The 72,089-nt window shown below is 33.4% G+C and overlaps 4 protein-coding genes, 2 long non-coding RNA genes and 1 pseudogene across 7 annotated transcripts; 3 read left to right on the top strand and 4 right to left on the bottom strand.

Moving 5' to 3' along the window:
- The first annotated feature begins 23,576 nt into the window (after positions 1 to 23,576).
- Positions 23,577 to 26,654, top strand: LOC125191440 (geranylgeranyl transferase type-1 subunit beta-like). Its single transcript, XM_048088979.1, has 9 exons — positions 23,577 to 23,979; positions 24,392 to 24,531; positions 24,679 to 24,734; positions 24,817 to 24,893; positions 24,978 to 25,023; positions 25,235 to 25,359; positions 25,594 to 25,664; positions 25,752 to 25,839; positions 26,217 to 26,654. The coding sequence occupies exons 1-9, from the start codon at positions 23,713 to 23,715 to the stop codon at positions 26,364 to 26,366; spliced, it is 1,020 nt and encodes a 339-aa protein (XP_047944936.1). The 5' UTR covers positions 23,577 to 23,712; the 3' UTR covers positions 26,367 to 26,654.
- A 5,888-nt stretch (positions 26,655 to 32,542) lies between these two features.
- Positions 32,543 to 33,244, bottom strand: LOC125224363. Its single transcript, XR_007176870.1, has 2 exons — positions 32,957 to 33,244; positions 32,543 to 32,730 (listed from the first exon to the last, which is right to left on the bottom strand). It is a non-coding gene; the product is annotated as an uncharacterized LOC125224363 (long non-coding RNA).
- Positions 33,245 to 36,105: 2,861 nt separating this feature from the next.
- Positions 36,106 to 39,076, top strand: LOC125203677. Its single transcript, XR_007173422.1, has 2 exons — positions 36,106 to 36,244; positions 38,162 to 39,076. It is a non-coding gene; the product is annotated as an uncharacterized LOC125203677 (long non-coding RNA).
- Positions 39,077 to 56,661: 17,585 nt separating this feature from the next.
- LOC125197122 (geranylgeranyl transferase type-1 subunit beta-like) lies at positions 56,662 to 60,249 on the top strand. Of its 2 annotated transcripts, none has more exons than XM_048095863.1 (11): positions 56,662 to 56,998; positions 57,676 to 57,751; positions 57,842 to 57,900; positions 58,003 to 58,142; positions 58,290 to 58,345; positions 58,428 to 58,504; positions 58,588 to 58,633; positions 58,856 to 58,980; positions 59,213 to 59,283; positions 59,371 to 59,458; positions 59,808 to 60,249. In XM_048095863.1, exons 1-11 carry the CDS (start codon positions 56,813 to 56,815, stop codon positions 59,985 to 59,987), a joined length of 1,104 nt encoding a protein of 367 aa, XP_047951820.1. In that variant the 5' UTR covers positions 56,662 to 56,812; the 3' UTR covers positions 59,988 to 60,249. The 2 variants fall into 2 exon arrangements, with proteins under 2 accessions (XP_047951820.1, XP_047951889.1); XM_048095932.1 differs by having other exon boundaries at positions 59,838 to 60,249.
- Positions 60,250 to 61,637: 1,388 nt separating this feature from the next.
- Positions 61,638 to 62,829, bottom strand: LOC125202034. The gene has a single exon (XM_048100343.1). The coding sequence runs from the start codon at positions 62,609 to 62,611 to the stop codon at positions 61,988 to 61,990; it is 624 nt and encodes a 207-aa protein (XP_047956300.1). The 5' UTR covers positions 62,612 to 62,829; the 3' UTR covers positions 61,638 to 61,987.
- A 2,602-nt stretch (positions 62,830 to 65,431) lies between these two features.
- LOC125211549 (heat shock cognate 70 kDa protein-like) lies at positions 65,432 to 68,109 on the bottom strand. Its single transcript, XM_048111404.1, has 2 exons — positions 67,799 to 68,109; positions 65,432 to 67,326 (listed from the first exon to the last, which is right to left on the bottom strand). Exons 1-2 carry the CDS (start codon positions 68,010 to 68,012, stop codon positions 65,579 to 65,581), a joined length of 1,962 nt encoding a protein of 653 aa, XP_047967361.1. The 5' UTR covers positions 68,013 to 68,109; the 3' UTR covers positions 65,432 to 65,578.
- Positions 68,110 to 70,510: 2,401 nt separating this feature from the next.
- The window catches only part of LOC125191456, a 5,399-nt pseudogene continuing 3,820 nt past the window's right edge, over positions 70,511 to 72,089 (bottom strand).

Raw genomic sequence — 72,089 nt, forward strand, 5'->3', positions numbered from 1 at the left:
CGATCGGGCGTGAGCTCGGGCGCCCATTGCAGAGGCGCGCCCGAGCCCGAGCCCGAGCCATATTTTTTTTTTTTTTTAATTATTTAACCCTAATTTAAACCACTATAAATACTCCATTTTCTTCACTTTTCACACACCAAACCTTTCACTTTCTCTTCTATATTCTCTCAATATCCACACTTTCAACAATGGATCCGAGTCAATACCCGAGCCCGAATAATGTCGACGACGATATGCCGATGTTTGGAGGAGGAGGCGGCGGCGGCGGCGCCCGGTGGCCCGGCCACGAAGACTACCGGGTTGAGACGCCCGGATCTGTAGGATCCACTTTCGTCTCCGACTCTGAGTTCGATCCGTTCTTCGGCACCGAGGAGTATCGGGTTGAGGATATGGAGCCTAGTTGTGGGCAACCTCCTGCCCCTGTGCGGCCGCCGCCGAAGAAAGGGAAGAAGAAGATGGCGCGGAAAGAAAAGGCGCCATCGGTCCCAGTCCCACTCCCACACGACGAGCCGAACGAGGAGTACGCAACAGGGCGTACTGACTACGAGTTGGATGAGTACCTGAAGGTGGCTCAGTGTTGGGTCGATGTATCGGAGGATTCGATAGCCTCCAACAACCAGACTTCGGCCAGGATGTGGGATCGCATTGAGGAACGCTACAACGAGGTGAAACCGAAGTGGGCGTTCAAGCGGACCAAGGTTCAGCTGCGCAAGTGTTGGGATCGGATCAAGGTCCACGTCAACAACTTCTGCTATATCTACAACAGGAACAGGGACGGAAGAGCTAGCGGTGAGAGCATGGAGGATGTCCTCAACAAGTCGTTGTCCGAGTACCAACGACAGTTCGGGCAGTTCAAGCTGTACAATGTTTGGCTGATCTTGAAGGACAAGGGGAAGTTCAACGGAGGGATACCGGTTGGATCCTCGGCTCCGAAGCGGACGAAGAACACCGCCGCTGGCGATTACACGAGCAGCGGCCCATCTCCTGTGGATCTGAACGCTGAGCCGGAAGGGAGTTCCGGCACGCCTACGTCTACTTTTAGACGTCCCATTGGTACCAAGGCTGCCAAAGCCCAGGCCAAAGGGAAGGCGAAGGCGGGCGCGTCTGGATCAGCGGCCCCCCCGCAGGCTGCGCCTCCTCCATCTGTTCAGCTCATGGACAGGGCGATCGAGGAGTTCGGAGGTTATCGCGAGGTGGTTGAGTATAGGTTTATACTTGACGCCCAAAACAGCCTTCGTGAAGAAACCGATCCGGAAGCCCGACAGAGGACTAAGAATATGATCAAGAATTTGGCGCAGAGGTTGAATTTAGATGACTAGTTTGGTTTTTTCTTTTTTTTTAGTATTTTAGTTTTAATGTAGTTTTTTTTTTAGCTAAGTATGATGTAGTTCCACTTTTAAATTAAGTAATGTAGTTTTTTTTTTTTTTTTTTGCATTTGTGGTGTTTAAAATAATATATTTTGGTATTTTATAGTAATTAAAAACAAAATTAAAAAACAATGATTTAAAATTGAAATGAAAAGTGGATAAGAGATAGGGCATGCACTAGGGCTCCACCATTGCAGAAAGATAGGGCATGCTGACGTGGCAACCACTAGGGCTCTCACTAGGGCTTGGCTCGTTTGATAAGTGGTGTGGGATATTGTCAAGATAGGGCCCGATAGAGATTTATATCCTAGTTATGGAACAAAATGATTTTCCTTCCTCTTGTTTGATAAGCTAGTTAAATAATTCTATATCAGCCACTTATGTTTGATAAAAAATATATTATAACAAGATAATTATAAATATTTACATATTTATCCTTCTAAAATAAATATGTCTCCCTCGTTTTTACTCGCCTCCTCTACCTTGCAGCGGCCATCATCTACTTGTATAGTTGTATTAGATAAAGCAGGCTTCTTTCCAGACGGATAAATCTACCTTGCAGACTGAAATTGAAATCTTTTGCATTGTTATTTGAAAGGTAAACAGACTTCTTTCCAAGGTAGAGCCAAATAGAAAAATTTTCACCTTCTTCATAAATCTAAAAGGGAGAAAACATATGTGCTCAAAATCAGTCACAACAAAAACACAACGGCTGATAGCTTGAATTTAGTGGACATAATTAACATCAAAATCAACAAAATCACGAAAAAAATCGCAAAAATGTTCCCCCAATCGAAAAAACCCTCCGGCGGCGGTGAGCTGTAGCAGCTGGTGTGAAACTTCTAATGAAAGAAAGAATGAAAACCGGAAAAATACACATCTAATGAAACTTCCGTAATAGCTGGTGTGATTTGCTTGGAGAAGAGTTGGAGATGGAAGAAGATCTGGCGATGGAAGAAGGGTATAAAAGGTATAATTTCCCATATCTGGATACACAACGTTAGGTGGAATTGCTATCCCACAAAAGTTGTAAGTTACAAATCCTTACATTTCTAGCTTATTTCAGGCGGGCCTAGACGGGCCATACCAAAAAACAAGGGCTGGTGTGGTGGGCTAAACAAGTTATCAAACGGTGGGAAATACGAAGATATATATCTATTTCTAGACATTACTAAGTTATCAAACGAGCCCTTAGTATATAATATAAATAAAATTTTAGATATAAATTATATTTATAATGATATAAAATGATTGATTATTTTTAGTTAGGTGTTTTAGTCCTAAAATTATATAAAATTATTCACTTTAACTCAATATATATCATTTTCTTAATTCTCATGTCCAAAAGAAATCCATGACGGAGGGAGTACTATATATGAAAATGACTCAATTATGAGGGAACTTCCCGAAATGAAAAAAATGACCCAACTATGAGAGAACGAATTATGTGCGAAAGCAGTGATAGGTGCAGACATTTCTTAGCCTCCATCCGAACCATGGCATCACCAACAGCATATAGATTGCGGAAGAAGCAGCAAATCCAACCTTGTGTCTGTAACCTTGCCTTTTTCGCTTAGTTGAGGCACGTCGCTAAGCTTATTTTAGCCGTCTTATAAGCTCTTATATTTTATGAGAGCTTGATTGTAGTGTATAGAAAGCTTATAAATTGTAGAGATGATTAAATAATTTTTTTTACTATATACTCAATTAGAACAATGTTATGTGGTAAAATTTAATGTATTTTCGCTTATTTCTATATAAAGTAGACTTTTTGGACATGCAATTGGCTATAGAAAATAAGGTGAGTTTGGTTTGGGCTTGGGCTTGGGCTACAGTGAAATTGGATTTACTCTCACAAGAGACTGTTATATTGCTAACTCATAATTTAATTGTTAACTACAATTAAATAATAGTCATTAGATATTCAAATTAAGGGTTTAAATCATCAATCATTAAATGTCAATACGATCAAGGAAAAACGTCAGGCCATAGGATTAATTCCAAAAAATATCAATAGGAGTATTAATGTCAATTAACTACATGTTTAGTTATAACTAACTTTTAAAAGAAATCCCAAAACTTTAAATTCATATAACATATATCAAATTAAAGATAATTTCATAAGGATTCCAACGATATCCTACATGCATATGTTCCGACATCAAAATTTGAAAAAAAATTCAAAAATTTTTAATTTTTTCATACAAGCAGAAATGTCAACATACTTTATAAAATATGTCAATATAATACATGTAGAATGTCAATATAAGCAATGCGTTAACATTCCTAAAGCATTGTGTTGACATTCTCAAAGCATTGTGTTGATATTTTCAAAACACTATAGTGACATTTTCATCCAAAACCCTAATTTAAAGTTTTTTTTATCTTTTTTTATTTTATTGATAAAAACGATAATTATACGTGGCAAATTGTAGACCACACTTTTTCTAAAATCCTATGACCTTAAATTAGTTATAGTTAGCAATTAAATAATAAGTTATCAATTGATCACTCCACTGCTCTCACACATATGCACCAAATACAAGATGTAAAAAGGCCACTTCCAATTCGAGCTTCACCGTGTTAATTAAATTAACAACCTTTTAGCAATTTTCACACAAATAAACCCGACTTTTAGTAATTATCAAGAATTATCCATCGTACTTACAAAAAATTAATGGACTTTATAAATTACCAATTTTCACACAAATATACCTATCTTTATATAACCGTCAAGAATTCATCCAACATTTAGTACAACTTATCAATCCATATATCAAAATTTCGAATACTAATTAAACAGCATACACAATCGATATATCAAAGTTTCGAATACTAATTAAACAACATACTTGCAGTTTCAATAAATTGACTTATCAAAATTTCGAACATTAAAGAATATACTTGCAGTTTCTGTAGACCGACATGGACCGGGGTTACCTTACTAGTAGTCTAGTAGTAGGGTTCTGATAAGGGTAATTCCCTTATCAAGATGCCGGAGACGATAAAAGAGATAAAAGAGAATTCATGGAAGGTGAAATCCCGTCGACAACTCAAGCTTAAACAAAGTTAATGCGTAACGGTAAAATAAAATAGGAAAAGACTAAATTCATATATTCATTAGTTGAATAAAATGAATAACAATGACACTTATTTATAATGCTAAATACCCTAACTTAAGGAACAAGAAAATATCCTAAACATATATGGAAAAGATATGACAAATCACTAATTAACTAATTAATTAAGATATGGGGATCTTCATATAGATATGTACGTATCAGGTTCACACTCATCTGAGGAGGTTCACACTCATCTGAGGTTCACAAGCACTTCTTGTTTAACAGACTCCGGGATATGATAAATCACTAATTAACTAATTAATTAAGATATGAGGATCTTTGTATAGATATGTACGTATCAGATTCATACTCATCAGAGGTTCACAAACACTTCTTGTTTAACCGACTCCAGGATATGATAAATCACTAATTAACTAATTAATTAAGATACGGGAATCTTCATATAGATATGTACGTATCAGGTTCACACTCTTCTGAGGCTCACAAGCACTTCTTGTTTAACCGACTCCATCGATTTACCGTAGGCTTCAACATTCCTCAGTAATTCCTCGAAACTGACTGTCACCGCCGCCACTTTCTCCCCGTAGTCAGTCGCTTCTGACAAAGATTCGGTCTCTAGATGCAACCTGATAGCCACGTGGTGAATGTCGAAGAGATATTTGATGCCGAGTCCCGCGCCCGCAGACATATGCTCTGTTATCTCCCTGTGTTTCTTGACGGCAGTCTCCCGCTTCTTCAGAACTGATTGGCGCCATCTCCCGAGTGCGCCAAACAGAATGGATCCCGCAGCGCCTGTCACTCCGATCACTGCCCTCGCCAACACGCTCACCGGAATGGCATTCACCGCAACAACCACAGCCACGGCCGCGCAAATCATGGCCGCTGCAGTGAGTAAAAAAGAGTAGAGTTTCTTGGAGACATCAATGGCATGGAGCTGCTCGCTGATGCTGTCTCTCATGGATTTCAGCCTCCCCTCTATCATTAGATGCTCCGTGTAAAGGTAGCATGATTCATGGATGAAATTGTGAACGATGAATGAATCACGAACAGATTGTTGGCGAATGAGCCGGCGTTGGAGTGATGAGCAGAATCGGGCCGTGTCCAGCCCGTTCGCATAGTGGCGTTCAGCAAAACTCATCAACTTTTCACGGTTAGGAATGCCCTGCTCCAGATCATCAAACGACAAATCAAATTCACGAGCCATCGATGTCCACTGTGAGAAGAATTGGCAGCTGTGATGTGAAGAACCATCGGTGGAGTTGATTTTGCAAGGAAGTGTACCAAATGACAAACCCATCCCCGTGCACATCGAAGAGTTTGGGTTGGCCGCTGTTGATTCTACTGAATTTTTGTTCACTATTACTAGGCCAAGTTATATTTGTATACATGTACTCACTGGTTGACATAGAATTTTTATATTGGGATCTAAATTGCTGTTAACAATTATTGGTTATTTTTAGTATCGATTATGCTAGAAATAAAAATATTTCACGAATAAGCAATATAAATCAATGATACATAAAATATTTTGAGAATAAGCGATATAAATTAATGATACATGTGATAACAATGCCAACGGTGAAATAATTAAAGTATAATTTTTTAAATTAAAAATCCTTACTTAATGATCTTACTAGTTAATGAATTAATTATAAAAATAGAAATGAATTAATTAGTAGTAATAGATAATAGATAAATTAATTAGCACAGAAAGTAATAATAAAAAACATTAATAAATACCGGACCGCACCGGCCGGTTCAACGCTTGAACCCATGATCTCTTCTCTATATATGAGCACTTTTTCCATTCCACCATATGACCATTTTGAAATAATATGAACATTAATCACTCTTATACACTAAAAATGATATTTTTATACACATAAAATAGTAATTCATTTTAATTTATATTCTTTTAAGAAATTGTTAATTATAATATACTACTATATTTTAATTATGCTTTAATAATCACTAGATTTTTTACAGTATACTTATGAGTTTGTAATTACACATAAATTTAATATGTTTTATATATAAATATAATTTATCAGTATTACTTAATATTAATATTTTTCTTGTACTATATTTAATTTATAAACACTAACCATTGATATTAATATTTTTACATAAAATAACTAATTATTCATGTTTAATGAAACTTAGTCATTTACTACTAAATTTTAATATTTACATTACAACTAAAATATAAGGTTAATATTTTTGATATATTATTGATTATATGTAAATTTTATATATTTTGTATATTGTATACTTAATTATATGTATTTGCAACAGTAAAACGGTTCGACCAGTGATTGAACCGGTTGTACCGATTGAACCATGAACTAGTAGTTTCGCCGGTTCGCTGGCCGATCCGGTTTTTAAAAATGATAAAAGTAAAATGGGACAAATTTTGGGGGACGGACGGAAATGGAAAAATGACACAAATTTTGGTGGACAGAGATAATAATAGATGAATTAATTAGCACAAAAAAATAAAAAATAAAAAACAGTAATAAATTAAACTAGCTATGAGAAAATATACTAAGACCAAAACTAGTTACAAGAAGAAGACTAATTAAAAAAAATAGTAATCTATTAAAGCAGGTACAAGAATTAGGTATGAAAAATGGAACAACAAGAATTAGAAATTAAAAATAAGCAATAGGTCAAATGGGTGGGGCCCATGCATCCATGAAAGGCGCCACTGCATAGCCTTGACTTTCTCATCTTCCTAGTCCATTTTTTTGTGAACCAAACCAACAAAAACATGTAGAGGTCATAGTCATTCTGATGTTCATGGATTAGTATATTTTATTTGTATATTTATGTTGATTTATTCTCTTTCAATCTTAAATTTCAGGCCAACATTTTCATTAGATTTGACCTTTTACAATTAGGATTTATTGTTATGTTTCTATTTCAGTTTTTACTCTTTTTAGATAATCATTTTATTGTATGATTGGTCATATAAGGGTAATTCATTCTTTTTAGATAATCATTTTATTGTATGATTTTACTCTTTGAACTACTTACTACTCCTACTAAATTATTTAAGTTCTACGATAAAATAACATGATCGTTACATGCTTCAATATGACAATATCCCAAGTTCCATTTAGTGAAAAAAGGTTTTACATAAATACTACAGGAAACTTGTCACGACCGCGCTTTGCTAAGGATAGCATTGCTCGGTAAATCATGACCAGGGGAGGGAATTAAGAAGAGGGGATAGAAGGGGACGAAAGAATTTACAATAAGACATGCAAGTACTCTTCATAAGATAAAAGAGGTTCACAAGACAACGAAAGATCATGAGGATTTAAAACAGTGTTTAACATAGGTCACTCGTTACTGGTCATTTTTCCTATGACCCATTAGTACAAAATACTACAACATAAGCACAGCGGAAGGAGTTGTAACCATATGGTCATGTGTATGAAGACACATGCCACGAAAATCCTACAAAAGAGATGAGACGACCACCAACTCCACTCAGCCACCAGTTCATCACTTGCTCAACCTGCACATTTAGAAATACATGCAGGGCTGAGTACGGGGTACTCAGTGAACACATTGCCGAAAGATACACATATAAGAAAAAGTTATTATCATGCCATCACAGTAACACGCGGGGGTTTTTCTTAAAGGCCCGAGCTTACTAAGTTCATTTTCATAAAGTTCGCTTGATCAAGCTAAGTTCATTCCATCAATCCGCCATATCTGATGGTTCATTGTGTGTCGGGAAGGTGGCCACCTTCCACGATCACATTGACCGGCCAACCCTTACGATGACTCACGGTCCATTCCTTTGTGTACACTAACTTGAATAGGATCTTGGTCCTATTGGAGCCGAATTCGTTTCATTCATTCATTCATTTGGCATCGCCAAGCAGATAGGCATCATAAAACAAATAATTTATGGCACGATAATAATTTATGGCACGATTTTATCAAACAAAAATCATTTCATATATTTGATAATTTTATCCACACTTAATGTGTTGGATATAAAGCCCACCTCCATGCTTCCCAAAAATTTGTACTTCTCTACACAAGCTCGGCTTCGAAAGCAAACTCCTTGTACACGCCCTTCTTGAAAGAGGGTATTCATTCAATTAGTTTTATGGATATAGATAAGGTGCATGACAAGCAATGATCCTACATGGAATGTGCATCCTATGTTCGAGGTTCGATCAAAGATAACTTCATTCCATCACAACTTACGACTCTCTAATTTAAAAGAGACTTTAAAAGTAATTGATTAAAATTAATTGTTTCATCACTCCAAAAATCTGTTAACCAACGAGCAATAAATCTTCAAACCCAACAATTAAATCTGGCCTTATAACTTGCACTTAAATTAAACCCAAGTATAAAATAAAAAGAGCAAACATTTCCAACTAATTAAAGTCTAAAGAAACTGCCCAAAGTAATAAATGGGAAGAGCCCAACTATTATTTCCTTGGTCCAGAGAGGAGCCCAAAATTCAAAAGAAGTCAGATTTTTTAATTTAGGATAGGAGCGCGCCGCCCCCTTCTTCCCCAACATCTCACGCCTCTCTCTGCCCGTCACCTCTCTCGGTTGGTCATGGCGTCGCCGGCGAGCGACGCCGGCCACCTAACTCTTCGCTCTCGTTCCTCCTTCCCTCTATCAATTTATCGGTTTTCATTTTCTATCTCTCTCTCTCTCGGTTCAATTATTTTCAGGCACTGGCTCGCCGAGTGCAGCGGGGTTTGCTCGGGCAGCGGCTGCCGAGCGTGTGTGACAGCAGCGGCGGCACCCCGAGAGGGCAGCAGCTGCACGTGTGTGTGTGTGTGGCTGCCGTGGGTCGCAGCAGCGGCGCACTCCTCTGGATGAGACAGCAGGGGCGTGCAGTGGCGACACTGGACAGCTCCGGCAGCGGCAGTGGTTGTGTGTGCGCAAGGCGGCGGAGTTTCAGACCGCACCTCGGGCAAAGGCCCATCAGGCAGCGCGTTGTTGAAGCGCACATGCCCCTCAAAGCTAAGTCTCAACTTGTTTCTTGGTTGCTCGCTATGGTTATCTCAACTAATTAGGATTTATGGTACTTAAGGCTCTACTTGGTTCATTCTTTCATTCAGAGGATATTGGAGGAGTTAGAACTTGGTCTTCATGATAAATCTTCTTTTTTTTTCCTTGGCACACGAGCTTGATAAAAAAAACGTTGGCATCTATTATTGTTGCTAAGATCAAAAGCATCAAAGGCTAAAGCATGATATTGATTCCTAATATAAGCATGCTTGAAAAGTGTCCATGAAAGAAGTTAAATATGCTACGTGAGATTTGTTGTTGGGATTTAATGAGAAAGGAATGTTGTAAAGGAAAGAAAATGGTAGGGCTTGCCATAATATTTGAGCATTCTATGATTCTTGTTCATGCATGGTCTAATGATATGAATAGCTATGAATAAATTTGATGCTTGAAGATTTTACCTTGAAGAAATGAGGAAAAAGTAGGGTGGAGAGACTTGGCTCCTCTTCTTCAAGCACTCATTTGAAGATCCTCACTTTGAAATAAATTTGATGGTGGTTTATGGTGGAACAAAAGATTTAAGAGTAGAGATAGAGTGGTATTTATAGTGGAAAAGGGTACATGGAAAAACATGGTCAAATCCCTAATTCATGGAAGCAAACTATTACACAAGAGATAATGACTTTTTGCCAAAAGGGGTAAGTTGGCAAATCAATCATTCTTAATACCATAAATAGCAAGAATATTACATCTTGTCGCTTAAAAAGACGTGAGCCGTCGTTTGGAAAACGCGAGCCGTCGTTTGATAAGCGTGCTTGATGTGATGTGATTTCGTCGATCGTCTCGTCTTGATTTAACATGCTTCTTATCCTTTTGTGTAGCCATCGGGGTTCAAGGCGTGACTATTGAGCAAGATCCGGAGAGCATGTAGAGTATTTTTTTATTTTTACTCTAATGTTGAACTCGATGTAGAACTTTTATTTGAAGCTCGGTCTTTAAATACGGACTATAAGGATATTAAATATTGTAATAACACTATTTTCATTCATCACTCAAAATATACTTCACAACGTTTGATCATACTAGAAGTAAAAGAGGTTAGGCGCGAAACTAATATATATTAATTATAGGTTAGTTTCCAAAATTCTTAGGAATAAAAAGGCCGGGTGTTACAAAACTAATTTTGATGAATGAGAGAAACTAAAAAACAGATTACTTTTTATACGCGAAAAGAATACTCATATTATTTTTTGTAATGATAAATACTCGATTTAGTTTCCATTGAGTAAAACGATTATAATGCCTAAGCTTCAACTAAAATTGTTTCCAATGTCTACATACTATTAGAAATGAGCCCATTTCTAATACATACCATTTCCTAAAAAGGCGATAAATTCATATCCAACAGTCCACACCTTTTGCGAATTTATTTTTTCCTTCAAAAAATGCTCTTCCAAAATTCCACATTCCAAAAATTAACAATGGAAGAAGAGGAATTCTGGGATTCTGATTTCTGTTCAATAACATGTGGTATAGTAGGAGTACTCATTTCGTTATAAAATAGTGACGGATTCGAATTGGGTTTGTTTTCAAACTTAACACAGACTTGCAATTATATCTAGTCAACCATTTTATATGCTTGAACAGTTGAACTCATTACCTCCAAATTTAGATTTAAACTTCTATTATTGAGATACACATATCACTTTGTTTTATTTTACTTTTATAAATTTGTATAAAGACTTTAGGTCATGTTTGGTTGCCAGGATTCTGTATGGGAAAGTAATCTGATTCCTTAAATTTTAAATTCATGTGTTTATTTCGCTTTTTAATCAAACTGGGAAAGTAATCAGAATCCGAGAACAAGGAAAGTTAGTACAACTTTTCAGGATTCTGAATCCTAACTTTTCTTAGGTATTCTTTTTTCCAGTTTTAGGATTCTTACATATTTCAGCAATATAGTATAGTTTTATTATTATTATTATTATTATTATTATTATTATTATTATTATTATTATTATTATTATTATTAGTTATAATATTTTAAAAATAATTTAAAACTATAAATCATACTTAATTTAACTCTAATAAATAACTGTAATTAAAATTATCATAATTATAACTATATGTTATAATAATTCATAATAGTAATTAATAATTAATAATTAAAATATAATTATATAATATAAATTGTATATTAAATAATAATTAATTATATTTTATAAATTAATAATTAATCAATAAAGTCATAGTGCAATTTTAATTTAGTAAAATTTATTCAATTATAATATCAGTAAATATTATAATTAAATATAATAATTATTATATTTATTATTATAATAAATGAGTATAATACTCCATGTAACTATAATTATTATTATGATGGATAATCCATATTTAAACTATCTATCATAATAATAAATATAATTATATAATTATAATTATTTATAACTAATAATTTATTAAAAATTTTACAATATTATTCTTTTTTATAAATAAAATAATAATAAGTATATTTTTTAGTTTGATGTATAAATTAAATATAAATTTAAAAATCTTGCTATTTTCCAAACACAAGAAAGTAAAGTTACTTGGAATCATATTCCGGAGATTCATTTTTCCAGGAATCATTTTTCTTGTCAAGTTTACTTTCTCACCAACCAAACATGACCTTTATTGTTTAGAATCAAACCTGGGTTCAGAATAATACAGTCCAACCTATTTATCAAGTGAGTCTAGGACTCAAGGCTGGGCTAGGCCCAGAGATATGTAAAAACCAGATCTCTCTCATTTCAGACTTGGGCTGATCGGGCTGATCCAGTTCATTTAACAAGTGGAGTAGTATGTTAATTATTAAATTAGTGCAGTATATTTTGGTTTGAACACAATTTTTTACACAAATATTTTTTTACTAGTATATGTTATTTACACTTCCTTCCGTTAAACCAATATTTTCTAACTTAATAATAGTACTCCTTAGATTAAGAACAAACTCTATTTTATAGTCACTATTTAATTAAGTTATCTCATTGAATAAAAATAAATATATATAAAAAGAAACTTATTGCAAATATTTTTAGAACAACCATATAATATAAGACAAAAATATGTATATTAATTATATTCTCAATTCATTTTGTGCCCTAAAAAACTTGTCTCGGTGTGAAAACCGCAATGCATTCAATCATAGTATATCAACTCCCAAACAATAGAGCATTCCCAATCCCCTAGTATTCATCTCTATTTATATCAAGTCTTTCCCTATTTCTTCACATTTAAATTCAATTTCACTCATGGAGGAAGATGTTCCGCAGAGCTTCTGTTTCTGCAAATCAGGTAATTTCTCTCAATTTTTGAGCTTCTAGTGATATTTCCCACAATAGATTTAAACTGTGCTAAATAATTAGATGATGCTATTATCTTGTTTTGCGTATTAGTAAACCTGGATTTTTATTGCACTTAATGTGTTCGAGGAAATGCATAAGATGGATGTTTCTATGAATGATTGCATAATGAATATTTCTGTTAATATCTCATATGTATTCTGTCTCACATCGGTTATGTAACATAGCCTAGCTTAGTCTCTTGTACTACATATATGTTACCTATGTTGAATGATAATATACACTACTACTTCATCCACTATGTCTCTTTACTTTACTGTTCTACATGGTACCAGAGCGGATTCGAATCCGTCACTAGGTTAGTCTGCAAAAAAAAATGAAAATTAGGGTTTCGAAATTAGGGTTTTTTTTTTCTAGCCGCTGCTGCTCTGCCTGCTTTTCTACTTCGCGCTATTATCTGCTCCTGTTGTTCTGCTCCTGCTCCGCTGCCTACAACTAATTTTTTGTTGTTGCTCTGTATTCTCTGCAATTATCTGCTACTACTCTGCTATTATCTACTGTTACTATTTGCATCTGCAATTATCTGCCTGCGACTCAATTATCTGCCTACTCTGCAATCTCTGCAATTATCTGTCTATTGCTCTGCATAAGATTTGCTCTCGTTTCATCATGTGATCTTAGACCGCCTATCGGAACCACCATTAAGCTAAATGGTTCCAACTATATGCTTTGGTCCCGTGCTTTTCTCCTATTTTTGGGATCATAGAAGAAGAAAAGCCATGTTCAAACTGCCCCGCCTGCTACTACATATGCCAACTATGACACTTGGTGTGCTGATGATTGCTCCGTCATGACTTGGATTCTCAATAGCCTAGAACTAGCTATCAGTCAGAATATCATGTGCTTGGATACTGCCAAAGCCATGTGGGATCTTCTACGGGAGATGTTCTTCAATGACAAAAACGTCTCTCGGGTATTTGAATTGTATGAGAAACTTGTCTCTCATACTCAGGATACTTAGTCAGTCAATGATTACTTCTCTACCCTAAAAGGTCTTGCTGATGAGATTTTGGTTTATCATCCTCTTTCTTGTGATGCCACAACAAAAGCAAAACAATGGGAGGAATTTATGGTAGCAAAATTTTTGTCAGGTCTTAATGCTGATCTCCAGCCACTTCGAGATAGCTTGATGGCAAGTGATACCATTCCAACGTTGTCTAACGCGTTGTCTCGCGTTCTTCGTGTCTCCACTGGGCGTACGGAATCCACCTCTTTTGAGAATTCAGCTATGTCTGCTCGCGGTCGAGGTTCTATGGTGGACGTGGCCGTGGACAAGGACGTGGCCGAGGTCGAGGAAGAGGGTTTCACGATCGACTATGTGATCATTGTGGTCGTTCGAATCACGAGTCTGATAAATGTTGGAAGAAGTTTGGCAAACCAGATTGGGCTAACAACACTGAGTTTACTGGTACAAAATCCCTTTTGACATCTTTTTCTCCATCCTATGTAGCTGCGTTTGCTGTGTCTCCCTTGGATGTTGGATTCGGGTGCCTCTACCCATATTACTGGTACAAAATCCCTTTTGACATCTTTTTCTCCATCCTCTCTTCCATCTGTTCGTCTTGCTGATGGCAACTATTCGCTAGTAACTGACATTGGTGTTGTCAAACCCACTACTCATATCACTCTTGATAATGTCTTGTTTGCCCCAAATTTTCCAGTCAGCTTAATATCTATTAGTCAGCTAACAAAAACACACAATTGTTCTGTCACTTTTTATCCTTCATATTGTATCTTTCAGGACCTGCAGACGAAGAGGACGATTGGTGGAGGACATGAGCGTGGCGGTTTGTACTATTTGGATCTTGTTTCACCTGTCTCTCCTAGTGCTCTCTCTGCTGTTGTTTCTCCATATCAGTGGCATTGTCGTCTTGGCCATCCGTCTTCTTCTAGTCTTCGTAGTTTAGTTCCAGTTGCGTCTGCTGATTTTAATTGTGAGTCATGTGAGTTGGGCAAGCACCATCGCACTTCTTTTCCTTCTCGAGTCGATACTCGTAGCTCTACTGCTTTTGATCTAGTTCATTGTGATGTTTGGGGTCCAAGTAGGATTGAGTCTAGAGGGGTTTCAAGTATTTTCTAATCCTTGTTGATGATTATTCTCGTATGACATGGTTGTATTTGCTTAAACAAAGAAGTGAAGTCCCTACTGTTCTCAAATCCTTTTATCATGAAATAAAGACACAATATTCTGTTGATTTGCGTATTCTCTGTACTGATAATGCTCTTGAGTTTACACAAAAATCTATATCATCCTTTTGTGAATCTCATGGTATAATTCATCAAACCTCTTGCTCTCACACTTCGCAACAAAATGGGGTAGCCGAGCGCAAGCATCGTCATGTTTTAGATGTTGCGCGTACTCTTATGTCTCACATGCATGTGTCTAAGTATCTATGGTCTAATGTTGTTCTTACTGCATGCTTCCTTATTAACATGATGCCATCTAGTGTGTTGCATGGGGATATTCCTTTTTCGTGCCTTCATCCTGATAAACCTCTTTTTCATATTCCTCCTCGCATTTTTGGGTGTACTTGTTTTGTTCATGATCTTACTCCTAGGTTGGATAAGCTGTCCCCTTGCTCTATTAAGTGTGTTTTTCTTGGTTACTCTAGAACCAAAAAGGGATACCGCTGCTTTGACCCTCTTACCAAACGTCATTATATCTCAGCAGATGTCACCTTCTTTGAGTTTCAGTCTTATTTTACTCATCCTCAAACTAAACCAACCAGCCAGTTAATTCATACTCCTTTGCCTGCCCAAACTTTTGTTTCTCCTATGTCTTCTGCTCCTCCTTTACAGGTCTATACACGCCGTCGTCGACCTACAACAACCTCTGAAACAGTACCAAATACGGTCTCATGTCCACTGCCATAGTCATCTTTGCCTCCAGCTCCTGAAGATTCAACTCCTCCTGATGAGTTACCCATAGCTATTCGCAAAGGTAAACTTACTTGTACCACCAAACACCCTGTGTCTAATCATGTTTCCTTTACTCGCTTGAGTGCTCCTTTTCGTGCCTTTGCTCTTTGTCTTTTGTCTACAGTGATTCCAACTTCTTACCAAGAGGCACTCAAACACCCTTTATGACGAGCCGCTATGGATGAGGAAATGTGAGCTCTCTTGAGTCGTGGTACTTGGATATTGGTACATGCCCCTAATTCGGTAGATATTGTATCTTGTCGTTGGGTGTTTACCATAAAATTTCTTGCTGATGGTAGTATTGATCGATACAAAGCTCGGCTTGTGGCCAAAGGGTACACACAAACTTACGGTATTGACTACTTTGAGACGTTCTCGCCCACTGCTCGTATGAACTCAATCCGCATTATGTTCTCTTTGGCTATTAATCTTTCGTGGCCCATGTATCAGCTTGATGTGAAGAATGCTTTCTTGTATGGTGATTTGACTCCGACGGTCTTTATGGAGCAACCTCCGGGTTATGTTGCTCAGGGGGAGGATGCTACTAAGGTTTGTTGTCTCAAAAAGGCAATTTATGGCCTTAAACAAAGTCCCAAGGCGTGGTTTGATAAGTTCAGTGGTGTTCTTGGAACTATTGGTTTCAAGCAATGTAAGTCTGATCATTCGGTCTTTGTGCGACATCAAGCATCGGACATTGTCATTCTCATTGTGTATGTTGATGATATACTCATGTCTGGAAATGATGTTCGTGGAATTGAGGAAACTAAGAAATATTTGCAGCAACATTTTGTTATCAAGGATTTGGGGCGTCCTAAGTATTTCCTGGGAATTAAAATTGCACACGGAAGTTCTGGAGTGTCTCTATCTCAGCAAAAGTATGCTACAGATTTATTGAAAGAAACTGGATTACTTGGAACAAAGCCTGTTGATACTCCTATGGAAGTTGATCCAAGTGTTTGGGATGATAGTGGAGAATTCTTGGAGGATAAAGCTAAGTATAGACGTCTTGTTGGAAAGCTTATCTACTTGACAGTAACAAGGCCAGATATTTCCTTTGTTGTTGTCTTGGTCAGTCGGTTTCTAGATAAGCCTAAGCAAGTTCACTGGGATGCAGCTATTCGAATTCTTCAATATATCAAGAAATCTCCCGGTAAAGGATTGTTATTTAAAAAGAATGGTCATCTAAACATCGAAGGATATTCTGATGTTGATTACGCCGGTTCTAAGTCTGATAGAAAGTCTACTTCTGGATATTGCACCTACTTTGGAGGAAACCTGATAACTTGGCGAAGTAAGAAACAACATACTGTTGCGAGATCGTCTGCTGAGGCCGAGTATAGAGCTATGGCTCATACTGCTACTGAGATGATTGGAGTCAAGAATCTACTTGGAGAACTGGGGTTCACTTTCAAAGAACCTTTACTATGCATTGTGATAATCAAGCTGCAATCTACATTGCTAATAATCCAGTTTTTCATGAGAGGACTAAACATATAGAAGTCGATTGTCATTTCATTCAAGAGTGTGTTTTGAATCTGATAATTACTACTCCTTTCACTTAATCGGCCAACCAGATTGCTCATATCTTCACAAAACCGTTGCCTGTGAAACGGTTTTCTGAACTTTGTACCAAGTTGGACATGATCAACATATATGATCCAGCTTGAGGGGGAGTGTTAATATCTCATATGTATTTTGTCCCACATCGGTATGTAACATAGTCTAGCTTAGTCTCTTGTACTATATATATGTTACCTATGTTGAATGATAATATACACTACTACTTCCTCCACTATGTCTCTTTACTTTACTGTTCTACAATTCCCATTTAATTGTTGTTATCTTTTGCGTTGTGTAGACTTTGATTTTTCCATCGTGGACGTCTTCTTCGAGAGTGGTAGCGAACCATATATCACAACGAAAGGAATCCTTTTGGTAGATAAGGGTGGTGACGTTGTTAAATTGTTCGAAAAGCTTGTGGATCTGAAACTGTGTGAACCTAATGAAGTTACAATGGAATAATGATTGTTGACGTCTGATAAGGTTGGCATCTCGATTTTTCTATGACACTTCCTTTGAAGAGATTCAAAAGAAGTAGTAAGAAATCGATGCCCAGTCTAATAATGTGTTAATTGACGTGTTATGCTGTGAAATTATTCGAAATGATTTTGGATTTCTGATGTGAGTATAACTATGTTATTATTATGGACTCATGGAGATGCTTGGAATTTGCAAAGTTGGACAAATAGTTATAGCTCACGATCTGCATCATATATAAATGCACTGCGTAGCTACACAAATAAAGTTTGTGTTGATCAATGAAGTCCAACAATCTGTGGGATTCCTTCCTCATTAAAGGATTGTTTTTAGAGGATAGGGTTTGGTCATTTCTTCATTAAAGGATTGTTTTTAGAGGCTAGAGTTTGGTCCTTTTTTTATTAAAGGATTGTTTTTAGAGGATAGAGTTTGGTCCTTACTTCATTAAAGGATTGTTTTTAGAGGATAAGATTGATTGTTGTTAGAGGATAAGGTTGACGATTAAAGACTGTGTGAGCCTAATGATGTTATGATATGGTAGTGATATGTGCGCATTGCAAATGTCACACAAATATTTGTAGCCCACAAGTATTTGATGCTTTGGTTGCAATTCTACACTCGAATGTAGTATCACAAATCATGTGGTTAAGTATGGTTATATGTTGTTATTGCAACTCCTGCTTTGATGTTGCTTTATGGATTGGAAAAGATACATTTGAGTGACGTGAACTTTTCCTAAGAATACATGGATGTCATAGGCTCTTTGCTTCTGATATCATCCCTATGCGTTCGGTGGTTCAAAGTGGGGAGTTTTTCAAGACTTTACCTTCTTCTAATGAAGATAGTGATTTGGTGCAATGGAAAACGAGATTTGGGCGCCTTGCTTTAGCTACCTAAGCAAGCATGAAACACTATTGTACTCGAAGAGATCCATTGGTTGTGTGTATGTTGTTCTTATGTTGAGAAATCGATGAGCATCAAGCTTAAAAAGGTTAGCCAAAACAACTGTGGAATTTCAAATTCTAACCACGCTCGTTATCAATCTTAATTCAATGTTGATATAGAATATACTCATGTTAATGTATTTGCTCACATCAAATGTTGTTCATCAATTTTCAGGTGTGGAACCTAAATAGCGGATCCACAAAGGTTATATAGATGAGTAAGAGTGGTTTACCAAGTACTTTCGTGAACTGCTATAGTGGTGATTCAAACTCTAGAGATAGCTTACCAATTAAGTTGTACTTCATGGTTTAATCTTAGACTATGTTCTCATAAGATATTGTTCTGATAGCTTATAAAATGTTAAGGTGTTCGAATAGCAACTATTGATATTATATATTTATAGTCATTTAAACCAATTAATTTGCAATTGTTGTGCATTATTTAATTTTATGTGCTTATTCAAGTTCTTCATTGAGCAATTGTTGTACTCCATCCGTTTTATAAAATTATGTGCATTTTTCATTTTATTTGCCTCATAAAAATATCAGCATTTCCATTTATGGAAAGTTATTCCAATTTATTAACTAATACCACCATCAACACACTAATAATAATGTTGGTTCCGCTATCTATTAATACTACTTTAACTATTATTCTCTGCATCTCTCTTATTTTACCAATTTTTTTCTTAATTTCCGTACGTACCATACCAAATGCCTATATTTTTGTGGGACGGAAGAAGTATTTAATTCTAAGAAATAAATTTCACTTTTATTTGTATTTTGAGTTACTTATAATATTTGTATTAAATACTACTCCATCTGTTACCTTCTAAGTGACACATTTTTTTTTTTTGGATGTCTCATTTTATATAATAGTACATTTTTAAATATAAAAACACGTCTCTTACTTGATTCTTTCTGTTTACGCACAAAATGAAACTATTTAAAAATTCATGCTAAATTAAAAATGTTCTACAATGGGAACGGGAGAGTATAACGGTTGATCCGCTAATAAGCTAGGTGTTGAATAAAATCCCATTTGAACCCTATATATTGTGGTTGAATTAAAAGCCCATTTGGAAGCCCAAATATGCCGCCGCTCACTTCGAAGATGTAAATTTACATTACAACCATATTTAAAATTTTTGTATGATATTTCCTCATATTTCGACGCTAGTATGTTATGTATTTCTAGTTAAAGTGAAAAGGCAAACTTAATTTTCGTAATTAAAAAAAATAGATACTCCTATTTCATAATATAAATATCTAGATATTTTTGTATTAGTAGAATTATCATGAAAGATCATGGATTCATGGTTTCATAATTAATAAATGATGATATTTTCTAGAACACCTATATGTGTATCTATATATACTTGGCGTTATCAATCATTTTGTAGAAAGGAAAATAATTAAAAGTTATCAAGTTTAGCTTAAATCAACAAAAATCTATAGTAATTTAATACATTTCAAAGAGTACATATTAATTGATTAAAATGTAGTAAAATATTAAACAAATTATTCTCTTTAATATTAATTTTAGTTATTATAATTGAAAATGACTGAATATTTTAAATATTTTATGCACAATATTATTTGATCATATTATCACTAATTCTAACCAAATACGCAGTCTGAGAATAGCGAAATATTCAGTATGAGAGTAGCGATGGACTTGAAAGGGATAAATAGAATTTTTGTGCCCAATATTATTTCATCATATTATCACTAATTCTGCCAAAATAGGTAGTCCGAGGATAGCGATGGACTTGAAAGGGATGACAGGCTACATGGATAGAGGTTTTACACACAATATTATTTGATCATATTATCACTAATACTGCCGAAAATAGATAGTTTGAGGACAATAATGGAAATGAAAGAATCGACAGCCGCGCTAAAATGTTGATGTGGTGAGATGACTTATTTTGAACTAAAGCAATATAGTCCATTTTAGATGTAGCTTTACAAGATGGATAGCTTAATCAAATAGAAGTAGTACCAAATTGTATGAACTCTAGGTCAAGATTATATGTCAAAGGGTCATGCTTTTATGGAATTAAACTAATCAAATATTCTCTCCATTCTTCTGTATAGAAACTTTCTTTTTGTTATGGGATTGAAGAAAAATTATTTTAAATATTTTTAAAAAGGAGAATAAAGTAGAAAGAAAAAAAATAGATAGATAAAAAAGAAAGTAAAGTACTTTTTACTAAAAAAATTAATTGACTCCGCTATAATAGGATAATTCTAAAAGAAATACAATTCAGCAACAAAAGGATGGACGGAGTATCAAATATTCAAATTTTATGCACTTTACGCTCTGAGTTAGGTTTTAATTGGACAATATGTTGGATTATTATATTTGTGAGGTTAAATACTCATTCTATTCATTATTTAAGCTTTTTTAATGAAAATGTTTGAACTCTTTAATTTTAATAAAAATTGAAATGTTGTGTTTTTTGCTATTGTTCTAAATTTGAGACATTTTTGTTGAAATAAGATGATATCGAATTCTTAAGCCTTTTCTAGATAGACTACGTAATTAATGCACAACATAATTACTATTTGAGTGAATATATAAATGGTTACATGAATCGTAAGGTTTGCATATAAATAGTCCATAAAGGAGTGTTTGAGATTGTATCCAAGATTAACTATGTAATATGTTTAATTTATAAGATTCAATTCTACAATTCAAATCCTAGATGAATAATCATGAGATAATGTCTAGAGCTTCTGTCTTAGTGGCAATGAGCTTAGACATTATTGTATGAGATGCCAAGTTCGAGCCCTCTTGCCTAGATGACTAAAATAATCTCACGACTCAATCCTAAATTATATATTGGTATTATTTTATCGAGGAAACCGAACACCACTAAATAGTATGAATAGTCCATGGACTTAAAGGTAATCTAACTCATGGTATTTTTTCAATATTTGGCCTATTATTAACCGAAAATGTCTTCAATGCATGAAGGACATTTTTTTACTTTCATAAAACGGAGATACATGACTATTGGCTATTGGGTTATTGGGTATAGGGATGTCAATTCAATCCGAAACTCGTGGACCGGCCCGAACAACCTGGTAAAATGAGCGAGTTAGGGCTGTAATTTAATTACCCGAAAACAAAACGGGCTAAACGGGTTGGCCCGAATGAGTTGGCGGGTTAAACGGGTTGCGGGTCAGCCCGATGGGTTGCGAGTTTTAATTATAAAATATTAAGTTTTAAGAGTTTTTTATATTTTTGAATCCCACAATTATTAGTCTTATTCAATTTTCATTCTACACTTTTCCACTCGATCCCACAATATCAGCTTTCAAGTTCCACCTCAACTCATTATTCCACCGTCTCATCATCTGTCAATAGTGCCTTACCACCACCAAAGCCGATCAAGACAAAATTAAGAACTAACCATCAAAATCTCAATATAATTATCATTTTAATAATGATTCTTGTAAGACATGACTTTTTATTTTCATAAAGAATTAGTTATGAACAATGTCATAATAATGACACGAACACAAGCTTTAACTTATGTTGTAGTTGATCGAGATGAAAAACTTCTTTTCAAGTATTATTGAAGAAAACTATAAAAATTTGAAGATTTTATATGATTCCAAACTAAAAAGAAATGAAGTATCTAAATTTTAAATCATTGTATAGAAGAAAATTTTGATACAAGAGATTATTTTCGAAAGCTTTTAAGCTCGAATAGCCCGATGGGTTAGCCCAAAACCCGGCGGGTTAGGGTTAGGGTTAGGGTTGAAAATTTATGACCCGAAAAATCCATAACCCGAATGGCCCGCACTCAAATAGCCCGGCGACCCGAGTGGGCTGGCCCGAACCTGAACGGATTAGCCCGATTGACATCCCTAATTGGGTATGATATTTTCTTTAACGTTCTATTCCCACATTATTCAAATATAGTTAAATAATCCATTCATCTTATAAAAAAAAATACATAATTTTTTAATCAACATAAATTTTAATGTACAATTGATTAAATAATATTAAAAAAATTAAAATATTATTAATAAATAAAATAGGGGTCAGGATTTAGAGAAAACTTTTTATTAACTAGACTTGATCTATTTTTAAATAATACTAGTATTATGCTTCGTTGGGGAATGCTCAATTGTCAACTCATCATTTAATTGCTAACTACAATTAATTTAAGGTCATAGGATTTTAGAAAATGTGTGGTCTACAATTTGTCACGTGTAATTTTTCATTTTTATTAATTAAATCGAAAAAGATAAAAAAAAACTCCAAATTAGGGTTTTTGATGAAAAATGTCTATACAGTGTTTCGAAAATATCAACACAATGCTTTGAGAATGTCAACACAATGCTTTAAGAATATTAACTCATTGCTTATATTGACATTCTACATGTATTATATTGACATATTTTATATAGTAAATATTGACATTTCTGCTATACGAAAAAATTAAAAAATTTCAATTTTTTTTTTCAAATTTTGACGTCAGAACATATGCATGTAGTATATCGTTGAAATCTTTACAAAATTATCTTTAATTTGATATATGTTATATGAATTTAAAGTTTTGGGATTTTTTTTAAAAGTTAGTTATAACTAATTTTGTAGTGAATTGACATTAATGCTCATATTGATATTTTTTTGAATTAATCCTATGATCTTAACGTTTTTTTTTATCGTATTGACATTTCAGAATTATAATCTAGGTCTTTAATTTAAATATTTAATTACTATTATTTAATGATAATTATTAATTAAATATTAAATTAGCAATATAACAATCTGCTCCATTTAAGGACGGCGGAGTATCAATTTTGTAAACTATTCTTCGCTCAAAATCAAAATTCTACAGCCAAACTCTTACGAATCAGTTTTCTCTGTTGAAAAGAAATCTATTCCAAAAATACTCACTCTCATACTTGCAGATTTGCGGCGGAAACCTAAAAAATTCAACAATGGAAGATGAGGAATTCTGCGATTTCGATTCAGAATCGCTGAGCTTCGAGAAGGATCGGCATATATACTATCTGGAGATGATGTATCGGGGGCTGCCTGCTCCCTATCAAGGCCAAGAGACCATCCGCCTCACTCTCGCCTACTTCGTCATCTCCGGCCTCGACATCTTCGGCGCTCTCGATCGAGTATCTCCTCTTTCCATAATTCTATTTCCAATTCATTCCCCTCCCCATTCCTTTGTGAAATTTATTGAAAATTATGCTCGAATCTGAACTTGTTTGAAGATGCAGGGATTGATTTTATTATAAAGTTTACTTTTTTATTGAACTTGATTTCTGATTTTTGGGTTAAAATTTGCTAATTGCAATAATATAAAGGGTGAAGTTAGAGGTTTAGAACTATGTAGTTAGTGTGAAATACTCCCGTGCTATTTTGGGAAATAGAGTAGATATTTATGATGTTAGTTTTATAACCTCACAGCTGTACTTAAGCTATGTGATTTATTATCAATAAGTGTGATGAACAGACATTCCTTAAGTAAATATTGAAATATAGATATAACAAGGCTCTATGTTCTTAGTAATATGGTGTGTTTGTATTGATTTGAACTACGAATAAAGTTGTTCGCATTTTTCTTGCTGCAGTATTTGATTTATTTGTTTAAATACATCTGTGCAGGCTGCACAACTCAATGGCAGTCACCTAGCAAGCACGTATTGTGCATTGGCAATATTAAAGACTGTTGGCTATGATTTATCTCAAATTGACACTGAAGTATTATTGAAATCAATGAGAACTCTGCAACGGCCTAATGGATGGTACTATTTAAGTTCATCATTTTTCCCTTGTCATTAATCTATTTCGACGGCTATCTTGTTTGCTTGTAGGGCTTTTACTGCGTGATCCTGCTATTCGTTTTATCTTCATTTTGCTTGGCATGATAACTGATGTTTCATATTTCCTAGTTTTATGCCCATTCACACTGGAGGAGAAACAGATCTCCGCTTTGTGTTTTGTGCAGGTAAGAAAATTCTTTCAATGGATAGTCAAGTTTCATTTTCTTCTGAATGATGATTCAACTGCGTAGTTTTTGATGTCTTCAGCGGCCATTTGTTCAATGTTGAAGAATTGGACCGGCATGGATCGTGAGAAGGCTAAGGAATTTATTAGAAATTGTCAGGTAGTTCCCCTAACTTCTTAACTTAGCTCATCCGATATTCACCAATATTATTTTCAAGAACTTGCCAATTGACTTTGCCTGCAGTCGTATGACGGTGGATTTGGACTGATTCCAGGTGCAGAATCTCATGGTGAGTGGATTTGAAAATCGTCAAATCAGTTCGTTTGCTATAGTGTGGTTTCTTTCAGAAATTATGAACTCGATGAACCTGCCAATTCATCCCCGTTTTTCTTTGTTGTGTTTTGTGATTAAGCAATCAACACTGGTATTTAAGATGGAGACCTTTCACTTCTTGCAGATATTTTTAACACTTACTGATTTGAATTGATTTAGTGTCACAGGTGGTGCCACTTATTGTGCTGTTGCATCTCTTAAACTGATGGGGTTCTTGGGAGAAGATTCACTATCTGCAGAAGCATCCTCTGATGTCATCAACGTGCCATTGCTTCTGGAATGGAGTTTGCAGGTTTATGCTCTACTATGTTATAGTATAAAACATTAGCCAAGTCTATTTCAATGTTGCGGATGCAGAACAAAGAATAAGTGAAGTTAAATTATACCTGGAATGTCGTTTTATTTTGAGTTCAGATTAAGTCATAAATAATTAGGTCTCCTGTCCAAAAGAAGCATGGAATACACTGAATTTGAGAGAATGGTTTTTAACTCTTTCCTTAGCGAGACCTCGTGTGTTATGTTGCAGAAGCAGGCATTCGAAGATGGTGGCTTCCGAGGTAGAGCGAACAAGGCAACTGATACGTGTTACGCCTTTTGGTGTGTTTTAATGATCCTTGTGTGGGTTTTTCTTTTAATCTTTGTCATTTCTTGTATTTGTAACCGAAGTAGTATCAAATTTTTTAGGGTGGGAGGAACTCTAAGGATTCTACAAGCCGATAAATTCATAAACGAGGAAGCATTGCGTGGATTTTTGCTGACTTGTCAATATAAGGTGCTTTTCAACTCTCCTTTTGTGTCTAATAATTGGACTATTATGTTAAGTAGAACCTTGAAATTTTGAAATGCATTACCTCTATTTCCATTGTTTCCCATAACTCGGATTTTTATTTGTCAAAACCATGAAACTCCAAACAATAGCTGCATGCAACAAGAGTATATTGATCTGTCATGTTATTTCTCGACTATTTAGACTGCATATATCACAGATATATATGGTTGCATCAATTTGACACAGTTATTGGTAATGAATCTGTGTAATATGGTACTTTTCATTATCTCCTCTTGGGATCTCTAGTTTTCTTCATGTAGTTTTCATTGTCTGAAAGTTGTGTTTCCGGCTTGACCATGGATGGATCTCTGTTGTGCCAGTATGGTGGTTTCAGTAAATTCCCGCAGATGTTGCCAGATATTTACCACTCCTATTATGGATTTTGCGCATTTAGCATGTTGAGAGAACCTGGTCTCAACCCTTTATGCGTTGAACTGGGTATATCGGCTATTGCTACAATTGGACTTTGAGTGCTGCATTGGCACAAGATCAGACCCGAGTAAAGAAGTATACCGCGATCAGCTACACTAACAGCACCATAACTACAACTTTCTGCAAGAAATTTATCCAGGTCACTGTGTTTCTTTTTCCATTGTCTTGTTTATAAGCCACACATTGCTGTATTAAGTACTACTAACTTATAAGCTTAGTCAAACATCTTTCTTGAATCTTGATACAAATACACTTGTGATGAACTTTGACTCGTTTTGCAATTTAGGGTACGGTCTTTGGAATGTCGAAATATGGTCGACATGTTATATTTGTTTCACGCTTAACACACGATTAAGTTTCGTTATCAGAGAGTTGACATGGCATGCCTTACCGAGTTTTACATTCGACATGTCAAGCTTTTTAGTGTTAATTTCATAATAAATCAAAAGGTTGTGATATTATGATGTAAAACTCGTGTATAATAAACCGAACAAAAACAATAAAGACATATTTCTTGATTATATATTACTACTTTTATTGAGTGTAGACAGCTGAGGTATATTTCATCTCAGCTAGCTGATTATCCTACCTGTAAGAGAACTGGCATATTCTCTCAAATAAATTACTTTCAAAAGGGAATGTCTTATTTATAAATTCGGAGTACTATATCAATCATTACATTTTTCATTTTTATTTTGATCCGTGCAGTAGATATCCTCTCGCCAATTCCGGTTGCTAACCATCGGTCATGGTTACGGTTCCAGTTCCAAAATTGATAGCGTCGGTTTGAATCTGATTGAATCCACAATTCTGATCGGTTAGAATCCGATTGTTGAATTGACAATTCCGATTTAACCATGCAGCCTTAGATTCATTATGAGCATTTTTAGATGGGTAAATACTTTTACTTGTTGAAACCAAACTTTTATCACAAAAAAAATAATGATGGGACATAGTGTTTGAAATAAAAAATGGGAGGAAATGTCCAAGAAATCTGAGAAAGGAATGATTATTGTTGTTAGGCACATTACTTTAGGTTAGCACGCACGAGACTGTTTTTCACGGGTTAATGTTTGCATTTTGTTCTTTTTGAAAAGGCCAAACCTTACGCTACACTTTCCCACCATTACTTAAATGATTTACGCCCCAAAACTATAGATTGTTTTGAAAATATTCTTATTCACAGTATTACTCATATTGTAACCGATGAAACTCAAATTAATAAGTTAGGAGTTTGAGATCAATTATTTTAATTCGAGAAATAATTATATAATATGTTCGGGTTATATCGTTGTCAAGAGGCCCACACCTACTTTCTTTTCTAATTTCAACTCATCACTGTCACACTCATTCTACTTTCATTTTTGGATATTAGAAAATTAGATGATAAGTTGTGGAATAATAGACCATGGTGTATGAATTGGATAATGGGATTCGAATGATAGAATTTTTGAATTCAAATTATGGACGTAGAATTTAATTTCAAATAAAAAGCTACTTATATTACTAAAAAAGTTAGGTACAAGATTCGGATGACAGATTTTTGAATCAAAATTATGGACGTAGAATTTAATTCACAATAATTAGTTCACAATTATATAATACTAGTCTAAAAAATTAGGAATATACTTATTCTACCCTTTCACTTAAATAATTTATCAATATTGGCCATATCTCATTCTATAAACGAATAAAGTTCTCTTATAACAAGATAATTCTTTTGGTAGATAAGGGTGGTGATGTTGTTAAATTGTTCGAAAAGCTTGTGGATCTGAAACTCTGTGAACCTAATGAATTTACAATGAAATAATGATCGATGACGTCTGATAAGGTTGGCATCTCAATTTTTCTATGACACTTCTTTTGAAGAAGTTTCGAAAGAAGTAGCAAGAAACCGATGTCAAGTCTAATAGTGTGTTAATTGACGTGTTATGCTGTGAAATTATTCGAAAACATTTTGGATTTCTGATGTTAGTATAACTATGTTATTATTATGGACTCATGAAGATGCTTGGACTTTGCAAAGTTGGACAAATAGTTATAGCTCACGATCTGCATCATATATAAATGCACTGCGTAGCTACACAAATAAAGTTTGTGTTGATCATGAAGTCCAACAATCTGTGGGGATTCCTAGGAGTTTGGTCCTTTCTTCATTAAAGGATTGTTTTTAGAGGCTAGGGTTTGGTCCTTTCTTCATTAAAGGATTGTTTTTAGAAGATAAGATTGATTGTTGTTAGAGGATAAGGTTGACCATTAGAGACTGTGTGAGCCTAATGATGTTATGATATGATAGTGATATGTGCGCATTGCAAATGTCACACAAATATTTGTAGCCCACAAGTATTTGATGCTTTGGTTGCAATTCTACACTCGAATGTAGTATCACAAATCATGTGGTTAAGTATGGTTATATGTTGTTATTGCAACTCCTGCTTTGATGTTGCCTTATGGATTGGAAAAGATACATTTGAGTGGCGTGGACTTTTCCTAAGAATACATGGATGTCATAGGCTCTTTGCTTCTGATATCATCCCTATGCGTTCGGTGGTTCAAAGTAGGAAGTTTTTCAAGACTTTACCTTCTTCTAATGAAGATAGTGATTTGGTGCAATGGAAAACGAGATTTGGGCGCCTTGCTTTAGCTACCTAAGCAAGCATGAAACACTGTTGTACTCGAAGAGATCCATTGGCTGTGTGTATCCTGTTCTTATGTTGAGAAATCGATGAGCATCAAGCTTAAAAGGTTAGCCAAAATAACTGTGGAATTTCAAATTCTAACCGGGCTCATTATCGAATCTTAATTCAATTTTAATATAGAATATACTCATGTTAATGTATATGCTCACATCAAATGTTGTTCATCAATTTTCAGGTGCGGAACCTAAATAGCAGATCCAGAATGGTTATATAGATGAGTAAGAGTGGTTTACCAAGTACTTTCGTGAACTACTATAGTGGTGATTCAAACTCTAGAGATAGCTTACCAATTAAGTTGTACTTCATGGTTTAATCTTAGACTATGTTCTCATAAGATATTGTTCTAATAGCTTATAAAATGTTAAGGTGTTCGAATAGCAACTATTGATATTATATATTTATAGTCATTTAAACCAATTAATTTGCAATTGTTGTGCATTATTTAATTTTATGTGCTTATTCAAGTTCTTCATTGAGCAATTGTTGTACTCCATCTGTTTTATAAAATTATGTGCATTTTTCATTTTATTTGTCTCATAAAAATCTAAGCATTTCCATTTATGGAAAGTTATTCCAATTTATTAACTAATACCACCATCAACACACTAATAATAATGTTGGTTCTGCTATGTACTAATATTACTATAACTATCATTCTCTGCATCTCTCTTATTTTTTTAATTTTTTTTTAATTTTCGTACGTACCATCCCAAATGCCTATATTTTTGTGGGACGGAAGAAGTATATAATTCTAAGAAATAAATTTCACTTTTATTTATATTTTGAGTTACTTATAATATTTGTATTAAATACTACTCCATCTATTACTTTCTAAATTCTAAGTGAAACATTTTCTTTTTTGGATTACTCATTTTAAATAATATTACATTTTTAAATATAAAAATATGTCTCTCACTTTATTCTTTCTGTTTACGCACAAAAGGAAACTATTTAAAATTTCATGCTAAATTAAAAATATTCCACTTAAGCCCCTCCCAAGAACTTTTTTTGTGCTTTTTTCTACTTCAATTTTTTGAAAAATTTTCGTAAACACTCTTCAGCCCTTTCCAAATTAATATTATTGGAGAGTAAATCATCAGAATTAGAATGGTAGAAGGGGCTGAACTTTAGAATCAAAAAATTGCAGAGGTGAAATTATAGAGAAAAAAATGGCTACTTGTTTGAAGGATGAAAAAGACGTTTTTAAAAAAATTAATAATATAAAATTATATTTCCTCCGTCCCAAGATAAGTGACTTGTATTCCTTTTTGGAGTGTCCCACTATAAGTGACCTATTTCCATTTTTAGCAAAAAGTCATCTCTCTTACTTTATTCTCCACCTACTTTATTCTCTCTTCGCTCCTCTACTTTTTTTTCTCTCATACTTTACTCTCCACTTTAACTTATTTAAATACCATTCCTTAAATCTCGTGCCCAAAAGAAGTAGGTCACTTATTTTGGGACAGAGAGAGTATTGTTGTAAAAGTTTCCTCGTGAATAGTGTAGAGTAGGTGGACTAGTTGAGCTTTAATAGTGCTGCTGCTAAAATGTAACGTGTTCAATTTTCATTTAGGGAGTGTAAAATTTCTAAATGATATACTCCCTCCCTCCGTCCCTCAACACTTTTTCATTTCGCTCCGTCCCCAATTAAGAGTCACACTTTATTTTTATCATAAATGGTAGTAGGTCTCACATTCCACTAACTCACTTCACTCACATTTTAACCAATATAAAAAAGTGGGTCCCACATTCCACTAACTTTTTCAACCAACTTTTCTTTACATTTCTTAAAACGTGCCCGGTCAAACTGTGACTGCTAATGGGGGACGGAGGAAGTAGCTTTTAATTTAGTAATATTCCATTAATCATTTTGAATGTATATACAACGTACCAAAATTTTTACTCTATTGAATATATATCTTACTCCCTCCGTCCTACAAAGATTGTTCCATTTTTCCATTCCACAAAGATTGTCTCATTTTACTTTTTACCATTTTTGGTAGTGGACCTTATATTCCACTAACTCATTTATACTCACACTTTATTATAAAACTAATATATAAAAATAGGACTCACATTCCACTAACTTTTTCAACTCATTTTTCATTACATTTCTTAAAACTCGTGCCGGGTCAAAGTGAGACTATCTTTATGAGACGGAGGGATTATAATCTTTGTGTTCAACAGAACATTTCATTATTTATTTGTCACTATATTTACAGTAATGTACACAAAATTGATAAGTCTATCTATAATAATGTACATTTAATTTTTTTTTCCTTTAGGTAAATTGGCCGACTATTATTTGATTTGAGTTTAAGATGTTAGAATTAGAGTTTTTTTAATTGGATTTGGAGTTTAGTTCAAATTAGATTCATATATTGTATATCTCTTTTTTTATATTTACGACACAGTAATATTTTGATTACTGCATTAGAATAATTTTGTGCATAAAATATTTATCATCTTTATAGTTGTATTTGTGATTTTTTTAAAATATAGTAGTATTATTTTTTGTTATATTTATTTATTTAATATTTATTGAGTAGTATATAAATAGTGTATAATGCAGCCCCTGCCAATAATTTTTTCTGCGTCTATCACTGTATATTAGGAAGATTAACATATTTTTTCAGGGTGATGCATGTATATGCAGTGAGTGATGTGTTTAAGTGCAACTGTCACATTATCGTATTCTATTTCATTGGAAAATTGACGAATGGGATAATTGAAAAAAGTGCAAACTTTGTTATTGATAATTTTGTTGTTGTATAGTGTACGATAAAGCATAATTTAATCATATATTTTTTTTATTTATATGGCAATTTGCTCTATATAATTTTGCCTTTAAGTCCATAAAGAAAAACTTTCTTTTTATATAAAATAAACATTCTGATGTATTTATATAATTATCTAAATGATTATAAATAAGATCTTTTGTATTCATTTATAGAATGAAACATAACAATATTGATAAATTATTTAATTTAAGAGGGTAGAAAAAGGAGTACAACTATATCACTAATCATAAACTATTTATTAGTATAAATTAAATTCTTCCACCGAGATTTTAATTCAAAATTTTTATCACCCGAACCCTATCCCTAATTTTTTAGTATTACATGATTATTATCTCATTATCCAATTTATACACCATGGCCTATTTTATTATAAAATTAAAAGTAGAACCCGCTGCTAATATTTTCACCCATTTTTACTATATTTCTTAGAATATCGATCAAGTCAGACTCATATAATTAGTCATGGAGAGGGGGAGTATATAAGAATGATAGCACAATTTAGGGGTGAGCATTCGGGTTTCGGTTCGGTTTTTCATCCAAACCGAACCGAATCCGAAAAACCGAATTTAGGTGAAAATTAAAACCGAACCGAAACCGAAATCCGAAAACCGAACTATAAACCCAAATTAAACCGAAAAATCGAAATTATATTATATTTAAAAAAACCAAAAAACCGAAAACCAATACCCGAAAAACCGAAATTAAGACCAAGCATTCAAAGTAAAACCATGGCATGATTAACATCTCAACCAACAAAAATATTTAAGCTACAGCATCACCATCAACAAAAATTAAATTACATAAATATGTAGGCAACATGATTAACAAATGGAGCTGCAAGTTCCTTTCTAGATCTAAAGCCTTCGTAACTTTTCTTGCTCAAACTTCCAAATATTCAACACCTGCAAAGAAGACACATTAAGAAATATTATTGAAAATGCTAATGACAGTAGAGGGAAAATGCTCAATTTGACCATATGTCCATATGACATCAGTAAATTGGAGAACATTACACTCAATTTCAACATATTAAAATTACAACAAACAATTTCATCATCTAATAAAGTAACAATATTTAAACTATATAGCTCAATATCAAAATTTTAAAACTGGGCATGGACATCTTACCATTTAAAGCATAAACATAAGTCTGAATTTGTACCTAGCTTCCTGGAGACGATGTGGATGGCTAAAGGGCGGAGGTGACGAATGGTCGGGTGGAGAGGCGACGAAGTGGGGACGGGAGGCAGCGAACTGAAGCACGGCTGTAGGGCGGAGGCAACGAACTGGAGCACGGTTGTAGGGCAGAGGCGGCGACGGGCTGGAATCTGGAGGAGATAGCCGCCGATTTGTACTTGGAGGATTGGAGATGGAGAATTTTAGGTTTAGAGAGTGGAGATAAAGAATGGAGGCGGAATGAATTTCATTCTATTAGGGTTGGAGTTTTAAGTATTCTTTATATATATATATATATATATAAATAATTAATATATTAAATATAATTCGATTTTTCGGTTTTTCGGTTTTTTTTTACATCCGAACCGAACCAAAAAACCGAAATTTTCAAAATTTTAAAACCGAACCAAACCGAAAAAACCGAACCGAATTTCAAATTTTTGGTTTGGATCGGTTCGGATATTCGGGTTTCGGTTTTTTTTCTCACCCCTAGCACAATCTTTCAAACGATTTCACAATATCATCAATATCCGTAGATGACATCTCTCAGAGTCAAACACGTGCAAACAGTTCCCACGGCTCAATATCCCAAAGACCCAAACACTTGGGATTTTTCAAACTTCAAACCAAGCCAACATTCACTATAACAATAGACAACAACAATTAATTAATGACCACATTCACTGCACAATCATTCACAAGGCCATCCACGATCCATGCATTTCCTTAATTAATTAAATAGCACAGCTATAAATCTACTGTGGGAATATCACTGAAATCTCAAATTGCAGCCACAGCAGCTCTACTGCGCATCTTCCTTCATGGGTGTAATTAATTTTGAATGTAAAGGAAAAGGGGAAACACTTGAGATCAATAGAGAATAATGCTCCTTTCGAATGCTCTATTTGGTTTTGTTGGACCTCTCTCCTTTTTTTGGAAAGTCAACAATTTCAACTCAATAATGTATTGTAGTCATAACATCTATACCCTTTCTAGTTTATCTTGTATCCAACAAGAACACATTTAATAGCTTCCAATTTTGAGAATATTATTATTCATGTATGGAGACGTTTCAAAGAAATGTGTACCAAATCCACATCTGCTTTAATAGCGAATGAGATATAATTAAACAAAATTTTATACTAAACTTAGACCAAATCAGAGCATTTAAATTAGAGGATCAACTTCCTAGAACTATAAAATTTATCTTATGCAGTAATAGTAGATTAGGGAATTAGATATTTTATAGTTATGAAATAATCGATGAAACGGTATATGCAATTGAATGGAGATGGATCTTTTACAATCTTAAATAACACAGTTGAGCATGTTGTGCATACAAACAAAAGACATAACTCTTGAAGTACAACAAGAAATGAGGACACTGGATTATACACGTTGAAAATAAATTAAATCTTACAAAATTACAGAAGTTCGATTAAATTATAGAGCCCCTAAGTATTTTATAAATAAAATTTAATGCCCAACTCGATACAGTAAAATGAATGTTCACCACTATCATAATAGTACAACAGTTTAGGTAGGTAGACTAGCCGCCCCAACCCAAGAAGCTTCTATCCAGCTGGAATCCGACGTGTGTCTCTCTGTGGTGATCATAAAATGATACTACCTCCGTCCCCCAAAATTTGATACACTTTGACCCGGCTCGGCTTTTAAGAAATGTAATGGCAAGTGAGTTGAAAAAGTTGGTGGGATATGGATCCTACTTTTAAAGTATTAGTTTCATAATAGAATGTGAGTTGGAATGAGTTAGTGGAATATGGGGTCCACTACCACGTAAAAGTGAAATGTATCAAATTTTCAGGGACGGGCCGAAATGGTAACTGTATCAAATTTTGGGAGACAGAGGTAGTAATTATGTAAAACATTAAACTAATTAATCATCATAACTTTATTATAAACGTAAAATACCTAAAATATCCAACTTTGTGTATACAATTTTTGTTAATTTATATAAAGTCCAAACTTAAAATCAAATTAAATGTAAAATAAAATTACTATAATTTAACTCTCATTATGGCATTGCCATTATGTCAAAAAATTATTTTCCTTCAAATTTAAGAGCATTTTGTGCATATGTACAATTTTTTGTCAATTTATCTTTTCTCATAAGGAAAATGGAATTAATATAACCTCTTTATTCCATATCGAGTAAAAAATATTGACTTTGAGAACCGTTTCGCCACTAATTGACAAATGCATTTTGGATAACTAAATTAGTACACGTGTATCACTCCTCAATTGACTAAGTCAATTAATTTGGGCTCCCTTAATGAAACCAATTAATGAAAAGCATCCCATTTAAAGCACCAAGTAGGAATATGTTTCCAATATCAGCCACGTATAAAAGCCGTATAAATAGAAGTTGTGTTCAAGGTTGGTAGCGACGGGCAAGAAGCTTCTATCCAGTTGGAATCTGAAGTGCATTCTCTCTCATGCACACTAAGAAATTGAACCAAATACTATACTTGAACCATGACGTTCCAATTAAACAACAAACCAACAAAAAAAAATCCAATTCAATACAATTAATATGGCCGAGATGTTTGATAATCTAGTGCAGTTACTTATACCACTATAGACACAGTTTATTTATATGTTTTATTTACACTTTCTTCACTTTTATATGTACATACAATAATGACTCTTACTCCACTCACGATAAACTCTATCTAGTAAAATGGGCTATAACTTCCTCGTAATGCATTCTATCTAATAAAGATCACAAACTATAATTAAACCAATATTTCAAACAAAAAGAGTATATTTTAGAAGTTTTTTATAAGTTTTAAAAAAACCATAAACTTAGATTAGGAACAAACCCTATTTTATAGTCTCAATTTAAGTAAGTTACCTCATAAAATAAAGATAAATAACCAAATAAAAATAACTTATTGCAATTTATTTTTACTAGTAAAAACAACATATAAGACCAAAATAAGTATGTTATCTTATCTCTATTCAATTTGTGCCCTAAAAAACTTATCTTCAGTGTGAGAGCCACAATGCATTCAATCGTACACCAAATCCCTAAAAATAAGGCATTCCCAATCTATTACCAAAGGAGTATTCATCTCTATTGATCTCTAGTGTATCACTCTTTTACTTCAAATTCAAATTGAATTTCACCCATGAAGGAAAATGTGCAGTAGAGCTTCCGCTTCTGCAATTGATCCCATTTACAGAAGAGGATTTGCGGCTCCATGGTCGCAAAAATTGGTAACGTCTCTCAATTTTTGAGTTTCCAGTGATACTCCTACAATAGATTTCAGCTGTGCACTGCTGATTAATTAGATGATGCTATTACTTGTTGGGTTGATAGCTATTTAAATCATGATGTTGGTTAAAAGAAAATTATTATTTTAATAAAACAGGTCATTTTGAGTATTATTACATTTTAAATATAGATAAGACAATGAAGAAAAATTGAAACTTTAAATATTACAATTATAAATATTATGGGATGAACTATAATCTTATTAACCCTAACTTGTTTTGTGCATTACAGAACTTGTATTTTCTTGCAATTAATGTTGTTCGAGGAAACGTGCAAGATTATTAAGTTGTTGGTTTAGCGACTAGTATTTAAATTATGAAATTTGGTCAACAGAAAATTCTTATTCTATTTAGAGACGACATTTTGAATATAGTTGGAACAATGGAGAAAATTAAAACTTTATAATTTAATATTTTAATTCAAAATTTTATGCAATGAATCATAATTTAACTGAATTTCGTGATTTGAAAACCTACCTTGACTTGTTTTGCGCATTATTGAATCTGTATTTTCTTGCAATTAATGTTGTTCGAGGAAATGTGCAAGATTATTAACTTGTTGATTTAGTAACTAGTAGTAGTATTTAAATCATAAAATTTGGTCAAGAGAACATTCTTATTTTATTTAGAGACGATATTTTGAATGTTAGTTGGGATAATTGAGAAACACTGAAAATTTATATTTTAATTCTAAACTTTATGGGATGAACTATAATTTGAACAAAATTTAGGCCCTACTTAGAACGATGGCATGAACAGGGAGAATTGAATGACATTCCTACCTCCATTCCATTCCTTTCCTTGGTAATTTTTTTCTTAGGAATTGCCATTCCACTTGGAATGGTCATTCCATCCATTTAGCTAAGGAATGTCTAATCCATTTCATTTTTCTTTCTTTTTATTTTAAATTTTAACAAAATTATATAAATATTATCTTATATTATATTTAAATTTAATATCATCATAACTTTATAATAAAATTAAAATTTTAAAATTTTTAATAATTGAAAAAACACACACACTCACACATGCAACACACACCACCACCACCACATATACACACACAAGAAAAATGGAGCATTTGGTAAATATATTTTTGAATAAATACTCTTTTTAGAATCAACATATTAATTATTCATATTTCGTTCCATTCCATTTCTATATTATTTGTAGTTATCAAACATTGAAATGAAATTAATCAAGGAATAACAATTCCATTACATTTGCTTTCCTTGTGCTTACCAACCACAAGAATGGAATGAAATTGTCATTCCATTCCCACCTTCATTCCATTCTCATCTCCATTCCATTCCCTCCTCATTCCATTCCATCATACCAAGAAAACCCTTATTCTTTGAAGGCCTATTAACCCTAACTTGTTTTGCGCACTACTGAACTTGTATTTTCTTGCAATTAATGTTGGTCGAGGAAATGCTAAGATTTATATCCCTATGAATGATTGCATAATGAATATATCCATTAACTGCAAGTTATCTTACTATTCTGGGCATCTTCTTCAAGACTTGTAGTGAACAGATGCCACAACTTTCAATTCGCCATATGAAATAATGAGTAATCCAACTTTGAGCATTTTTCGCAGAAATAAACTCATCTTTCAATAACTATCAACAAATATCCAACAGATCAAACAATACAATTATACATTATGCATTTTAAACAAATACTAGTATTACAATTCAAATAGCAAAATACACACTGTATATTTTAAAAAAAACACTGGTAAGCTATCTCTGGATAGCAGTGCTAATCCAAGTGTTCGCTTATACTCTTAACCACCTCTTCTTTATTCTCTTTCATCATAAGACTGTAGTGTTCAACTTTTCCTGATAATTCTTCTAGGCTCATTTTAACCGCTGGCGCTTTCTCCACGTCAACAACCACTTCCGACAAAGATGCGGTTGTCGGAGGCGACGCCAACCTGCCGTCCGATTCGGTAATGCGGTCGAGATTCTTGATCCCTAATTCGGCGCCAGTAATCAAAAGCGTCGTTAGCTTCTTGTGTTTCTTGACTGTGCTCTCACGCTTCTTGACAACCGAATGGCCCCATCTTGCGAGTGCGGAAATCAGAACTCCGAAGGCAGCGGCGGCCACTGCAGCACCGATGCTCTTGGGAACGGTGTTTACCGCGTAAACCACAGCGGCTGCGCAGAAGGCGACCGCTGTAGTGGAGAAAACAGAAATCGCAATTTTGACAAAATTAAGGCACGAGAGTTGTTTGCTGAAGCCGTCGTCCACGGGTTTCACTGTCTTCTTCATCTTAGAATGCTCCGTAAGAAGACAGTCTAAATAAAGGGAGAAAGTAGCAAAGAATTGGGGATCATTTACGTTGAGTTCTGAGTAGAAGTTGGGGGCGTTGAGACTGTTCTGATAGCTGTTGTTGACAAACTCCACCAATTTGTCATTCTTTGTAGGGTCCTTTTTCAGATCATGGAACGCCAAATCAAATTCACCAGCAACCAAGCGGGGGGTGGACATCAATTGAGCGCCGGAGCCCGTGTTCATGTTGCTGCCCATCACGGCTCACGATGAGTGTATCTGTGTATGTGATCAGAGGCGATGGAGTCGATTCTAAAAACAACTGTAGTTCAAGCTCAAAGCGGCGCTGCAAATTAAGTATATAGTGAGTTGGGAGTCCAACTCAATAAATAGAACCATCATGATTTGTCGTTATATTTACAAGATTGTCAATTCTCAAGGACGATTCTGTTAAAAGTACTACTATTATTCAACGACCTGAACTCTTTCTGCTCTTAACCGTAATTCTGTGCATGTGCAAAAAATTCAACAAGCTTCATCCGTTTCGAGAAACAATTCCATTTTAAGAAATTGAAAGACAAATAGTAATTGCATTATATGTATGATCCAAAGTTTATATTAGATTTTTATAATCACCTCTTATCTGCATTATTCTCTCTCTTATTTATGCTTAGGTTCTTTTCATAAAGTACTTACTTAAAATGATATAAGACATCAAACCCAAATTTTATAAAATGACCTAAAACTTATTAATAATAAACTTCCGTGTTTTTGATTAATTATTGACCATTAGATTATTTAATCCTAAGGCCAAGATTTGGACTGCATTTCTGGATTTAGATGCATTATTATCTAGATGCATTTCTTTTTCGCCCGAACCGAACAACCAATTTATTTTTAAAAAACCGAACCTGAAGTTCAAAATTTCGGTTTGATTCAATTCGAATATACGATTTTCAGTTTTTTTGTTCATCCCTATACCTGAGTTATTTTTTAGAGATTTCTATTGGGTTAATGTTTGAGGCCTAAACAGGATCCGAGCCTCTTTCTTTTCAAGTTTTTTTTTTTAATTTGGTCTTCATCACTGTTGTTCTGCAATCCAAATATTTTCTGTAAAAAAAATTGTGTCCTTATGAACAGGCCAAATTTCTGTAAAAAAATACATTACATGTTTACATAAATTTTTATTTCATACTCCATATATTATTAATAAGAATTTTTTTTTTTTGGTAAAAAAAAAGCAGGCTAAGCCAAATAATTAATTGAATCAGTAATTAATTTGTTGATTATTTAAGAATATATTAGTTATATCATGTAATCCTATTTAGCATAGTTATCATTAATTAAAGATTACAATGTATTTTTGGATTATTAATTGATACAATAATTAATTTGTTGATTATTTAAGAATATACTACTCTATTAATTTTATCAAGTTTTAGCATAGTTATCATTGATTAAAGAATTATATTATGTTAATAATCAAATTATTCATAGTTGAAGTGACAATCAATGAAATTTTGAAGATGAAATAACCAGATGACAAACTCATTGAATCCCTACATCAAACTTTTTGAGATAAAAAGGAACATATTGCAAACTATGAATTTTATTACGATGAATAAAAACAATTACAAAGCAACAAAACCCAACACTAAAATTTTAAGAATTCAACACAAACTAATGACGAACTGCATTGAATAACATAAAATTTTAACACGGTAGAGGAGCCAAAAAAATTTCTTCTAGAACTCCATATTGTCAAAATTCTAGCTTTGTACGTACCGCTATTGATAGAAATCCTGGCTTCGTACACGATATCTTCAAAAAAATTTAAACATGAATCCAATTAATCAAACATCACCATATATTACATAGAATCAATACTTGTTTAATTCCATCATATAAACTAGTGAAGCTATATCGTCGATTTGTACAATCAAGCCGTAAGAACATGGGCTTATCTAGGTAGAAATCAAAATCATCAATTGGAGCCAGAAACACGTTCTGCGAAGCTTCCTACTTCTATTCAATTTAACAATGATCTCTTCCTCTACACTCATTATTTGCTACGGGTAGTGATTTAGAGACATAAGGTCTCCGTGTCATAATATCCTTATGTTTATTTTTCATACATATATTTTATATTGTGACTAATTTACCCTAATATCATATTAAATGTATAGATATCTACTTAAGGAAAGCTAAATCAAATTAAATATCATTATACAAATCATATTCATTAATTAGAGATAACTAAAATCATGCATATATCAAAGTAATAAACGTACGTATTTAAAAATAATCATAGGTTATATACCATTTGTGTCATGTTAATTTGACACTAATATTATTTTTGAAAAAATCATTAATTTAGATTATAAATTTTTGAAATCAAACCAAAAACTCAACTAGTATTAATGTACTATCATAGCAAATTTTAATTTATTGCATGTTATAGTAAATTGAGCTAAAACATTATACTTTTATAAAGAATTCTGTAAATAAAAATAAAAAATGAACAAGTTTATTTGAAATTAAAATTTAATTATAAAATAATTATTGTTGGCAATATGTTCTAAATCCGACGGTTTACATTTTATAAAAATTAGATAACAAATTTTCAATACTTCATATAGGTAATTATTATTAAATTATTGAAGCTAAAATTAATAGACTAGTATGATGAAAAATCGTCATTAGTCATTCGCTACAACATTATTTTATTTGATAGATAAAATATATAAAACTAATAAAATTACAAAATTTTAAAGTTATATCCTTAAACAGATAGTAGTATAATAAAAGATGGAGAAATAAAATTAATTGTCCATGTGGGGTCCCATATTGCCAAATAAATTACTCTTGTACATTCCTAATTGTAAAGCTAATTCTTTTAATATGTGTAATTAATGAACAATGGCAATATAGTACATATATAAAACGTAAATTGAATTAAAAACAAAATACAATGTATAATTACTATTTAAACCTCATTATGACATTGCCATTATCTCTCTAAAACATTTTTCATTTGCTAAATACATCTATATTTTACTATATTTAGATTGTCTTGACCTTATAATTTTGTCCAGATATGATACTTGTATTTAAAATCTAGAAATTCGAAAATTTGGAATCAACATGATAGGCATGAATATGATAGGGAGTATATATGAACAAAAAAGTTGTGATTTCGTTGAAATTTTAGAGGGGGGCCAATCATAGTATAATGCATTTTTGTCATGGTCTATTTCAATTAATTATGCAATTAATATATGTTATCCACATAGTAATTACCAAGATGTAGTAAATTATGTAAAAGGATAATTATGTAAACATTAAACTAATTAATCATCATAACTTTATTGTAAATGTAAAATACCTAAAATATCCAACTTTGTGTATACAATATTTGTCAATTTATACAAAATCCAAACTTAACATCAAATTAAATGTAAAATAAAATTACTATTTAACTCCAATTATGGCATTGCCATTATGTCAAAAAATTATTTTCCTTAAAATTTAAGAGCTTTGTGTACAATTTTTTGTCAATTTATCTTTACATATTATGGAAAATGAAATTAATATAACCTCTTTAATCGAGAAAAAAAATATTGACCTTTTCAACTATCTCGTTTCTAGAAAAATAGACACTAACAATATTTAGTTGACAACTGCATTTTGGATAGCTTAATTAGTACACGTATTGCTGCTTCGACTAAGTCAATTTTGAGTTAATGAAACTACAATGAAAAGCATTCTTCCCATTTAAGTGTGTGTGCGCGTATGTGCGTGTGTGGATTCTGTGTGCTTTGTTTACGTAGTGTGTGAAAATATATCTTCAAATTGTGGAATTAAGATTAATTGAAATTGAAATTCAATTATATATTCAGATATTTTTTTTAACAAGGGAAGAATCACTTCCTGAAATTAAGAGATTGCTAGAATAAATCACTGATAGGAATGATTTGTTTTTCCATATTGTAAACTTACCATGTGAATACTCCGCCTATTTTGAAGGGTGCTCAATACATCAATGAATCATCCACACAATTACGATATTTTGATATTTTCTTTCTAGATTTTCTAAGTCATTTAACAATTTTGTGGTATCAAAACATCGAATTTGAGCTACAACATTTAGCAGAGTCCGCCGCAATTGATTTAGCGTCTAGTTGTTATACTTGTGCGACATTTTTGGTTATGTAGTAGTAAGATTTAATGAACCATAAATGCATTACTTCAAAATTGAATGAACCCGATGAATTTCACAATACTTATCCATTAAAACATACTTATACCAATATCACCATTCAACATAATGTGCCTTGCTTGACCTATTCAATGGCAATGCGTGGAATCAAAATTCCGTTTGTTGGAACAAAAATCGGTTGTTGTTGTTGAATGCCGGCGTGGGCAAAACGCACAAAACTCGACAGCCATTTTTGTGAACATATATTTAAATTTAATACTTCCTCCCATAAATATCGATTGCGATTAACTAAATTTAGTCAATTCTATTTTTTTTTAATATCTATTTACTAAAATTAGTCAATTCTATTTTATTTAAAAATTATTTCTATTGATGTAGAGTTCATTTTCACTAACAATATTATAGTGATCTTTTCATCTATCTCTTCATTATTAACAATAATAATGCATTAAAATTTATGATATTTCAAAAATATTTAATTTTATAATATGAGAAGGAGTATTACAGATCAATTTCTCTACAATTTTTTATAATATAATTATATGATGTGGTGTTCATTTTCATTAATAATATTTTAGCTATCATTTTTCAACAATTTTTTTCATAGCATTGTACTTTTTCTCCGATATGCTAAAAGTGATTGATTTCTTTTGATCAATAGATTTAAGAAAATTATATTTATTAAATTAAGTAAATAGAGAATAAAATATAAAAATAAAGAAAAAGTAAAGTAAGATAGGAATAAATTAATAGAGGGTAAATGTTTTATTTTTTGCTAAAAATGAAAACTAATCATTTGTATAGGGACAATCCAAAAGAAAAATCAATCTCTTGTCAATGAGATGACCAAAAAAATTCAGTCACGTGGAGCATCTCTAACTGTGCTCTTAGCTAAAAGCATGGTTGTGGGCTCGGTCCCACTTATATTCATTTTATATTTTCTGCTTTTAGCTAAGGCACAATACCCCCAATGGTGCTCTTAGCTGATGCACACTTTTATTCATTTTTTGTTCAATTATTCAATTTGAATACTTCATTTGCTAAGACCATTTCCATGATACTAAAATGCTTTAAAACCCAAAATACTATTACAAATTCGTAGAAAAATAAATAAAAAAGTAAATAATTAAAATGCTAAAAATTTAAAATTGCATGATTAAAATCCTAAATAATAACAAATTAAAAAAACTAATACTCGTTGTAGTTGGATGTGCGCTTTGGTACTTTCGCGTATTGTTTTGGGGCAGAGGTTGCGATTGAGCTTCCGGTAGCATCCTCGTCGAAAAAGTGTGCAGCAGTCGGTCCTTCGTCATCTATTATCATGTTGTGCAAGATAATACACGTGTAGATGATGTCGGCAATATTGTTTTGTACCACATCTGCGCTGGACCTTCACAATGTTAAATTAGGCTTGAAGAATCCCGAACGTTCTTTTCGACGCTTTTTCGAGAAGTCTCTTGATGATGTGCAAAAAGAATCCGTTCCGGTTCTTGTGGCATGTTGAATGTCTTCACGAACGTCACCTTCGGTAGATACCATCGGCAAGATCCCAATGTGGAACATATAGTTGTTATTTTCATATTAGTTGAAGTTGTTATTTTTCATAATTAGATAGTCTATATAGCACGTTTCTAGAATATTGTTTCCAAAATGCAGTCAATGAAAACATTACCTTTTTTTCTCTCCTTTTATGTTTTCTCCATAATTTCCATTTATCATCACTTTCCACACTCCTATCACCCCCTCTCTTGTCCATTGCAATGCTATATAACAAAATTTAACTTATGAATAGACGTTCTCTTTTCCTTTCATCAATTAATACTAGTATATCATATAATAGAAATTGTCAAATAAATTGAAATGAACTATCTAAGATTAAAGCATGATGAGCCAATGTAGATATGGGCTTTGTCGGACAAGATTGTGTGCCGCGGGCTAAACATTTGTGAATTAGATAAGACCTAGTAAGGTTAATTGAACAAAGTCTTATAGTAGTAATTTAAAAAAATCTTGTGCTTAACTATGCTTATGTTGTTCTAGCTTGCAACTCTATCTCATTGATGTTACCACATGGATTGAAAAAGAGGTGTCATTGGATCTTTGTTATGATATCTGTGTGCATTATGTGGTTTAAAGTAGGAACACAATTGGAAATTTTTTCAAGGTTTAAGCTTCTTCTAATTAAAGACAGTGATTTGGTGCAATGAAAGGTGACATCTGAAGATTTTGCTTTATCCACCTAAGCATGAAACAATGCTATACACTAGAAGAGATCCACTGGCTGTGTCTATGTTTTTATCTGTAATTTCAAGTTTCGATCACCCTAAATTTTGATAGAGTTATGATCAATTATCAAAGTAAAATGCTTCCATTGTTGTCTTTGGTATTTCGAACTGTTGAATTTTTTTTGTGTTTTTCGATTTAGGCCCTTTTGAGTAATTGGCGAGTTAGGACATATACGGAGTACTTCTCTTTCATAGTATTCTCCACTATACAAAAAAAAAGCCAGTTTACCGACGGAATTAGCAACGGAAAATTTTCACTACGAATTACCGACGGAATATTTTTGGCAATAATTTACCGATGGAACTACCGACGGAATTTTCAGTCGGTAATTTATTTCCTTTTTTAATTAATCTACTTTCCGTCGGTAAAAAAAATTACCAACGAGCTCTTTACTGAAGCAAAATTTTGCCTAAACCCTAAACTGTCGGTAAAGAGCTCATCGGTAATTTTTTTTTACCGACGGAAAGTAGATTAATTAAAAAAGGAAATAAATTACCGACTGATAATTCCGTCGGTAATTCGTAGCGAATATTTTTCATCGGTAATTCCGTCGGTAATCTGACATTTTTTTGTAGTGCTCTCCGTCCCAGAAAGCTTTTCACTTATTTTCATTTTTATCCGTTCCACAAAGTTTGTCACGTTTCACTTTTACCATTTTTGGTAAAGGACCTTATTCCACTAACTTATTTTTACTCCATTTTATTATTACTACTATAAAACTACATAAAAGTAGGTCTCATATTCGACTAATTTTTTCAACCAATATTCTATTACATCTTGTGTCAGGTCAAATGTTGACAAATATTGAGGGACGGAAGGAGTTCTTGACTATTCGAATATGCAATTTGCAATAGAAAATTGAGGTGAGTCGGGCTTGAGTAAAGCCCGTTTGATGGCCCAATACAAGGTATAATGAGATTGGAGCTAGGTGTAAAGGCAGAAACCCAAATATGTACAACAAAAATTTAAACAGAAACAATCCAACTTGGAGCATTTTGAGCATATTTCACACACAAATTCATATCTGATATCTCAATAATTATCTTACAAAAGGACTTCATAAGGAAAACAATGTGCATTTCCAACACATGTTATAATTCAAATAAAACGAACAATACAAATATACAAGGGGCATTTCAAACACATACTATTACAGCTGAAATGTAAAAATATCAAACAAAATATTTTTAATGATAAATTTCAATTAAAGTGTTTGATAATACTCTGTTTCACCTGTTCTTTAATCCATTTCATCTCACTACTGCAGTCTTCAACTTTTGCCAATAATTCTTCAACACTCGCATTAACCGCCGGCCCTTCCTCCTCGTCCGTCCCCCGCCGCTGGCTCCAACTTGATAATACGGCGGAGATGTTTGATTCCTAACCCAGCGCCCATACTCAAAAGCGCTGCTATCTTCCTGTTCTTCTTCACTGTAGTCTTACGCTTCTTCAAACCCGAATGGCCCCATCTCGCGATTGCGGGAATCAGAAAGACGGCGACCGCACCAGCCTGGCCGCTCTTGGGAACGGCATTTACCGCATAAATGAATTTTCTGTAAAATCTACTTTAGTAAAAATTAGACTACTAGTTTTGTGTATATACACAGTGAAATAAAAAAAATTCAATTTGATGATGTTTTTTCAATATATTGTTGATACTTTTTTCAACGATAGAAAACTCACTTAGTTATCAAAATTTCAATGTGAATAATGATATAAATTTTAAAAATCAATTTCATTTTATTAAAATACAATATTTATATGATAAATTTTATTAAAATACAAAATATAATTTTAAGATTTTAACACATATATATAGGTACTCCATTTTATTATGAATGCTGCCCTTTCCACGAGCAATCAAGCCAGCGGTGGACACCAATTGAGCGTCGGATGTTCAGCTCATGACGAGTGCGGGAAGAATCAGAGCGGAGGAAATTCTTAAAACTGTAACGCGGCGAAGCAGCGTTATACATTATCAACTTACAAGCTCAATCCCCTAAAAATTGTTTTACTATTACTCTTTAACACCACAAGTTATGTTTGAATACATATACTTGCTTTCATCATCGTCCTATTCCTTTGTGTTTTGTTTAAAGTAATCAAAGCAAACAATAGGAGTATTATTTAGAGGTCATAGTTAGTCTAATTTTACTTATGTCAGATGTTCATGGATAGAGTTTATGTTACTTATATTTTATTTTCAATTTTGACGTTGATTTATTCTTTTTCAATCTAAAATTTCCAGGCCAAACATTTTCGTTAGAATTGACTATTTACAATTAGGATTTTATGTTTTTATTTCAAATTTTAAGATAATCATTTTATTGTATGATTGGTCATATAGGAGTAATTCATTCTTTTTAATGTATAAACATATTGTTCATTACTGTAATTGCATTTAATAACATTGTGAATAATGAATAATATATGCAGTATTGTATAACTATGAAAGAACTAATCGAATAAGGAGTACTAAATTTTAGAACATTTATATCCTACAGTTAATTACTAGGAGTATTTTTTTTATTGATGCTTTTATACAGAATGTAGTTCTATTGGACCATTAAATGAACTAACTAGTGTTGACTCAGTGATGACTCAGCAACAAGAAGGATGAGAGAAGCTTCTGCAGTTTCTTTTACCGTTCTCTTTTTTACAGCAATCAAAATTTAAAAAAATTACAGTGTAATGAGTGTAGTTATTCTAACTTAACTAATTATGTGGAAAACAAAAATTAGTAATAAAAGATTTTCGATTAATATGATAAGAATTATTAAGCAAATTGCAATAAATAATGAGCATATTCACATCTCTTGAATTAATTTGAAAATATAGTATTAGATTAATAGTTTCAAGTTTTACAAGTGCTTCGTCGAGTACATAATCCTACTCGAATAAGAAGACAAATCACCTTAATAATTTTTTATAGCAAATTGCATGCCAAATAGTTAGGTTTAGTTTTTACATATTACATGAAAACGAAATATGACTATTCAACTAATTAAAATGTGGGATAAAAGAGGAATAGTTGTAGTTATCATAATATTTTATAGATTTACTGACTTTGGGTAGTGATAAAATGCAAACTTATATATTGTGCAAACTCAAAACTTCTCAACACAGTTTCAACACAGTCTCAATACAATATCAACATAGTGTAAAATTTCAAGATTTTAATTTCAATACAGTATCAACACAATATCAACACACCATCAATCATTGACTACCGTTGAAATTCTGTTAACATTTTTCTGTTGATGTTTTTTTATGATCTGTTGACATTTTTCACTGGTCTAAATCATAGTTTTGAGTTTGTACAATATTTAGAGTTTTCATTTGATCGCATCTCTACTGACTTTAATATAAAAGGGTCTCAACAGTAATATTCAAATCTTCGGTCTTCCTTTGAGTTAAGATATCATATTTTTGTCATGTATCTTAAGCTTTCTCTTTAAATTACGATTTGATTTGAGAGATGCATGGTTGACAAATTATGATATTGATTTGTGCAGATGATATTGAACTATATCTATGAGCATTGAGCAAATGTTGATGGATATTTTCTTTTCTTTTTTATTGTCAACTTTGTAAAATTTTTGGAAATTTGTCTATAAAAATCAAAATATGTTAGAATTAGGTGGGGCAAACATTGTAGAAAAGACAAAAAGTTTATGTCCCCAATAAAAGGAAGATGTATTTAAAATAATGAGAGTAAATTTTTTTAAAAAAATAGAAAGAGTTAAACAATGTGAACATGTTTCAGTTATTAATTTAAGGGGGAGTGATGAATTGATAACTCATCATTTAGTTGCTAACAGTAATTAATTTAAGGCCATATGATTTTAGAAAATGTGTGGTCTATAATTTGCTACGTGTACTTTTTGTTTTTATTAATTAAATCGAAAAGGATAAAAAAACGCTAAATTAGGGTTTTGGATGAAAATGTCAATATAGTGTTTCGAAAATATCAACACAATGCTTTGAGAATGTCAACACAATTTAGGATTGACATTGTATATGCTTTATATTGACATATTATCTTAGCTGCATTGACATTAACCTGTGTACGAAAAATACGAAAATTCTAGATTTTTTTTTTCAAATTTTGACGTCGGAACATATGCATGTAGTATATCGTTGGAATCCTTATAAAATTATCTTTAATTTGATATATGTTATATGAATTTAAAGTTTTGTGATTTCTTTTAAAAGTTAGTTATAACTAACTTGACATTAATACCCTTATTGATATTTTTTGGAATTAATCATATGGCCTTATTGACATTTTTTGTTGATCGTATTGGCATTTCGTGGTTGATGATCTAAGCCTTTAATTTGAATATCTAATGGCTATTATTGAGTTGTAGTTAGCAGGATTACACTTTTCATTAGGGGAACACTATTGTTCTTTCACCCTCGAAATCACAACATCCTTCCAATCATATGTTGCCATGTGACACTTATAAGCAACAAAACAATGTTATTAAGAAACAAAATTAATGAATGACATTGACAGATTTTCGCAAATTGCATAAAAGACTATTTATGTTGCATTAAATGCAGTTTCTTTTAGTACAATGCAAAATAAACTGCATGTAATGCAACATAAGTAGTCTTTTATCAAATTTATGAAAATCCATCAATGGCATCCATTAATTTTGTTGCTTAATAATGTTGTTTTATTGCTTATAAGTATCACGTGTCAGCATATGGTTGGAGGAACGTTGTGATTCTAATTTGAGTTGTTTTTTAAGTATACACCCTTATCATTATACGTAAATAGTGACGGATCCCAATTGGGCCTGTTTTCAATAGCACAGACCCACTAAAATCCCAGTCCACCAGATTAAGTATAAGTAGTCAATCTTTTATCTGCTTAACTAATTACCTCTAAGTTTATTTAGATTTATAATTTTTACCAATTGAGCTACATATATCACTTTATTTTGTTTTTCTTTTTTAAATTTGTGCAATACTTAATTGTTTAGAATCAAACATAGTTCAATTTAACCCAGTCCAACCCACTTATCAAGTGGTGAATGTAGGTTGGACTAGGTCTAGAGATGTAATTAAAAAAAAACCCAATTTGCTCATTGAATTAAAATAAATAAATAAACATAAAAATAAACTTATTGCAAAGTTTATTAAAAACAACCATATAATAAAAAAATAATTATAAACTTAGATTAACAAACTCTATTTTTAGTCTTTATTTAATTAATTTATCTCATTGAATTAAAATAACTAATAAACATTAAAAAAAAAAACTTATTGCAAATTTTATTAAAAACAACCAATATACAAGACTAAAATATGCATATTAATTATCTTCTCCCTATTCATTTTGTGCCCTATATATAAAAGTTGTCTTAGTGTGTGAGCCGCAATGAACACAATCATACACCAAACCCCTAACAATTGAGAATTCACAATCTCCTACCTAAGGAGTATTCACCTCCTTTTTTCTTCACATTCAAATTCAATTTCACTTATGGAGGAAGATGTTCAGCAGAGCTTCTGTTTCTGCAAATCGGGTAATCTCTCTCAATATTTTAGCTTTTTAGTGATATTTCCGACAGTAAATTTCAGCTATGCTGAATAATTAGATGATGCTATTAACTTGTTTTGCGCATTAGTAAACCTGTATTTTTATTTCACTTGATGTGTTCGAGGAAATGCGTAAGATGGATGTCCCTGTGAATGATTGCATAATGAATATTTCCATTTAACTGTTGTTATCTTTTGCGTTGTGTAGACTTTGATTTTTCCATTGTGGACATCTTCTTCGAGAGTGGTAGCGAACCAGATATCACAACGAAAGGAATCCTTTTGGTAGATAAGGGTGGTGATGTTGTTAAATTGTTCGAAAAGCTTGTGGATCTGAAACTGTGTGAACCTAATGAATTTACAATAAAATAATGATCGATGACGTCTGATAAGGTTGGCATCTCAATTTTTCTATGACACTTCTTTTGAAGAAGTTTCGAAAGTAGCAAGAAACCGATGTCAAGTCTAATAATGTGTTAATTGACGCGTTATGCTGTGAAATTATTCGAAAACATTTTGGATTTCTGATGTTAGTATAACTATGTTATTATTATGGACTCATGGAGATGCTTGGACTTTGCAAAGTTGGACAAATAGTTATAGCTCACGATCTGCATCATATATAAATGCACTGCGTAGCTACACAAATAAAGTTTGTGTTGATCATGAAGTCCAACAATCTGTGGGGATTCCTAGGAGTTTGGTCCTTTCTTCATTAAAGGATTGTTTTTAGAGGCTAGGGTTTGGTCCTTTCTTCATTAAAGGATTGTTTTTAGAAGATAAGATTGATTGTTGTTAGAGGATAAGGTTGACCATTAGAGACTGTGTGAGCCTAATGATGTTATGATATGATAGTGATATGTGCGCATTGCAAATGTCACACAAATATTTGTAGCCCACAAGTATTTGATGCTTTGGTTGCAATTCTACACTCGAATGTAGTATCACAAATCATACAAATCATGTAGTTAAGTATGGTTATATGTTGTTATTGCAACTCCTGCTTTGATGTTGCCTTATGGATTGGAAAAGATACATTTGAGTGGCGTGGACTTTTCCTAAGAATACATGGATGTCATAGGCTCTTTGCTTCAGATATCATCCCTATGCGTTCGGTGGTTCAAAGTAGGAAGTTTTTCAAGACTTTACCTTCTTCTAATGAAGATAGTGATTTGGTGCAATGGAAAACGAGATTTGGGCGCCTTGCTTTAGCTACCTAAGCAAGCATGAAACACTGTTGTACTCGAAGAGATCCATTGGCTGTGTGTATGTTGTTCTTATGTTGAGAAATCGATGAGCATCAAGCTTAAAAGGTTAGCCAAAATAACTGTGGAATTTCAAATTCTAACCGGGCTCATTATCGAATCTTAATTCAATTTTAATATAGAATATACCTCATGTTAATGTATATGCTCACATCAAATGTTGTTCATCAATTTTCAGGTGCGGAACCTAAATAGCAGATCCATAATGGTTATATAGATGAGTAAGAGTGGTTTACCAAGTACTTTCGTGAACTACTATAGTGGTGATTCAAACTCTAGAGATAGCTTACCAATTAAGTTGTACTTCATGGTTTAATCTTAGACTATGTTCTCATAAGATATTGTTCTGATAGCTTATAAAATGTTAAGGTGTTCGAATAGCAACTATTGATATTATATATTTATAGTCATTTAAACCAATTAATTTGCAATTGTTGTGCATTATTTAATTTTATGTGCTTATTCAAGTTCTTCATTGAGCAATTGTTGTACTCCATCTGTTTTATAAAATTATGTGCATTTTTCATTTTATTTGTCTCATAAAAATCTAAGCATTTCCATTTATGGAAAGTTATTCCAATTTATTAACTAATACCACCATCAACATACTAATAATAATGTTGGTTCTGCTATGTACTAATATTACTTTAACTATTATTCTCTGCATCTCTCTTATTTTTTCAATTTTTTCTTAATTTTCGTACGTACCATCCCAAATGCCTATATTTTTGTGGGACGGAAGAAGTATTTAATTCTAAGAAATAAATTTCACTTTTATTTATATTTTGAGTTACTTATAATATTTGTATTAAATACTACTCCATCTATTACTTTCTAAATTCTAAGTGAAACATTTTCTTTTTTGAATTACTCATTTTAAATAATAGTACATTTTTAAATATAAAAATATGTCTCTCACTTTATTCTTTCTGTTTACGCACAAAAGGAAACTATTTAAAAGTTCATGCTAAATTAAAAATATTCCACTTAAAATGGGAACGGGAGAGTAAAATGGTTGATCCGCTAATAAGCTAGGTGTTGAATAAAAATCCCATTTGAACCCTAAATATTGATGTTGAATTAAAAGCCCATTTGGAAGCCCGAATATGCCGCCGCTCACTTCGAAGATGTAAATATACATTACAACCATATTTCAAATTTTTGTATGATATTTACTCATATTTCGACGCTAGTATGTTATGTATTTCTAGTTAAAGTGAAAAGGCAAACTTAATTTTCGTAATTAAAAAAAAATAGATACTCCTATTTCATAATATAAATATCTAGATATTTTGTATTAGTAGAATTATCATGAAAGATCATGGATTCATGGTTTCATAATTAATAAATGATGATATTTTCTAGACACCTCTATATTGGGGTCCTATTCTAATACTTATAGTATCCTAATCTAAAATCAAGACTAAATTTTCAACCTTAAATTTTAAAATGAGTGGATGAAATTAAAGCTCACAAATCTCAATAAATAGTAGACAAAATATCAACAAAAGGGTAATATCGTCATTATGTTATCATATGATAATTTTCGTGGGTGTTTTTTTAAATCAACATTTTGTATTACAAATATCAACAATATGACATTAGAATATCAACACAAGGACAAGAAAATATCAACACATTTTTATTGAGATTGGACATGCATAATAGTGAGATTTTGCCTACAATATATTGAGATTTTTTGATAAAAGTTGTTTATCAACATGTGCGAAAATTGAAATATAATTTATCAAATTTCATCACCCGAACATCGTCGGAACATATGCAATTGAGATCTCGTTGGAATCCTTATTAAATTATCTATAATTTGATATATTTTTTGCGAAAAAATAATTTAAATTGAGAGAGTTACGTAAATTTAAACATTTGAGATATTTTGAGGAGAGAGAAAGTAGTTAGTTATAATTACTACATATAAGATTTGACATTAATACCCTTTTAATTTAATTAATAATTATTTAAATTTAAAATAATTACACTTGACATTATATCAACCACAAGATCTTCTAATCTAATGGTTAAAAATTGGTTTAAATTTTGGATTGCTAATTAGTTAGCAATTGATCACCTCCCCCTATATGTGTATCTATATATACTTGCGTTATCAATCATTTAGTAGAAAGGAAAATAGGGGAGTGTTATATTGCTAACTCATAACTTAATTGATAATTACAACTAAATAATAGCCATTAGATATTCAAATTAAGGGCTTAGATCATTAATCCCTAAATGTCAATACAATCAACGAAAAACGTCAATAAGACCATATGATTAATTTCAAAAAATATCATTAGGGGTATTAATGTCAATAAACTACATGTTTAATTATAACTAACTTTTAAAAGAAATCCCAAAACTTTAAATTCATATAACATATATCAAATTAAAGATAATTTCATAAGGATTCCAACGATATCATACATGCATATGTTCCAACGTCAAAATTTGAAAAAAAAATTTAAAATTTTTTAATTTTTTCGTACAAGCCAAAATATCAACATACTATATAAAATATGTCGATATAATACATGTAGAATGTCAATATAAGTAATGGGTTAACATTCTTAAAGCATTGTGTTGACATTCTCAAAGCATTGTCTTGACATTCTCAAAGTATTGTGTTGATATTTGCAGAACACTATATTGACATTTTCATCCAAAACCCTAATTTTGAGTTTTTTTTATCTTTTTCGATTTAATTAATAAAAACGAAAATTATACGTGGCAAATTGTAGACCACACGTTTTCTAAAATCATATAGCCTTAAATTAGTTGTAGTTAGCAATTAAATGATGAGTTAGCAATTGATCCCCAAGAAAAATAATTAAAAGTTGTCAAGTTTAGTTTAAATCAACAAAAAATATATAGTAATTTAACTTTGTACAATGTATGCAAGATACATTTCAAATAGTACATATTAATTGATTAAAATGTAGTAAAATATTAAACAAATTATTCTCTTTAATATTAATTTTAGTTATTATAATTATTGAAAATGAGTGAATATTTTAAGTATGTGCGGTTTTACGCACAATATTATTTGATCATATTATCACTAATTCTGACCAAATAGGCAGTCTGATAGTAGCGAAAATATGCAATCTGAGAGTAGCGATGACTTGAAAGGGATGACAAATAGAGGTTTTGTGCCCAATATTATTTCATCACACTATCACTAATTCTGCCAAAATAGCTAGTCTGAGAATAGCGATGGACTTGAAAGGATGCCAGGCTAAATGGATAGAGGTATTACGCACAATATTATTTGATCATATTATCACTAATTCTGCCGAATATAGATAGTTTGAGGACAATAATGAAAATAAAAGAGTCGACAGCCGCGCTAAAATGTTGATGTGGTGAGATGGCTTATTTTGAACTAAAGCAATATAGTCCATTGTAGATGTAGTTTTACAAGATGGATAGGTTAATCAAATAGAAGTAGTACGAAATTGTATGAACTCTAGGTCAAGATTATATGTCAAAGGGTCATGTTTTATGGAATTAAACTAATCAAATATTCCCTCCATTCTTCTGTATAGAAACTTTCCTTTTTTGTTATGGGATTAAGAAAAATTATTTTAAATGTTTTAAAAAAGGAGATTAAAGTAGAAATGAAAAAAGTAGATAGATGAAAAAAGAGTAAAGTAATTTTTCTAAAAAAAAAAAGTAATTGACTCCACTATATAATGGGATAACTCCACAATAAATACAATTCAGCAGCAAGATGATGGATGGAGTATCAAATATTCAAATTTTATGCGCTTTACGAGTTAGGTTTTAATTGGACAATATCTTGGATTATTATATTTGTGATGTTAAATACTCTTCTATTCGTTATTTAAGCTTTTTTAATGAAAATGTTTGAACTCTTTAATTTTAATAAAAATTGAAATGTTATCTTTTTTGCTATTGTTCTAAATTTGAGACATTTTTGTTGAAATAAGATGATATCGAATTCTTAAGCCTTTTCTAGATAGACTACATAATTAAGGCACAACATTATTACTATTTGAGTGAATATATAAATGGTTACATGAATCGTAAGGTTTGCATATAAATAGTCCATAAAGGAGTGTTCAATTTATGAGATTGTATCCAAGATTAAATATGTAATATATTTAGTTTATAAGATTCAATTCTACAACTCAATTCAAGATGAATAATCATGAGATGATGTCCAGAGCCTTTGTCTTAGTGGCGAGGAGCTTAGACATTATTGTATGAGATGCCGAGTTCGAGCCCTCTTAACTAGATGACTAAAATAATCTCACAACTCAATCTTAGATTATATATTGGCATTATTTTATCGAGGAAACCGAACACCACTAAATAGTATGGATAGTCCACGGACTTAAAGGTAATCTAACTCGTGGTACTTTTTCAATATTTGGCCTATTATTAACCAAAAATGTCTTCAATGCATGAAGGACATTTTTTTACTTTCATAAAACGGAGATATATGAGTATTGGCTATTGAGTACTAGTATATTCTCTAATGTTCTATTCCCACGTTATTCAAATATAGTTAAATAATCCATTCATCTTAAAAAAAATAGTAAATTTTTGAATGAACATAATTTTTAATGTACAATTGATTAAATAAAATGAAACAAAAAGAGAAAAAAAATTGAAATATTATTAATAAATAAAATAGGGGTCAGGGTTTAGAGAATTTGTTTTTTAACTAGACTTGATGATCTATTTTTAAATAATACTATTATGCTCCATTTTAAGGACGGCGGAGTATCAATTTTGTAAACTATTCTTCGCTAAGAATCAAAATTCTACAGCCCAACTCTTACGAATCTGTTTTCTCTGTTGAAAAGAAATCTATTCCAAAAATACTCACTCTCATACTTGCAGATTTGCGGCGGAAACCTAAAAAATTCAACAATGGAAGATGAGGAATTCTGCGATTTCGATTCAGAATCGCTGAGCTTCGAGAAGGATCGGCATATATACTATCTGGAGATGATGTATCGGGGGCTGCCTGCTCCCTATCAAGGCCAAGAGACCATCCGCCTCACTCTCGCCTACTTCGTCATCTCCGGCCTCGACATCTTCGGCGCTCTCGATCGAGTATCTCCTCTTTCCATAATTCTATTTCCAATTCATTCCCCTCCCCATTCCTTTGTGAAATTTATTGAAAATTATGCTCGAATCTGAACTTGTTTGAAGATGCAGGGATTGATTTTATTATAAAGTTTACTTTTTTATTGAACTTGATTTCTGATTTTTGGGTTAAAATTTGCTAATTGCAATAATATAAAGGGTGAAGTTAGAGGTTTAGAACTATGTAGTTAGTGTGAAATACTCCCGTGCTATTTTGGGAAATAGAGTAGATATTTATGATGTTAGTTTTATAACCTCACAGCTGTACTTAAGCTATGTGATTTATTATCAATAAGTGTGATGAACAGACATTCCTTAAGTAAATATTGAAATATAGATATAACAAGGCACTACGTTCTTAGTAAAATGGTGTGTTTGTATTGATTTGAACTACGAATAAAGTACATAATTTTGATCGAGAGCGCTCTCGCATATCATAGGATTGTAATCTTCATTTAGTTTTGCTGTTAGTTATAGTTCTAGAAGGATTCTTGGGGTTTAAATAGTTTAATTAGAGCTTCAGCCTTCAACATTGCTGCCATGAGTGGCAGTGTGCATCAGTTTCTGCTTGTAGTTGTAGTTGGCAGTTTGGCATTTAGCTCAGAAGATATAGTTTTTTACAATCTGTTCTATCTTTCTGTTAGATTGACAAAGAAGCAGTCATTAATTGGGTTTTATCACTTCAAGCTCATCCAAAGGATGACAGAATATTTGAAAATGGTGAGGTAATTCACTGAGATCTTCCTTTTAGGACAGAAGTAATGCTACAGCATTGATATATATATATGAACATATGTACTATCTGCTCAGGCCAGTTTTACGGATTCCATGGTTCCAGAAGCTCCCAATTCCAATCAGATAATGACAGGGTACGGAATTGTTTATACCATATTTAGGCATCAAATGCAAGGTCGTGTTCCTTTTTTTCTTGCTGTAGTATTTGATATATTTGCTTAAATACGTTTGTGCAGGCTGCACAACTCAATGGCAGTCACCTAGCAAGCACGTATTGTGCACTGGCAATATTAAAGACTGTTGGCTATGATTTATCTCAAATAGACTCTGAAGTATTATTGAAATCAATGAGAACTCTGCAACAGCCTAATGGATGGTACTATTTAAGTTCATCATTTATTCCTTGTCATTAATCTATTTCGACGGCTATCTCGTTTCCTTGTAGGGCTTTTAGTGCCTGGTCCTGCTATTCGTTTTATCTTCATTTTGCTTGGCGTGATAACTTATGATTCATATTTCCTAGTTTTATGCCCATTCACACTGGAGGAGAAACAGATCTCCGCTTTGTGTTTTGTGCAGGTAAGAAAATTCTTTCAATGGATAGTCAAGTTTCATTTTCTTCTGAATGATGATTCAACTATGTAGTTTTTGATGTCTTCAGCGGCCATTTGTTCAATGTTGAAGAATTGGAGCGGCATGGATCGTGAGAAGGCTAAGGAATTTATTAGAAATTGTCAGGTAGTTCCCCTAACTTCTTACTTAGCTCATCCAATATTCACCAATAGTATATTCAAGAACTTGCCAATTGACTTTACCTGCAGTCGTATGACGGTGGATTTGGACTGCTTCCAGGCGCAGAATCTCATGGTGAGTGGATTCAAATCTCTTAGTTCGTTTGCTATGGGGTGGTTTCTTTCAGGAAATTATGAACTCAATGAACCTGCCAACTCATCCCCATTTTTCTTCGTTGTGTTTTGTGATTAAGCAATCAACACTGGTTATTTAAGATGGAGACCTTTCAGTTCGTGGTTGGTCACTTCTTGCAGATATTTTTAACACTTACTGATTTGAATTGATTTAGTGTCACAGGTGGTGCCACTTATTGTGCTGTTGCATCTCTTAAACTGATGGGGTTCTTGGGAGAAGATTCACTATCTGGAAAAGCATCCTCTGATGTCATCAACGTGCCATTGCTTCTGGATTGGAGTGTGCAGGTTTATGCTCTATTAAGTTAAAGAAAACATAAGCCAAGTCTATTTCAATGTTGCGGATGCAGAACTAAGAATAAGTGAAGTAAAATTATACCTGGAATATCGTTTTATTTTGAGTTCAGATTAAGTCATAAATAATTAGGTCTCCTGTCCAAAAAGAAGCATAGAATACACTGAACTTGAGAGAATGGTTTTTAAATTTTTCCTTAACGAGACCTCGTGTGTTATGTTGCAGAAGCAGGCATTCGAAGATGGTGGCTTCCGAGGTAGAGCGAATAAGGCAACTGATACGTGTTACGCCTTTTGGTGTGTTTTAATGATCCTTGTGTGGGTTTTTCTTTTAATCTTTGTCATTTCTTGTAATTGTAACCGAAGTAGTATCAAATTTTTTAGGGTGGGAGGAACTCTAAGGATTGTACAAGCTGATAAATTCATAAACGAGGAAGCATTGCGTGGATTTTTGCTGACTTGTCAATATAAGGTGCTTTTCTCCTCTCCTTTTGTGTCTAATAACTGGACTATTATGTTAAGTAGAACCTTGAAATTTTGAAATGCATACCTCTATTTCCATTGTTTCCATAACTCGAATTTTTTTTGTCAAAACCATGAAGCTCCAAACAATAACTGCATGCAACAAGAGTATATTGATCTGACATGTTATTTCTCGACTATTTAGACTGCATATATCATAGATATATATATGGTTGCATCAATTTGGCACTGTTATTGGTAATGAATCTGTGTAATATGATTACTACTTTTCATTATCTCCTCTCGGGTCCTCTGGGTTTCTTCATGTAGTTTTCATTGTCTGAAAGTTGTGTTTCCAGCTTGACCCTGGATCTCCTCTCTTGTGCCAGTATGGTGGTTTCAGTAAATTCCCGCGGATGTTACCAGATATTTACCACTCCTATTATGGATTTTGCGCATTTAGCATGTTGAGAGAACCCGGTCTCAACCCTTTATGCGTTGAACTGGGTATATCGGCTATTTCTGCAATTGGACTTTGAGTGCTGCATTGACACAAGATCAGACCCGAGTAAAGAAGTATACGGCAATTAGCTACACTAACAGCACCATAACTACAACTTTCTGCAAGAAATTTATCCAGGTTTTGTGTTTCTTTTTCCATTGTCTTGTTTATAGCCACACATTGCTGTATTAAGTAACTTATAAGCTTAGTCGAACATTTTTCATGAATTTCGATTGCAAATGCACTGTGAATCTGTGATGAACTTTGACTCATTTTGCAATTTAGGGTTACGATCTTTGGAATGTCGAAATATGGTCGACGTGTTAAATTTATTTCACGCTTAACACACGATTAAGTTTCGTTATCAGAGAGTTGACATGGCATGCCTTACCAAGTTTTACATTCGACATGTCAAGCTTTTTAGTGTTAATTTCATAATATATCAAAAGGTTGTGATATTATGATGTGGAGTTGAAACAAAAGCTTGTGTATAATAAACCGAACAATAACAATAAAGACACATTTCTTGATTTTATATACTCCAATATTGGCCTTTTATCGAGTGTAGACAGCTGAGGTATAATTTTCACCTGTAAAAGAATTGGCATATTCTCTCCAATAAATTATTCTTTCAAAAGGGAATGTCTCATTTATAAATTGTACTATATGAATTATTTCATTTTTCGTTTTTACTTTTATCCATGAAGTAGTTATCCTCTCACCAATTCCGGTTGTTAACCATCTGTTACGGTTCCAAAATTGATAGTGTCGGTTTGAATCTGGTTGAATCCACAATTCTGATCGGTTAGAATCCGATTGTTGAATTGACAATTCCGATTTAACCATGCAGCCTTAGATTCATTATGAGCATTTTTAGATGGGTAAATACTTTTACTTGTTGAAACCAAACTTTTATCACAAAAAAAATAATGATGGGACATAGTGTTTGAAATAAAAAATGGGAGGAAATATGTCCAAGAAATCTGAGAAAGGAATGATTATTGTTGTTAGGCACATTACTTTAGGTTAGCACGCACGAGACTGTTTTTCACGGGTTAATGTTTGCATTTTGTTCTTTTTGAAAAGGCCAAACCTTACGCTACACTTTCCCACCATTACTTAAATGATTTACGCCCCAAAACTATAGATTGTTTTGAAAATATTCTTATTCACAGTATTACTCATATTGTAACCGATGAAACTCAAATTAATAAGTTAGGAGTTTGAGATCAATTATTTTAATTCGAGAAATAATTATATAATATGTTCGGGTTATATCGTTGTCAAGAGGCCCACACCTACTTTCTTTTCTAATTTCAACTCATCACTGTCACACTCATTCTACTTTCATTTTTGGATATTAGAAAATTAGATGATAAGTTGTGGAATAATAGACCATGGTGTATGAATTGGATAATGGGATTCGAATGATAGAATTTTTGAATTCAAATTATGGACGTAGAATTTAATTTCAAATAAAAAGCTACTTATATTACTAAAAAAGTTAGGTACAAGATTCGGATGACAGATTTTTGAATCAAAATTATGGACGTAGAATTTAATTTAACTCACAATAAATAGTTCATAATTATATAATACTAGTACTAAAAAAATTAGGAATATACTTATTCTACCTTTCACTTAAATAATTTATCAATATTGGCCATCTCTCATTCTATAAATGAATAAAGTTCTCCTTATAACAAGATAATTACGTTAATACGCACTAAATAAACAAATACTAATAAAATCATATAGGATAAGTAAAAGATCCCTTGCAAAAATGAATGCAATCATTCATACAAAACACAAGAGATAATTAATTTCAGGAGCATTTCTTCACAAATTTACATCATAATCTACAAAAACCTCTCCCTTCAACATGCACAACAAAATTTTCCAAGTATACAACAATTAAACTAATACAAATTCAACTCCCACATAAAAAAATTATGAAAAAAACGATCATTTCCTATTCATAACAAAAACAAGAAATCAAATCAGAAAAAAAAAAAAAAAAAAACTCATCTAAAAAATTCACCTAGAACATTTTGATGAAGAAAAACACTCTTCATTTTCAACTCTTTTATCAATAACCAACTCAATAAACTCCCCATTTTCTCTCTCCTCGCCGCCCTCCTCCCTCCTCCGCCGCTTCTCCTCCGCCTCCCTCAGGAACCTAAACACCGGCGGCGGACTCGCCCGCCTCCGGTTAAACTCCGCATCCCCCTCCCACTCCCCGCCGAACGACGGCGTCAGCGGCGGCGTGAAGTACGGCGGCGACGCCGCCGGCGTCAGAAACGGCGTCTCCAAAATCTGCAGCAAATCGCTCAAATTGAAGCCCCCATCTTCCGATTCCAAATCCTCCTTAGTCTCCTCCGCGATCGTGAAGAGAAATCGCGGGAAGCTCCCCATGTTCTCCTCCGCAAACGGCTTCTTCAGCCAGAGGTCTTTGGACTGCGGCTCGTGGACGGCGGAGGAGGAGGTGGGCCCCCTGCAGAATTGGAGAATGTGCGAAAAGTTGGATCTTTTTTGATGGGTTTGGGTTTGTTGGTGGTTCTTCTTTCGCCATAGGAGGTAGTAGAGCTCGGCGGCGAGGGCGAGGAGGAGGCTGCCGAAGATGATGCATAATCCCAGGCCTAATTTGGTTATGGATTTCATTTTTGTTTTTTGGGGATGAATTGCTATGAGGGAATGGGATTGAGTTTTTTCATTAGTTTGAGAGTGTTTGAGGAATTTGGTTTGTGGTGTGAGAGGGAGTGGGGTTTGGTTTTGGGGGTTGATGAGGTTTTGTGGGGACAAAAGGGGGAGAGGGAATGTGTGTTTGTGTGTGTTTATGGATGGTGATAGGCTGTAAAATGATGGAAAGATTCATAGATAATGGATCATGCAAGCTGTTTTGGTTTGTTTTAGTAAGGGTCTAATCATAAATCCGATATTAGAAGGTGGTGTATGATAATTGAACCGTTAGAACTTAGAAGTGACGGATTTACCTTTCTAGTCCGATCGGAGAGCTTACTTGCCTCTTATTAGAGCATCTCCGATTAGGGAAAGATAATTATACTTCTTCAAAAGTATTGCAATGAATTCAAAGAGAAGAAGGTAAATTAGAAGGCAAACAAGAATAACTAACTTTTTATGTGTAAAGAAGAGGTAAATATCTCTTCTCAAAATTAAGAAGGTACCTTCTCTAATACCATTCCCTTGGAGAATAAAATTTTATGAAGAAGAGGTAAATATGGTATTTATATCTCTTTACTTCTGCATTTATCTTTTCTATTGGAGACGCTCTTATCGAGCTGGAAAATACTTTGTATACCGCTTCTTGATACGAATATATATTGTTGTTCAATACATGGCATATATGATGAAATGGTTTAATGGGAAAGCTGTTAGAAGGCGGTGTATGAAAATTGAATGTTAGGAGTGATGAATTTACTTTTCAACCCATTCAGAAAGTTAAATTGTCTCTTATTATCGAGCTTAAATATGCTTTCTTTCATTCAAATATACTATGTAAAGTATTGTGTAAATTTTTATACGTATCATTTATTTTACTTTATTATTGAGCTCATTTATACTAATACTTACATCTTATTTCTATGGAGTAATAAAATGAAATCTTACTTTATAGTAAATCAAATTTTGCATCATTAATTTAATTCAAAAGCTCATTATCTAACACTACTCATATTCCATACTTCATAAGCTTGTTCACACATTCCTCGTTCATTATACTTTATAGTTTATTGTTCATTTATCAACACTATCTTTACCCAATCAAAAGTAAAAAAGCAAGAGAGTAAAACAATAGAGAAATGACAAGTATGAAAACATGAGTCACATTCGCACTCTTGGTAGGTTGTGTCACGGCCGACGCCAATGCAACGTCGGCCGCTCCTCCGCCAACCCCTCCTTGCCGCACCTCCAAATTAAAATGGTATAGATACGCCTTGAAGATTTCATAATCATTGATTCATGGGTTTAAACACGCTTTTAGCAGGGGATCAAATGGCATTTTATTAAAGCGTAAATTTGTATAACTGTGTAAAATTGGACACTACCAAGAAAAGTGAAAAAGGGTAAGAACAAAAAATGAGTTGAAAAATAATTATTACAATTGCTTACACAATTTATCACATGTGAGCATATCTCGAAATCTGATATCTTTTCAACCATACCAGATGCACCAAATGCACTTGTGTTTTTCAGCATTTCACTATTTATTTCATAACTTTTGTCATAGTTTGTTTGTTTTGTACTAGTATGTTCATACAAAATGTATATCATTAGTATGTGACAGTATTAGAATAAATGTGCTATATCTCGAGAATGTAAAAAGTGGGTCGTGTGCATATAAAAGCAAGAAAGAAATCCTTATCATAGAGTTATTTTTATGTCCTATGTAATGTGATTTTTCTTTTTAGTTTAATGATAAATTGTAACGTTATAAAATCTCAAAACGACATTGTTTGAGGTTCATTTTTGAAAAAATAATACGCATATCAGAGTGACAACCATAGCATTTTCTACCAACCCTTAGGTCTTCCTTGCGATATAAAGTGAATTCGAATGTACTAACATTTTGTATGATATTTTCTAATATGCTATATGAAATGTAACAAGAAAATGTGACCACTATGAGAAAAGAACATGACAGAAATGTCGAATTTGACTTTCGAGTTAAAGTACCAACTATATGACAAAATTATCTAATCCTACTATTCAAGTCTAGATTTTCCTACACACCACCAATTAATGGCATTGCATAGAGAGGTTTATTGTAAACATTTTCTAATGAATATACACTCTTAATCAACCATTCCTAAGTTAGTTGTCACAGTCCAAATTATTTATGTATTGTTATATTCAATGTTTAATTGGCATTCTAAGATAGAGAGGTTTAGAGGTTTATTTGCGCTCATGACCTGTCACAGACCAAATAAAAATCGATTTATTTTACGCTCCATTAGGGTATCTCCAACGGCGCCCTTCCCGTTCGCCCGTCGGGGACGGGCGACCTGACGGGCGGCATAGTGGGCGGGAAGGGCGCCCACGCCCGTCCCGAGTGCCGAGTGCCCCTGCGATGGCCTCGCCCCTCCCGTCGACGGGCGAGTGGGACGGGCGCCACTGTGGCGAAGGTCGCCCGTCCCACTTGGACGTCCGACATTTTAAGTTTTTTTTTTCTTTTTTTTCTATCAACTATGTAACTTTTTTTTCCGAATGATGTATGTTTTTTTTATTATTGAAATATTCGTATTTCCCGTTCGTATTTGTGTCGAATTTTAATTCCGTGCATTTTAATTTAATTGTGGGAAGGGCGAGTGGGAAGGGCTAGTGCAGTGGGAAGGGCGAGTGATGTGGCAATGAAATGAGAGGAGCTAGTGCTGACATGGCATGGGAAGGACGAGTGGGAGGGACGCCGTCAGAGACACCCTTAGTTAATGAGCATTCAAAAGTATGAAAATCCAGAATAATATATGCAGAGGAAGATAGAAATATCACTTTATTATATCACACAAAAAACAAGTACAGAACATATAAAGCAGGAATATAGAAATACTAGTACTACTAAGTTCCGATATTAGACGATAACAAAAACAACCAAGTCCACCAATTATTAAAAGCTTAATCAACTTCCTCAATCTTGGGGCCAGCACCACCGCCGCTGCTACCGCCAGCACCACCGCCAACAGACGGGCCATCTTCATCCATGCCATCAACGCCACCACTGCCCTGATACATCTTGGCGATAATCGGGTTGCAGAGACCCTCCAGCTCCTTCATCTTATCCTCGAACTCATCCGCCTCCGCGAGCTGGTTCCCCTCCAGCCACTGGATCGCACCATCGATGGCATCCTCGATCTTCTTCTTGTCCGCAGCATCGAGCTTCGACGCGATCTTCTCGTCCTTGATCGTGTTCCTCATGTTGTACGCATAGTTCTCCAGCGCGTTCTTCGCCTCCACCTTCTTCTTCACCTCCTCGTCCTCGGCCTTGTACCTCTCGGCCTCCTCCACCATCTTCTCGATCTCCTCCTTCGACAGCCGCCCCTTGTCGTTCGTGATCGTGATCTTGTTCTTCTGCCCTGTCGTCTTGTCCTCGGCCGAGACATTCAAGATGCCGTTGGCGTCAATGTCGAAGCAGACGCTGATCTGAGGTACACCTCGGGGAGCTGGAGGGATCCCCGAGAGCTCGAATTTCCCGAGAAGGTTGTTGTCCCGTGTTCTCGTTCTTTCGCCTTCGTAGACTTGGATCAGAACACCTGGCTGGTTATCTGAGTATGTAGAGAAAATCTGCTCCTTCTTGGTGGGAATGGTGGTGTTCCTCGGGATGAGCACCGTCATGACGCCTCCGGCCGTCTCGAGCCCCAACGAGAGCGGTGTCACGTCGAGAAGGAGAAGATCCTGCACCTTCTGGTTCCCTTCCCCGCTCAAGATGGCCGCCTGAACCGCAGCACCATATGCCACGGCCTCGTCTGGATTGATGCTCTTGCAGAGCTCCTTCCCGTTGAAGAAATCCTGCAGCAGCTGCTGCACCTTCGGAATCCTCGTCGAGCCACCAACGAGCACAACATCGTCAACGCTGCTCTTATCCATCTTTGCATCCCTCAAACACTTCTCCACCGGCTCCATACACTTTCTAAACAAGTCCATGTTCATCTCCTCGAACCTAGCACGAGTGATGGAGGAGTAGAAATCAACACCCTCGTACAACGAATCGATCTCAATAGTCGTCTGAGCCGTCGACGAGAGCGTCCTCTTTGCCCTCTCGCACGCAGTTCTCAACCTCCTCAAAGCCCTCGGATTGTTGCCAATATCCTTCTTATGCTTCCTCTTGAACTCCTGCACAAAGTGGTTCACCATCCTATTGTCGAAATCCTCACCACCAAGATGCGTGTCTCCGGCCGTGGCCTTGACCTCGAAGATGCCTTCCTCGATCGTGAGGAGGGAGACATCAAAAGTACCACCCCCAAGGTCGAAAATGAGCACGTTCTTCTCCCCCGCGCTGCTCGCCTTCTTATCAAGTCCATAGGCAATGGCAGCAGCAGTCGGCTCGTTGATGATACGCATGACGTTGAGGCCAGCAATGACGCCGGCGTCCTTGGTGGCCTGGCGCTGAGAGTCGTTGAAGTAGGCAGGCACCGTGACGACAGCGTTCTTGATGCTGGAGCCGAGATACGCCTCTGCGATCTCCCTCATCTTGATGAGGACCATGGAGGAGATCTCCTCGGCAGCGAATTGCTTCTCTTCGCCCTTGTAGTTGACGATGATCATAGGCTTGTCGGCCGGCCCCGCGATGACCTTGAACGGCCACAGCTTCATGTCGCTCTGTACAGAAGGATCGCTGAATCTTCTACCGATTAACCGTTTTGCATCTGAATCACAGAGCGGAATTCGTGTGAGCAAAAATTCTTCAACACATCACACTAAAAATCACTGATAAATCGAAGAAATTTTTTCCAAATTCGCGTGAGCGAAAATTCTTAAAACACATCATACTCAAAATCAGTGATGAATCGAAGAATTTTTTTTCAAATTCCTGTGAGCGAAAATTCTCAAGCAATTTTCTCTATTATCACCAAATTGAGATTTCAATTCCAAATTAGATAGAGCTATTAAGCAAAATTGTTGAGCTAATAAACACAAACAGCTACAAATTAACCAAAATTATAGCAGATTCAGTCCTCTTCTATAATGAAAACGCAGACAGCTACGATTCACCAAATTGAGATTTAAAATTCGAAATTAGGCAGCTATTAAGCTAAAATATCGAACCAAAACAGCATAAAACACCAACCAACAACACATCCAAGCAGAATCATCAGAAAAAAACGAAAAGACACTTACCGAAAACAGTGTTGGTAGGGTTCATAGCGACCTGATTTTTGGCGGCGTCACCGATGAGGCGCTCGGTGTCAGTGAAAGCAACATACGACGGCGTGGTGCGGTTTCCCTGATCATTGGCGATGATCTCGACGCGGTCGTGCTGCCACACTCCGACGCACGAGTAGGTCGTGCCTAGATCGATTCCGATCGCCGGTCCTTCGCCTTTTCCAGCCATTCTAGCAACTCAATCGAACAGAAGAAGAAATCTGATTTTGAATGCGATTAATCTGCAGCTTTTGAAGTATTTTGATTTTGATTTGATTCTGTAAGCGGTGAAGGAAAACAGAGTATAAATAGTAAGGGAAAGTAATCTAGAGAATTCTGGTGTGTTGGCGCGTGTTTTTGTTCTGGTTAGTTCCAGAGAACACCAATTACTTCTTCAATCCTGGTACTTCCGTCCTCTAAAATATATAAATATTTAATTCGAATATATATTTTAATATATAGTAAAATAAAATAAAATTAAATAAAATAATTAAAATATTATTATTAAAAATTGATCTCAAAAAATAATTTAATTTAAAAATTTATATTGTTCCAAGAAAGAAGGACTAGAAAATATAAATAAATTATTATTACTATTGTATTAGTCTCTATAGTTTTGTGATCCAACTATTCAATTTATGAAATTAATTAGATTAAAAAAATTTGACTAAATTAATTAGCATGCACATATATTTTTTCGATTAAATCTGTAAGGATTCTTTTTTCAACTTTTCGTGTTGTTTTGATTCGAATTGAACTTAATTGACTCAATAATATGTAAATTATATATAAATTTCCAAATTTATAATGTACTACTAATATTTTACTATATCATTTAATTTATGCATATAATGTGAATGGACTCAATAATGTATAAATTATATATAAATTATAGAATATTTATGCGGCTTAGTTTGAATCATAAAATAAATCAGTGAAAATTTTCAAATTGAGTAGTATTAAATTAATAAGAGTATAAGACAATAAGAACAATTAAATAATATTCTGATGATTTTGTGATGTTTATAACTAAACAGATTTAGATTCTTTGATCTTTACATCACACGTTGGAATGATCAATATTGAAGGTTAACTAAACAGTTTCAATTCAAATTATTTGATCTTTACATCAAATATAAAAGGTTTTTTATTATTACAATGACAACCGATATCGATAATCTGGAGAAAAAAGTTTTTTGTTATTACAATGACAACCGATATCGATGATTTGGAGAAAAATGCTTGAATGTTTTTGTTATTACAAGGGCCATGTGAGGGAACTTGAATTTTAACAAGACAAAGTAATTCATTATTTTTAATAGATTTTTATTTGTGTTTGCTATATGTATTTGAAAGAATCATTTAAGAAATAGAATAGTGTATGAATAAATTTAAGAGATTCTATGTTATATGAGTAAAACTTATAAACATTTTATATCTTGAAGTTGCATGTAAATGTTCACAACAGACACATTTATAAGTCTTCTTTCTTATCATCGAATTTTCCATTCTAATATTTTACTATATATCTAGATTTTTCTATCAAATTTTAGATACTTTTATCATAAATAACCAGATATTTTTACTATATCAAATTTATTTTTTATTCCAACAAAGTCAATATACATAATAGTGCTATATTTTGTAATGAAATAGATGGTTAATCCATCATTATATTCATAACTTATTAATTTGTCAATAGATAAATATCTATTTAAATATAATATTTAGGAGGATTCTCTTTTAATGCTTATAACACTATAATCCAAAACTAAGACTAAATCTACACCCTTAGATTTTAAATTGAGTGGATGAGATTAAAGCTCACAAATTTTAATAAATAGTAAACCAAATATCAACAAAAGGGTAATATCGTCATTATATTATCATATGATAATTTTTCATAGGTTTTTTATATATCAACATTGTATTACAAATATCAACAATATGACATGAGGATATCAATACAAGTGCAAGAAAATATCAACACAATTTTATTGATATTTTACATGCACTATATTGAGATTTCTTTTTACATTTGTTGATAAAATCTATCTATCAACATGTACGAAAATTGAAACATAAATTATCAAATTTCATCACCCGAATATCGTCGGAACATATGTAATTGAGAACTCGTTGGAATCCTTATAAAATTATCTTTAATTTGATATATTTTTGCGAAAAAATAATTTAAATCGAGAGGGTTACATAAATTTAAAGTTTTGAGATGATTTTGATGAGAGAGAATTGACATTAATACCATTTAAATGTATTTACTAATTATTTAAATTTAAAATATAATACTCATTATTTTAATCATTGACTCTTTTAAACAAATGACTAAGAATTGGTCTTATTTTTTAATTGTTAATCGGTTAGCAAATAATCATAACCCTATACTCCTAATTACTCCAGCAGATAATTATAAACAATCATATTATAGAAGAAGTCACACAGCAGATATGCTCATTTAATACTATTATTATGCAAATAAAAAAGAATAAGAAGCTATAAAAAATAAAAAAGATTATGGAGTCCTGTAGTCTATAGCACTATCAGTAATATTTTTACTGTTTTCTTCGACATTCGTGAAGAAAAAAAGTCCAGGCTGGGAAAACATTGAACACTTGTTATTCTTTTTCTTGGACAAAACACGGAATACTGCTTTAAAATTGGAACTTAAGATAAGTTGGAGAAGAAACCTTGCTTTTCTCAAAATATAAATATGCATACATTAAGAATGATAAATTCCAAACTGAAACAAATGATAACAGTACTGGGACTTAAGAATGTGTTTTGCCTTTATTGTTTATCTTTCTTTTTCATCAATCCAAAATGGCTGAACTTCGAAAATCTCCATTTCTGCTCTATCATCTATGTATGCTCCATCTCTTCATCGCCTGACCCCACCTTGCTCCAGCACCGGCCAAGCCTCCACTGGAGCGGTGGCTGGCTCCAGCGCTGCTCAGACGAGACCCCTCTGCTTGAAGACCTCGAGCATTGCAGTGCCTATCTTTGCAGGTGACTCAACCACAGTAACCCCAGCTTCGCGTAGAGTCTTGATTTTGTCCTGTGCAGTACCCTTGCCTCCAGATACGATAGCTGCAAATTGAACAGCTCTGTCAATCTCTTCCGCCTATATAGTTTATTCTAATGGCACAAGGTGGAAAGACCAGCTGATACAAACTTAGAAACCGGATGGTTTGAGAACTATGTAAAATGGTTGGAGAAAATGGAAGAAATATTATGAGAGTTTTATTGACCAGAAAGATACGAGCTGAAACAGCCAAGGTCTAGCGTCTAGTGTCAAGGATCAGTACTAAAAGCCATTCTCTATACTCATCCTGTAGGGATAATCAACAAGATACTATAATGTGTGCTATTTCTCGGAATCGATTTGGATCAACATGAGATAACTACATAAGAGATGGGTAATGGAACAACAATATAATTATTGGAATTAACAGAAAAAAAGTACCTCCCGCATGGCCCATTCTTCGCCCAGGTGGAGCAGTGAGCCCAGCAATAAAAGCAACAATTGGCTTTTGAGTCCCACTTGCCTGTCGCATTGGAACAGAAAAGATTGGATATATCAAGTAGTGCAAACAGAAACAGAAAGATAGTATGCAAGTGTAAGAAAATAGTCATAAAAAATCTGAGGTTTTCAATTTGCTGGAAATAACTACCTTAACAATAAGATTGATGAACATCAAACAGACATTCACAGTTTTGGTAAATGATCAATATTGCAGCTTGCAGGTATGGATAATCTAAAAGGAATCTACTCAGTGAAGAGTTTCATAGGATAAAATAACCGGTTGATGGGCCCAGCAAGATACCCTCAACATTCATTTCAAGTACAATCACAAAACATGTTAGTAAAGCACTACAGAATTATATTCATGGAATGTGAATAAACAGAGGCGGGGTCCCAGATTTTTATAAAGTCACTTATCATATTGCATAAGAAATTGATCCATTATTTACAGAAAATACCCAGCCAAGATTCATTAATCCTGAGGTCTAAGGATGTTAGTATTAACCTTTATAAGAGCCGCTGCATCCTCCTCAGCTGTGCCACCTATCTCGCCAATAAGAACAATCCCTAAAATGCAAAAAAAGTAAAATGTATCAAGCAACCTCCTTTAAGCATATGCGAAAATAATAATTTGGAGCTCAACATAATTACGAATATTTAAATAGCATCGATGCAAATTAATCTACGCCTGCAAATAGGAGTTCATTGCCCCACTCTCATTCGGTT

The sequence above is a fragment of the Salvia hispanica genome, chromosome 1 (genome assembly GCF_023119035.1).
Source record: "Salvia hispanica cultivar TCC Black 2014 chromosome 1, UniMelb_Shisp_WGS_1.0, whole genome shotgun sequence".
NCBI classification, from domain to species: domain Eukaryota; kingdom Viridiplantae; phylum Streptophyta; class Magnoliopsida; order Lamiales; family Lamiaceae; genus Salvia; species Salvia hispanica.

What these genes read in the sequence shown, in the direction of transcription:
- LOC125191440 (XM_048088979.1), top strand. Translation starts at nt 23,713, where the DNA reads ATGGAAGATGAGGAATTCTGCGATTTCGATTCAGAATCGCTGAGCTTC. An exon ending in CTGCAACGGCCTAATGGATG is followed by an intron (nt 24,532 to 24,678) that starts GTACTATTTAAG and finishes CATATTTCCTAG; the next exon opens with TTTTATGCCCATTCACACTG. An exon ending in TTCTGGAATGGAGTTTGCAG is followed by an intron (nt 25,360 to 25,593) that starts GTTTATGCTCTA and finishes GTTATGTTGCAG; the next exon opens with AAGCAGGCATTCGAAGATGG.
- LOC125202034 (XM_048100343.1), bottom strand. Translation starts at nt 62,611, where the DNA reads ATGAAATCCATAACCAAATTAGGCCTGGGATTATGCATCATCTTCGGC.
- LOC125197122 (XM_048095863.1), top strand. Translation starts at nt 56,813, where the DNA reads ATGGAAGATGAGGAATTCTGCGATTTCGATTCAGAATCGCTGAGCTTC. An exon ending in TCCAATCAGATAATGACAGG is followed by an intron (nt 57,901 to 58,002) that starts GTACGGAATTGT and finishes ACGTTTGTGCAG; the next exon opens with GCTGCACAACTCAATGGCAG. An exon ending in TTCTGGATTGGAGTGTGCAG is followed by an intron (nt 58,981 to 59,212) that starts GTTTATGCTCTA and finishes GTTATGTTGCAG; the next exon opens with AAGCAGGCATTCGAAGATGG.
- LOC125211549 (XM_048111404.1), bottom strand. Translation starts at nt 68,012, where the DNA reads ATGGCTGGAAAAGGCGAAGGACCGGCGATCGGAATCGATCTAGGCACG. An exon ending in CCCTACCAACACTGTTTTCG is followed by an intron (nt 67,327 to 67,798) that starts GTAAGTGTCTTT and finishes TCTGTGATTCAG; the next exon opens with ATGCAAAACGGTTAATCGGT.